Consider the following 72,089-nt stretch of genomic DNA (forward strand, 5'->3'; position numbering starts at 1 on the left):
ACAGCGGAGGAAGGAATCAAAGCGGAGGATCCAGCACTTTATTGAGGCGAGGAGGTGGGTGCCCCTGATCCCATGCCGCTCGCTCCATTCGGGGCGGAGGATGCGCCCTGCAAGCTCCCGGCCTCTCGGTTGGTCTGCAACCCGGACGGGAGCATAGCAGAAGAAATAGACCGCCCCCCGCGCCCCTCGAGAGGTCCTCCACCTTGACCTGAGAAAGATTGGTAGAACCCGCAGGCACCCCAGACCTCACGCTACTGCTTCGGGCCTCGGGACTGGCCTCACTGTGTTTCGGAGAGGGCTTCACGGCCCCGGTGGAGCTGGCACATCCACCCTCCTCTGCCCCCCAAGCACCATCGCCCCCATAAAAATGAATAAAGCACCCAGCGGTGCATTAAATAGCCACACGAGGTTCTGGACCTGCTGAGTCCATAGACACTGACAAGAACCTGCTTACCTCACACGGAGGAGCAAAACAGAAATAAGGAAGTGAAAAGCGACACCTTTAAAGTGTGTGAATTGGCGCCGTAGAACAGAATAATACTCATCCACTAGCACTTGACGCAGAGGTCCAAGTGAGGGGTTCGGCCCCGAGAAGTGCAACGGACCACTGACCCTCCAGACCCCGAATATTCAAGCCACTACCCTACACCCGGACCGGCTCCTTACATTACAAGGCGTCTCCCGAGGAGGATTTCCGAAGAAGCGGGAGACAACAGCTGCAGAACATCCAGCTCTGCATAGCCCAAGATAAGGCAAACGACGCGAGACGACTGAGTCTTCTCCCCCCAACTCATAAGGACTAGACCAGTAATAATTTAAGCACTCACACATTCCGCCCTCCGGCCTGACCCAACAAGCAACTAAGGAGAATACCGAACGCATCATACCCTACATCTGCGGAATTCACTGGGCCCTGTCTTGTGGAGAGCACGATAGACCAAACCACGATCTCAGACACCTGCGTATCCTCCAAACAGACAATGCGGGGTACATGGAATAGCTGAATCAAAGAAGCGACCAGGTAAGACGCCCCTCGTACACCTGCGGTAATACTGACCCAACTCCAAACGAACATTACCTCTGAGATCCTTCGGACTCCATGAGCATAAAGGAGAAATTAGCCCCATTCGCCTACATCTCTCTGCCCTCTGGAAACAGTGAACTCAACATGGCAAACACAGACTCAAAAGGAAGTGAATTAGCGGCCACCAAAGGTGACATAGCCGCCCTATTAGGAGACATAAAGAACTTGGGAACCAGCATTGGATGTAAGATAGACAAAATAACGAATCGCCTAGATACAATGGAAGAAAGGCTGGAAGGAGTTGAAAGCAACCAAGCCTCTATAGACACATTGGAGGCACAGCAAGACCAGAGAATGACGGAACTTGCACGGAGGGAAGAAGACTTCAAATTAAAGCTCGATGACTTGGGAAACCGGGAAAGACGGAACAACATGTGTGTTTTTGGCATGCCAGAACGGGAGGGAGAAACGGAGAGCGACCTGAGAAATATTTTACATAACATCAATAAACTTCTAGTCGCAGACGACGCCATTGATGATCCCAAAACTGAAAGAATACAGAGAGCTGAAGGCCCCCCAGGCGGACCAAGATCGGTACTTGCCCGATTCCATCGCTTCCAGGACAAGGCCAGAGTCCTAGAGAAGGCTAGGAACAGCACTTCAATCACGTTTGGAGGTGCCCAGATCTCAATATATCAAGACCTGTCATCCATGACACTGGCCCTCTGGTGGATGTGCGGACCCCTTACAAAGCACCTGAAAGAAAAATATATAAGATACAGATGGGGCTACCCCTTCTCTCTCTCCTTTGAATATGAAGGCAACAAAATAAGACTGAGTTCGGAAAAAGAAATCAAAATATATCTCTGACCTACTTGGACCGCGACCAGAGGGAGACAATCGAGATGAATCACGAAGGGAAGACAGAGGATGGCACCTACAGGGCCCCAGGAGAAGACGTCTAAGGGCTCAAGGAAATACCGCAGAGGTAACGCCTCCCCGGGGGCAGCTAACTGAACATCCACAAGTATCGGTAAGATGACACATGTTTCAATGTAAAAATAGAGACTTGATTATACAAACTATTTAATTCCTTTTGGTCAACAAAAAGAACGAGGTCAAGATTCAAACATGAGAGGGGGGACATAGGGGGCTCAAGTGGAATCAAGATATTATATTAAGCAGGGGGCCGTGAAGTAATGGTCCCCATAGGTGGTTTGATGCAGGACCAGAGAAACCATCTAGGTTCTATCAAACGCCGTCAACTTTGGTAGGGAGGGCAGGGGGAACAGGCAATGTGAAAGGGTTGTAGCATCACCAGCACTTGGCAGAAATAGAAGAGACATTGTGGGACTTGGTGAGCAAAAAAAGCTGTGGGTAAGGAACAAAAACAACTCCCCATTGAAAAATACCAATGGCATCACCTGAAGAGCTGAAGGGGAAAGACTCTCTCAGAGTAGGGACAATCAATGTAAAGGGATTGAACTCACCAACCAAGAGGTCGCTGGTATCTAGAGAATTCTGGAGATCCAAAATTGACATCCTTCTCCTGCAGGAGACAAAGTTTGCTAAGGGTGAAGAACAAAGCATTCTGGGGAAGCGGGGAGGACTAGAATTCTGGGGCTCTGGGCCACTCAGGAAGGGAGGTGTCGGAATCCTGCTTAAGAAGGGAATTATCCTTGAGGTGGAGAAAACATGGTCAGATGTGGGGGGACGTGTCCTGCTGATAACGGGGAAAATTGCTAAAGTAAAGGTAACAATTGCTACCGTATACTCCCCCAATACTGGACAAGCCAAATGTCTTGAAAAAACAATCCCCAAAATAATGTTGGAAGCCTCAGTTCATATCATTCTGGGAGGCGACTTTAATCAGTGGGCAGATCCTACCAAAGACTGGAAACCAGGTTACCCCGAAACGAAAAACCATAACAAAAGTGACCGCACCGAGCTCTCAGAAATTATGGACATGTATGAAATGAAAGATGTGTGGAGGATCTTACACCCCAACGATAGAGGATACACCTTCTACTCGAGCCCACATAACACATTTACCCGTATTGACTATTTATTCCTCACCAAGGATCTCATTAATACCACAACGTACTCAGAAATCATTCCAATTACATGGTCCGACCACGACATGGTCCTCGCAGACATTAACTGGACAAATCTACCTGTCATGGGGGGGAAATGGCGGTGCAATGAGAGCCTTTGGACAGATGCAGTGTTCAAAACAGCTATGGAGACTGAAATAAGCAAATACTTTAAATTGAACGATAATGGAGAAGTATCCAAACAAACAGTATGGGAGGCTGGGAAAGCCACATGGAGAGGCCTCCAAATTCGTGAAGGGTCTTCTAAGAAAAGGGAGCAAAAGATCATAGAACACAGACTCAGAACTCAAATATGCCAAATAGAAGGAGATATAAGAAATGACCCCGAGGTAGATCCCGATAAAATGATCACAGCACAACAAAAAAGGGAGGAACTACGATTGTTGGAGCATGAACAGGTGGTGCATAAACTACGATTCCTTAAACAAATATTTTACGAAAAAGGGGACAAGGCCGATGCACTATTAGCTGCTAGACTCAGAGAACAAAGAACAGAACGCAAGATACAAGAGATAATAGAAGACAACCCTTCTATGACTCAAACCCCTCACACCATCCCAGAATCCTTTGCCAACTTCTATGAGACTCTATATACCTCAGAAGTAACCCCTGGCCAATTAGACACAGAATGCTACCTATACCCAATCACAATGCCCACGGTAACGCATGCAGACGCTGAGCTGCTTGACTCCCCAATAGTTGAACAGGAAGTCCAGGATGCAATAAAAAGGCTAACCCTAGGCAAGTCTCCTGGGGAAGACGGCTATACAGCCGGCTTCTATAAAACCTTTAGCAAACAACTAACACCATTTATAACAGACCTATTTAATGAGATACTAGAGACAGGAGATGCCCCAGACTCCTTTAAAAAGGCACTGATCACGGTAATCCCTAAAGAAGGGAGAGACCCTAAACACTGTGGATCATACCGCCCCATCTCCCTACTCAACCTTGACGCCAAAATCTATACCAGGTTATTAGCAGCCAGATTAGAGATGTTAATGCCTCAGATAATACACTCTGATCAAGTCGAGTTCTTATTGGGAAGGCAAGGGGCGGACACTATGCGCAAAACACTCCATTTAGTTCATGCATCGCATACCCTACCCGACGATCCTGCCTTCCTATCGATAGATGCAGAGAAGGCTTTCGATAGAGTGGAGTGGGAATTCCTAAGAGCGGTTTTAAGGAAGGTGGGAATGGGACCAAAATTGAGAAGGGGAATACAGGCGGTATACACATCCCCCAAGGCATCGATATTTGTAAATGGAGAATACTCCAGATGGTTGGAATTGAAACGTGGAACCCGGCAGGGCTGTCCCCTCTCTGCAATTCTTTTTGCACTTTCCCTAGAACCCCTAGCACAAAAAATGAGAACTGACCCCACAGTAGAGGGCATGCGACTGGGAGAAACAGAATATAAAGTGGCACTCTATGCAGATGATATACTATTGCACAAAACTAACCCTTCGGTATCCATCCCCCGCGCTCTACACCTATTAGAGGAATACGGAAGACTCTCTGGGTTCAAGGTAAATAAGTCTAAATCAATTTTATTCCCCCTCCAAGGCTCCAAAGAAGAAAATGAAACCAGATTACTCCCGTTAGGCCTCAAAATTGAACACTCCACACTAACCTACCTGGGTATACAAATCTCCAAGACTTTGACTGAGCTATACAAAGTCAACTTCCCTCCCCTTCTACAGCGATTTCCAGCTGACCTGAGCAAATGGAGTAAATTCACAATTTCTTGGCTAGGACGAATTATTGCCATCAAAGTGGTATGCCTCCCCCAATCCTTGTATCCCTTCCAAATGCTACCTGTCGAGATCCCTAAAGAATTCTTTATTGAGTCCAACAAGATTGTGGTAAAGTTCCTCTGGCAGGGGAAGAAGGCGAGAATCCTGTACAACACTTTAATGCTTCCTAAAGACAAAGGTGGAGTAGGGCTTCCTGGCCTACAAACTTATTACAAAGCCACCCAGTTACGTATCCTCATCCCACACCTTCGAGATCACAAAAACCTCCAATGGATCCAAATGTATAACCATCACCTTTCACTAGCCACAGTATCAGAGTGGCTATGGACCCCGCAGAAAAGGCTCCAACGTAGACTCAAAGACCACCCAATACTAAGCACCATATGGAGTATATGGCGTACAGGCAAAGATATGCACAAGATTACCACTTGGCCGTCCCCACTTAGCCATCTATGGTCTCCTGGCATAAATGAATACATCCCTAACGTGGGAGTATTTCAATCCTGGTATGAGGCAGGCCTGGAGAGGGTTGGACAGCTACAAAAAAAGACTCCTTCATTTCCCTCCCAGAACTGAATGAAGCACTAGGAATAGGTCCACTGTCCACATTCCAATACGTTCAAATAATAGAGGTGTTAATGAAACCTGAACGGAAGGATAAACTTAAGAGAGACCTTACCCTATTCGAGAAACTCCTAGACTCCAAATCCGAAATGAAGGGCATCATATCCGCAATGTACAAAGAACTAATAGACGCAGGGGATGGCTCGATGGACTCCCTGAGAAATAGATGGGGAAAAGACATAGGACATGACCTAAGCTCTGACCAGTGGGAAACAATGTGCAAAGCGGCATCTAGAACATCCATATCCAACCAATACAAACTCCACGCCATTAAATTATTACATAGGTGGCAATACAACCCACTTAGGCTCTCTAAAATGTCTCAACAATGAGTCCAAAATGCTGGAGACAATGTGGGGAAACAGCCGACTACTGCCACATGTGGTGGGAGTTGTCCGCAAATAAAGGTGTTCTGGAATGAGGTCCTGGGTTGGATCAAAGAGATAGACGGTATACAGAGGGTGGCCGACCCTTACTTGATCCTATTTGGATTGGAAAAGAATGAAGACGATTGGATCAGAATTAAATTGTCCCCCAATTATTACTGCCGGCTCGCGCCTTACAGGTAATCAAATGGAAATACATAAATGTTCCGGGGAAAAACGAATGGATCAACATAGCTTCTAACATCTACTTCATGGAAATGATCACGGCCTCTCTCCACAACAAAGCCTCTCAATGTGAAACCCTATGGGTGGACTTCAAAAACAAATACATAGCACCGCCCGATGAATCTCTAGAGACCGAATGCAAGCTGGAAGGACCAATATAAGAACTAGGCAATATAAGCCAAAATCCCTGAACTGTGAAACCACTGCAACTGTAGAACGAAGATCGCTCACTTCCCACAAGAAGTACAACATGCGCAAGGCGTCTGCTCAACCAATGGGGGGAAGGGGGGATGATGTGGGTAAAGTTTGTTTTGTTAACTGTTACATTTAGAGAATGAGGACAAGGGTAAGAATGTTTATGTGTCTAACAATGCTATAGGCTCAGCTCTTCTCATGTAACCATGAGCTAATATTAATGTACTATAACTTGTGAATCTGTCTGTTTAAAATCAATAAAACCAAATAAAAAAAGAAATGCACCACCAAGCAGGATGCATGGATTTTGAGATAATTGAGGGGAAACTATGGAAAGCAGTTTTGTCTTTACACAATTGCACACTGAACAAAATCTTAAGGCATGAATTTGGGCTGACGTCCCTCTTAGGATAGTACCAATGGCGATTGCTGCAATTTTATAGAAATGTATTTGATCCCCAAATAGCTCACTATATGATGATATAAACTGCCAGATGAAGGAGATTAAGAAAAATTGGCAGTTATGTAAGTTTAAATTGAAAGTGGAAGACATCCGTAATTTGAACATGATTACACCATCATTGTTGATCAAGAACCTCACTGAGGTAAAAAAAGGCTTATTAGTAAGGATTGGTCAGAGACCAGGGAGGGTATATCTAAATATAGACTATATAAGCATCTCTATTGGGACTCACAAAATCGGGGCACTATCTCAAATGATCTAATTAGTATACCCAACTCACACTGGCGAACAAAATTTCTGAGGTTCAGAATGAACGTGTTGGCACAAGGTGAAATTAACTATATTAGAGGCAGGGGACTTATTCCCATGAACTCTTGTAAACACTTTGATGACTTGGATGCCCTGGAAAAAAGATATATTTGGTTATTGAATACCCCGGTTTACAATCTGTAAGATGTCATACCTTTGGGAAGTTTGTCGATCATATCAGCTGGATCAACACGCAGGCATTCTGGCAACGTATAGTATCAGGGAACAAATTACTATTATCACTTTCACTATTGAGGTTTTTAAATGCCTTTAATTTAATTAAAAGCACAGACACTTTGTGAAAGGAATATGCACAGCTTTTTAAGTACTAGGTTGAGTGTGGCTTTTATTTCTCATTACATTGCAAGAGTTATTACATGTTATTATTTTGCCTATTATTAAGTAAGGCATAGCTGCTTGATTAAATTCCATTTGGAAAAGCACAAGCACTTTACAAATGTATTTGACTTGAAAAGCACAGGCACTTTCACAAATGTATTTGATTCGATTTTAGAAAACAAGTACGGATTTATATTAATGTCTAAGTATCATTTATATATTGTGTATTTCTATGTCTTTTTAAATGTGTGTAAAATGTTTCTTTTCAAACTAAGATACAGTAAGATACACACTAAAAAAATGTTCTGCATCAAGTTGTCTCTGGACATAGGCTTCTTAGGGTATTCTCCAGCTATCTCCAAGATATTATCCCATTTCAACACTTCTGCTCTCAGACAGGGACCACCCATCTGAAGACTTGCATAAATCCCAGAACTCTCCTTAACTTCTCTATGTTTTGGCTTATATAGCTGATATATTTAATCCATGCAGTGTCATTTGATGCAACCTTTGCTCATTGGACAGGTTTTATCATTTTTTTCTTTTGTCTTTTTCTTTAATTTTTTTATTGTTTAAAATGCAGATCTGACGCAAGAGCAGCAGGGTGCTGTACAGAGCGTGGGTAGCTGTCATTTGGGCTGGCATCTTTTAACAGTAGCACAGTTCTCTGAGGTGTGTGTGTCTGTATGTGCATCCTTTGGAATTAGTCCTTGGTCTGGTGTTGTTGAAAGAGCCATGTTTTGAGAGATTTGCAACATTGAAGAATTGTGGGGGCATTCCAAGTTGACATTGGGACCGAGTTCCAGAGGGTGGGCGCATGGCAAGAGAAGGATTGTTTGTGGGTCCTCTCTTTGCAGACAAGTTGTGATTCAAGCCAGTTGGTATATTTGCTGCATCAGGAGCATGTGCCACCAGATATGGGGGGCTTAGCCGCCAGGCACGCGGGTGTGCTACTCATGACTGCTTTGTAGATGACACATGCAGTCTTGAACAGTATCCTGGCTTTGAATGGAAGCCAATGTAGTTCGCATAGGATGGTTCTTTTCCCATAATGACACTTCCACTGAAATACCCCTCTATTATAATAGATCCAAAATATTTAGCCATGTGATATGGGGAGGTCCTGGTTAGATTTAAACCCAAAACCATGTTTCCCCTAACTTCTATTCTCAACTTCTTGCATTATTGAGGCATACATTTTTGGAACTGCAAAACAATGGCAGATTCATGGATAAGTGAAATGACCAATTTCATGAAAAATTACAAAGTTATTGAATTATATAAATGTATGAATAATTGAAATATGTATTAATATATCATATTTAGACTTATACTATGGTGAATGCTCCACTCAATTAACACCTGTTTTTGCTTTTTAAAATGACCAACGAATTGCAGAGTTATAACTGAAAATGTGATAAAAGAGTTCGATGATTGAATCACAAAGTACATAATGCACACTGGGATTAGTGTTCATTTAACTATTCACAACACTCACCCTGACATTGAAATGTGTGTAACATCAATACATGTGCATTTATTCAGACAGCCACAGTGTTTGAAAGTGAATATAAAAATACTGTGGCATCAGTCACTCGTTTGAGATCCTCTTTGCTCAGATTTTAGCTTGGTCATGGGATAAGGATGGCTGAACACATGTTCAATTTGCAATGCTCAGACATCCTAAGAGAACTATGTATACATTAAAATAGAAAAACAATGTTCAAAACAAGTAAAATTAGTCTAATAAAAGTAAAGTCTACATACAGTAGGAATAACAACATTAAGGTACAAACATGCACTCTATACCACTAGAAATTCAACCATAACATTCAAGGTATAATCACACACTCCGTACCACTGCAAGTTCAACCTTAGCACTCACTTGAACTATGGTAATGAAGTAACCTTCCTCTTATAATACTTTTTTAAAGATTTTTGTTTTGAATTTTATTTCATTGTTTTGTTTTTGTGGGGAGTATGATGGATAGTGTATCAGTGTGTGTTGTATAAATGTATCTCATATAAGTGTATGTCATACATGTGTATGGTAGATGAGTGTATTAGCGTATGAGCGTGTTAACGTATGAGAATATGGTCTATGGCATAATCCCTATATGTATGATGTATGTGTGTACAGCACATGGTTGTACTGCACATGAGTGTATGGTGTATGAGTATATGGTATATGACTGATTTTCATAGGACCCATGAGTATTTGGCATATGTCATGTGAGTGCATGGTACAAGAGTATATGTTGTATCTTTTTATTTTGTATCTGTTTATGTCGTATATGAGTGTGGTATATGAGTTTATGTCATAGGAAAGTATGGCAAAGGAGTGTGTAGCATATGTATGTATGTGTCTATGGTGTAAGAGTGCTGTATGAGTGTTTGGTATGTGAGGGTGTGGCCTATGTGTGTTTGGATCATGAGTGTGTGTCATGTGAGTGTAGTGTGTGTATTTCATATGAGAATATAGCAGGCGAGTCTGTGGCATATGAGTAAATGACAAATGCCACGGATGGCATAGAACTATGGGGTAGAGTGTATGGAATATGTATTTTACCACGTGCGTGGTATTATGACTGTTTAGTATGTTTGCAAGTGGCATATAAGTACTGTTTATCAGTGTTGGTGTATGGTTTATGGGTGTATTGCGTATCGGTGTATGTTGTGTGATTGTATGACCTGTGTGTGTATGGTGTGATAGTGTATGTTGGGTGAGTGTATGTGATGTTAGTGTGAGGCAAGTGAGTGTATAGTGTAAGAGTGGGTGGAATAAAAGTGTGTAGTGTAAAAGCATGTGGCAGAAGATCATGTGGCATATTTCTGCATGCCATAGGTGCTCATGGTGCCATATTGTGTGCTTTAAGTGCATGGTGTAAGGTCATTTGTTGTAGGAACATGTGGCATAAGAGTGTTTGGCTTAAGCGTGTGTGGTGTAAAAGTGTGTGGCACAAGAGCATGTGGCATAACTGTGCATAGCATAGGTATGCATGCTGTAAGAGTGTGGCTTACAAGTGTGTGCTATAAGATCATGTGGCATAAGTTTATGGGTTAACAGAACATGGTGTAACAGTGTCTGACATAAGGGTAGGTGTTGGAAGGGTGTGTGGTGTAAAAGCATGTGTCATAAGAGCATGTGCCATAAGAGCGTGTGCTGTAACATTGCGTGGCATAAAGTGTGTAGCATAACTGTGTTTGTGTGGCATAAGTGTGTGTAGCATAGTATCATGTGGCTTAAGAGCACATGGTGTAAGTGTGTGTCGCATAAGAGAGCATTGCATAAGAGAGTGTGATGTAAGAGTGTGTGGCATAAGAGCACATGATATAATAGCATACCCTGTAACTGCATGTGATGTAACATTTTGTGGCATAAGAGTGTGTGCTGTAACAGTGCATGGCATTATGAATGTGTGAAATAAGAGCATTTAGCATTTGTAAATGTGGTGTAAGCATGCTTGGAATAGGATCATGTGGCATAAGATTCTGTGACATAAGAACTTGTAGTGCAAACACATATGGTATAAGAGTGTGTGGCGTACGAGTGTGGCATAGGAAGGCCTGGCATATAAGTGCATGGTATGAGCATGTGTGGTGTAAGAGGGTGAGGCATAAGAGCATGTGGTATAAGAGCATGTGGCATAATAGTGTGTGGTGCAATATTGTTTGGAATAAGAGTGTGTGGCATAAGTGTGTGGGGCATAAGTGTGTTTGGTGTCAGTGTGTATGGTATAAGTGCATGTGGCATAAGAGTGTGTGTTTTAAGGCATATTAGTGTTTGCTGTGTGTCTAGCATGTGAGTGTGGGGTCACAAGAATGGCACATATCCTTTATTCCTCCAATGCATATGGGAACTCACATTAACGTGAGGGATGACTGATAGTTTTTATATATGTATAGGAGGCATATAAGAGTTTTACATTTCATACATGCATGCATGCAACTTACATCTCCTTCCCCTACAAGTCTCATCTACATTTAATAACACACATCAAAGGCAGTCCTGTTAGTCTCACCTGACTCCCACGGAGGCGCTGGCCTGGTTCGCGCTGCTGTGACCTCTTCTAAGGTAATGCGCAGGGTTCGGAAGACGGACTGGACCGGGCCCCCAAATCTGGCTTGTCTGGCTCGCAGAGTATCCTTCTGTAGGCGAAAATAGGGGATTAACTGTCTGCGGGGTAATGCAATCGGCCTCCCACTTTCCCCTCTCACCCTCCTTGAAACCCTTCTGTGATTTCTCGTAGCGTCTCACCTTAGGGTCTGGAAGGACGAGCTCTCCATCCTGCTTCTGATGCAGGGGCGCGTTGGTATCCAGTTACTTCACTGGATTTTCGGATTGGTGAGAACCAAACTTGCTTGGCTTCCAGGTAAGTTTTTTTTGATAAGAGGTTCCCCTTGTGTCCATGCATTAATGTACTAATGCTAGTGTCTTTTTCCCCATAGGGGCCGGGGTACGGAATGCCGGGGAACAGGCACCGACCCGAGATGAGAGGTGAAATCCTTGTAGAAATCAGGTAAGTCTTTAATGAGCGTTTTTTTTGGTAATGTCTTTTCATTCACTCATTAACGCTGATGTCTCTTTTTCCCCTTAGGGGCCGGGGTCCGGAAATGCCAGGATGCGGCGCGGACCCGAAATGAAGAGGGAATGAATCAACAGGTAAGTCTTAACATGGAGATTTAGCTTTCCTTATTCCCTTCTCTCTCTCACCTTTTGTTCTGGTCTTTTTCTCCCTAGGCGCTGGGGCGTGACTGCGAATCCGGATGATCGCTGCTGAACATGGGGGCGCCCTGTAAAGGTGAGTGGAATGCGGCGCTGCAGCGATCGACGCGATGAGCTTTTAAATTAAAGTCTTCCTTTTCAGGATTGTCGGCGAGATGTCTCTGGGATGCGGATTTAGCAGGTAAGGACTTTTCCTTCTTCTGTTCTCTTCTTCTCTTCCTTTGCAGGAGATCCAGGATGCTGGCAAGCGTGGCAGAAGTCAGGATGCAGGAGCAGACACGGTGAGCGTCCAGCTGCTAGATGCAGAACAATGCGAAGCACGTGTGGCTGTTCGGGTGGGGTTTAAATAGCCTTGGCAGAAGTTCCAGGCATGTATCCTTCCTCCAATCAGGTATGTATCCTTCCCCGACCACGCCCGGATGATAAATTAGTCCCACAGGTAAAGTAGTTCCTTTCAGGCCTCAAGGAGGCCGGGATCCCGCAGCATGGTCATCGGGTAAGTGCACCCAAGCATTCCCATAATGAGCCTGGCGCCTATGGCGCCAGGACTGATGTCTTTTATGAGCCTGACGCCATAGGCGCCAGGACACCGTCCAAAGGGCCCCTATATGGGGTTGCTGGGTCCTTCCTTGGGGACTGGATGTCCGCTTTCGGGGACGCCGGGCTTGAACCGGGAGCGGGCATCATGACAAGTCCTTACTTTGATGTGTGTGTTCATATGTATAGAGGTATACAGGCATTAAATGTACATCTCTGACACATACATATCCATTTTGTATAGAAAACGTACATTAATTCTGTGCATGTCTTATATACATATGAATGCTCACATTGAAGTGAGGTTGGACTTTGATGTGAATTTGTATACGTATAGGTGGCGTAAGAGTTTTATAATTGAACATGTACACAATTATTTTCTCATTTACCCATATGTGAATGTTAAAGCATATTTATACCACACAATATCACCACTGTAGCGGTCCCCTGGCACTCTGGTGGATCTGAAAGGAAAGAGGGTGAGGTGGGTTAGTATGAAAAGTGCAAGAGAGCTGTTATGTACTGTTGGTAGCTTCAGTTTGGTTACCACTATTCGCTGAGCTTAGGTGTGCTTTTTGGTTGGTAGTCGTCATGTGCTGTTGTGCGAGGCTATGTGTGGTTTGTTTTGTTGTTGCAGTGTAGTGCAGTACATGCGGCTTGTAGTGCTTTAGGGGTGTGGTTGTGTTTGGTTAGAGTTTGAGAGGTGTATGCAGAGGGGTGAGATTTTTTTATTAGGGTTTGTTAGTGGTATCACTGTCTAGATATGACACATGATTATCTTCACAATTCTATCTAAATGTGACGCAGGCTAGTCTCCACAATTCTATCTAGATGTGATGCAAGATTATCTTCACAATTCCATCTAAATGTGATGCAGGCTAATCTCTACAGTTCTATCTAGATGTGATGCATGATTATCTTCACATTTCTATCTAAATGTGATGCAGGCTAGTCTCCTCAATTCTATTTAGATGTGATGCATGATTATCTTCACAATTCTATGTAAATGTGACGCTGGCTAATCTCCATAATTCTATGTGTATGAGACATGATTATCTTCACACTTCTATCTAGATGTGATGCATGATTATCTTCACAATTCTATCTAAATGTGACATGGGCTAATCTCCACAATTCTATGTTTATGAGGCACATGATTATCTTCACACTTCTACCTAGATGTGATGTATGATTATCTTCACAATTCTGTCTGGATGTGGTTCATGATTATCTTCGCAATTCTGTCAGAATGTGACACATGCTAGTCTTTAACAGTTCTACTTAAATGTGACGTATGTTTTTCCTTCAATCTAAATGCCGACCAGCTCAGAAACCAGCGTGGGAGTCCACATAAAACACAAGATAACCCCATAGAATACCACAAACTAGGCAAAAACAATTGCAAAAAAGCAAACAAATCTCTCCACAAAAGCACATGAAACAGGCCAAGAACAGATTGAAATCAATGTAAAACTACTCACTGAACATCAACCAGTCCCTAAGACTGCTCCTCAAGTGGTTTACTTGCAGAATGCTTCTAGATTACAGTCGTGAAGGCAAGTGGAAATAGCTGGCAAGAACAGAGGCAGAGAGACAACTGACTGCTCCAGCCAATTGCAAGGGGGAGGGTGGCAACAGTATGAAAGCCAGAAACAAACAAAGGACTACACCCCAGAGACTGCACACTCTCGATACATACCAGCACAGAAAACGGGGTGGGAGTCCACAGAAAACACAAGCAAAACCCTACAGAATACCACAAACTAGGAAGAAAACAATCTCAGCAAGCATACAAATCCCGCCACAAAAACACCTGAAACAGGAAAAAAACTTATTGAAACCAATGTAAAACTACTCACTGAGCAACAACCACCCGCTAAGACTGATCTTCAAGTAGTTTCCTTGCAGGATGCTTCTAGATACACATATGAGAACACACATCAAAGTCAGTCCTACCGTTGATGTGTGTTTCCATGCATTTAGTAGTGTACAAGTATGAAATGTACATCTCCGACATGTATATTTCCATTTCGTATTGAAGATGTACATTAATCCCGTGAATGTCTGAAACACCTTTAATACATATGAAAACTTACGTTAAAGTCAAGACTAACTTTGATATGAGTGTATGTATGTATAGGAGGCATATAATTGTTTTACATTTCATATACGCACCCAAAGTATATCTCCTAGATGTCTCATGAACATATAAAAAAAACTCACATCAAAGTCAGTCCTAACGTTGATGTGTGTTTCCATGCATTTAGTAGTGTACAAGTAGGAAATGTACATCTTCGACATGTATATATCCATTTCGTATAGATGTACATTAATTCCGTGAATGTCTGAAACGCATTTTATACATATGACGACTTACATTAAAGTCAAGACTGACTTTGATGTGAGTTTATGTATGCATAGGAGGCATATAAGTGTTTTACATTTCATATACATACCCAATGTATATCTCCTATATGTCTCATGAGCATATAAAAAACACATCAAAGTCAGTCCTGACATTGATGTGCGTTTTCATATATATGTATAGTAGTGTAGATGTATGAAATATACATTTCCAACACAAATGAACCCAGTTCGTGTTTTAAGATCTACATTTATTCTGCGCATATCTTATATGACTCCTATAGATATGTATACCCACACTGAAATGAGGCCTGACATTCATGTGAATTTATATATGTATGGGGGGTCATAAGAGTATTACATTTTGTATTATCGAGACATTGGCAATCTCCCCACTACCTGAGAGGTTGTCATTAGCAGATGCACTGGTCACTAGAGTCTAAATGGAGGATAAGGGGAGCCATGAGAGAGCATGTTAGAGGCGAGGACTAGAGGAGTATGGAACCTGTATGCCAGTCAGACCCAGATCAGGACAGAGCCGCAACAGGGGAGAATACGCAAGCCAAGCACTTCAATTCAGGATAGAGATGTAAATTAACCAACCCTACTAACAATTTTCCCTTTCTGCATATACCTCTCAAACTCCAAACCAAACACAACCAAAACCTACAGCACAACAAACCGCACAAACCTCACTACATTGCAACAACAAAACAAAAACACGCATAGCCTTGCACAACAGTACACGACGACTACCGGCCGCAAACACCCCAGGCCCAGCCAACGGACCCACCGGGCTGAGGCCGCCAACAGCACATCACTGCTCTCTTGCACTTTTCCTGCTTCCTCCCACTAACTCAACCTCCCTTCCTCTTTCAAAGCCGCCAGCGTGCCAAGGGACCACTACGGTGGTGATAGTGCACAGTACAAATGTCCTTTAACATTAACATTAACATGGTTATGCAATATACAACTTCTAAACATCTCATACACAAATGAAAACTAATTCCATAGTCAGCTGTGACTTTAATGTACGTTTTTGTACATATAGTAGCGTACATGTACGAAATGTACATGTACGTTCATGTTCAGTTTGTATAGAACATGTACATTCATTCTGTGCATGCATGAAATATAGATACATCTTAAAACCTGAATATTTAAAAATTGGCCAGCTCAATTTTCTACACAAGATCCTAATAAGATCTAGGTACATGCCAAAAAATCTCAAAAACCGAACCAGACAATTTTGAGGCATGTGGACACAAAAAAAAATGTTCCCACTGATAAACGCCCATGCTAAAAGGTGTTCGAAACCCAATTAGGTAATATTTTGTTAAAAAAAAAATATGAAGCTAGACGTGAAGAAATCTGATTTTTTCCATGTGGGAATGGAATTTGCTGTGGCCATTTTTCAGAATTTCCCAGGGACACGTTCACATGTTACTGGGAAATACTATCTACTGAAACTCTGTAGACAATTCGTCTTAACCTTAGCTATTTTATTCGCTAGGGAGACAGCATAAAAAATAATGTGGCGATTTATACCCCATGTGGTACTCAGCGTATTGACCCGAGGTCAATGAAAGGCTCAGTTGGCTGAGATGGGGTATTAAACCCATGTTGCACTGCCATCCTATTCCTAACACAGCGTGTTGAGTTTGAGCCATCCACCTGGCCTAATGTGCATCACACAGTTTCACTTTAGAAATGACTATGGAAACCTTTCACTTTTTAGCCAATTTCTTTACGAATTGGTTGGTAAAAGCCAGCATCAGGACCCTACTTTTCCAAATAATTCTCAGAATAGCATGATGGGAGGTTGAGTTGGAGAGTTCTTGCATGCCCAGCACAATAAAAGGCTTCTGTTATGCCGTGTTGTCTCAAAGGTCAAAAATCCTCATTGCACTGGCAGAAATTCTGCACAACCATGGTTAACAGTATTTCAGACCTGCCTAGACTCCGGGTTTCAACTTTCCACGCTTTTCTCCGGGTCTCCGGGGAAGATCGTGGAGTGCCCGGGTTTCTGGCTGTCCCAGCAACTCCGCCCACAACTCCATGTAATTGACTAGAAAAAGACTGCTAGAGGCCAATCACATGGAGCTATGTGTGGGCGATAGTGACTGCAAGTGATGCATTTGTGCGTGCTGTCATTTCAATAAACAAACAGCCATATCAGGTATAAAACCCTTTTGTAAAAATGCGGGTGCCGCTGGTGGGCAAAGGTGGGCGTGGTGGCGAGCAGAGTCTTAAGTGGATGTGAGCACGGCGTCGTGGTGTGACACACAGCTCTGGGTTTTCATTTTTGAAATGTAGGCAGATATGCAGTATTTCACCTGTCCAACTGCTCCAAGGAAGACGAGAGAGAGTGCGTATGTGTCTATTTTGCAAGTCACAGGTTTGAAAACTGATAAGACGGTCCAATGGGTTAATGCACCGACTGCATAGATCTATGGTTACACATCCAGTTGCTGGTGAGATACCCAGTACTATTTTCCTTGCACGCTGGGCCTGTAATCTCCTCACTTTGTCTGAAGCAGACCCTCCAATTGATTCCCCAATGCAACATACTTGGCACCTTTCTTCCTCAGTTCCCAGATTAGGTGAGAGCGGGGAGACAGCAGGATTAGTTAGGCCAGAGCTGGCACATTAATTAATGTGAACCTGTGCCTTTTAAAGATAATTAGACACACACAGTGCCTGATTCACAGATCATTTTCCTATGGGATTGCGCCATTATAAAACGCGTCTGTGAATCAGGCCCATAGTGTTGGGCACAGGCACTTGGAGAGGCATTGGGTGTTCATTCACAACTCCAATCACAACCCCCTTTGAAAACAGTAATTCAGATCACCTGCACGCTCTCGTACCATTTTGCGGTTATTATTTATTTTAAACGCGGTAAATGAACGTTCAGTTCCTATGGTTCTATAGTACCAATGTCATGAGCGGATTGCAGTTTAGATGCGCCGAGTGTTGTCATCGGAAACCCCACATGGGCTCGCTGCTCACGAACACTCTGCCTCCCACTGTTTGCCGCAGAACTCGCTCCTTTGATTCGCCGGCCTCCGCGAGACGCCTTTGTTCCCCTGGGCGCGGCATGGAATCCTGATCAACACAGTGTGCGGACACAAGAAAGGCCGTGCAGACTGTGTTGCCGTCATAAGTTAATGCATAACACAGATGTTTATTTCCCGTTAGCTCTGCCAGGAAGAGTTCACTGTAAGAGGCGCGGCGGTGTTCCGGGGAACTCGTGAGTTCTGGAGTTTGTGTGAGGCCCCACTCCTGAGAAGGAAAAATACAACAACGTGACTGCTGTAAATTGCACCCTTTGAGGCCTGGACCCCGATTCCTGTTGTAAGAGATACCACACAAACCTGTGCATCTGCGATACTTCCATCCCAGATGGCTACCAATGTCTGCAGAATCCACGCCCCTTGACAAATGGCTGCCGCATCTGTCTTTTCGTGCGCACATCAGTCTATAGAGGGAAATGCAAACCATAGAGATGTGGCGTAGTCCTGAACTGTAAAAGGAAATGTAACTCAGATGTACTGTTCAACGCCAAATCACTCTGTTGATGTGTTCCGTAAGCGCGCCTTAATGAGTGCATGGCGTATTAAGTTTGTGAGCTGCATTCACACTGCCCGTAATTACTGGTGTTTTGTCACAGTGTGTACGTATCATATGACGCGGAATGCATGTGCGGCAAAGGCGCATTAAACAAATACCGAAAAGGTTGACAGACGCACAGGACCGGCTGAAGGTTTGTCAGGTCTGGTGGGGGCCCATTTCAACATGATGTTTGGGGGCAGCTGTGGAACTAGCCTAGACTAACATTTCAGGTGGGGTGGAGGAGGGGGTCTAACCCTTCAAATTTTGGGAGAAGGGCTAAGGTCAGGTAGTGTGTGGGAGGGGCAAACCTACTTGTGTGTGGGCATTTAACTTCTTTAAACATTCTAATGAGACTATGCTGGTGCAGCTTCAATGTTACACGCAGTTAACTCTCTCCTTCACATCTTAAAGCAAACAGGTAATGACTGCGGTGATAATGAGCTGTCTCCCCCCGCCCCCACTGTCCTTCCAATCACTCCCATGACAAGCAAGTACTAACACCCCATCAGGATTTAAATTGCCTAAAAATGTATGAATAGAAATGCAGTTGCTAACAATGCCATGTTGTACATTAGTAATTGGCGAGCATTTGTTAACTGTGAAGCCACAGGCACTGTTTATTGTCTGGGTCCTGCCCTGCCAAGGCTCTGTAGGTTGGCCAGGTTAAGTCAGCATAGCACAACATTTCACAAAGGTCTTTGCACCACAATTTGGGAATCCCCTGCCTACAACTGGGGAAACGAGTATGTGACACCCTTGGGGTGATTACATTATAGCGGAGACACAGGAGAGCAGTAGAGTGTTAACAGCAGTAGATATTCGAGGGAAGGAAGGGCAGGCTGCGGTATCTGAAACATTAATGTTCACTGAAAAGTCATTTATCAGCCTGCTGACAAAGGGCCATTATGCAGACTCAGCCGGGAACAAAGGCAAAGAGATTATGACATTGCTTGCTGTAACTTGTGCTGAAAAACTCACTTTCAATACTCTGATTTTAAAAAGCTGTTGTTATTTAGGCTGCTAACGTGGAGGCTGCCACAGCCCCCACAAAATGGGCCCTGAGACTTTGGGCCCATTTCATCCGAACAAGATGATAGGCCCTGACTCCATCTCTGCAAAGGCAATCATCACAGTAACACAGATTTGCAAACTATTAAAGCAAGTGCTTTGTGCTCGCTGTCCCATTTAAATAACGTCACAGTCATTTATGTTAAAGGGCTACGTGATAAGTGGGGGCTGACGTAAAGTCCAGCCAGAGAGACAGAGACAGAGGGCCCGATTCATGGTATTTTTTACACGGTTCAAAGTGACTTTGCACTGCTGAAAAATGACTTTGCACTTCCGACACAAACCGTGATTCATGGAACTGTGCAAGGTGTATTTTTGCAGTGCAAAGTCAGTGTATTGTTAAAATGATTTTGCACTGAGTTTTGCACTGCAAAAATACTCTTTGCACAGGTCCAAGAATCACGGTTTGTGTGGGCAGTGCAAAGTCACTTTTCGGCAGTGCAAAGACACTTTGAACCATGCAAAAAACCCATGAATCCGGCTCAGAGAGAGAGCTGGCATGGGAAGTGCTGGGGGGAACACGCAAGCGTTTCCCCTTGGGGTGGTTTTGGGCGCTGCACAGGCCAACGAGCTGGCCCGCACATAGAACGATGTTGTCCGGGATATAAATGTGGGGAGGGAAGGTTTGGGAGCAAGCAACGTTTGGAGACATAGCATTTGTCAGGTCTCTGCTCCTGAGCCTTCCCTGCCTTGTCCTGTTCTTGGTGGCGTCAGTTAGGTCGGTAGGAGGCTGAGGGATTTCAAAAGGAGGGCATTGTTGTTTTGCTAGGTGGGATAATTAGATTAAAAAAAAGAGAGAACAGGTTTTAGTTTCAAGGGGGTGCTGTAAATAAAGCACCGCCCCATTTTACCTGCAGGGGGGGGGGTCTGCCTCTCGATACCCTGCAGGCCCGTTGTTCTCTTTGCCCAGTTAAGTTTTCCTGTGGGGTTGTTTTGGGGAGTCTGCTCCTGCAGGCCCGGGTTTCTGCCGTAGGCTCACGCTGTCTGGGGATGGCAACCTGGGATAGTCTTTCCTCTTTGGTCTTGTGCATGGTGTAGTGGGCTGGCGGGCTATTTGTCTGAAGATCTACTTTTTCGCACGCATTTGTTGAGTGCAATGCTGGTTGTTTCCACAAGGGGGCAGTGTGATGTGCGGCATCGCTTTGCTAAGTTCCCTTCTACCTGTGATGGAGCATTTTAGCAGCGTCGGGTAGGTGTAAGGAGGAGGGACAGATTTATAAAACATTTGCTTTTAGGAATTAAGGTTAAAATATGAGGTCAAAGTTTGATCAATTGGGTCAGGATCCTCACGTCTGGACCAACAGTAGGAGGGGAGTGCGGTTTGCTGTTTGGCCACCTGGTGGCAGTGCGGCGCAGTCAGTTGTTGCATTCTTTATAGTTAAGAAAGAGGTGGGAGCTACAGTGGGGACCTAAATAAAAAGGTTAATTTAAGAATAATAAATAACAAACAAGGAAGCAATTTTATTTTATCTAAGGACATTTGGTGTGGGTTAGGTGAAGGGATATAACAAACAAAAAGAGGAATAGTAGGGTGGATAATTTGTTACCCAGTGGGGCTATTTATGGGCCCTGAGTGAGGGTGTTATCTGTGGGGTTTGCGGGGTAATCACACTTGGTTTCCACTGTTAGGTGGCTAGTATTTAGCTATTTTAAAGGGTTTAGGGATCTCAGTAGGGCTATATAGAGATAAAGGAGACGTATATTGGGGGAATAATATTTGGGGATAGTGGCCAATCAAAGAATATATGCAGGCAATAAGCCTGGAGCATGGAGTTTTAACATAACAGGTACTTAAGAAGACCATTTTGGGTTTTTTCCTGAGTGGGGAGGGTCAGCGTGACTAGGGTTCAAGTTCTTTGTGGGGGGAGGATGGTGAGACAGGGTGCTGTGTCAGGGGGATTGGTGGATGCCCAGACTTTGCGGGAGGCGCTTAGGATTATTAGTGGGGCATCAAAAGCTCAGCTTGAAGGGGCAGTACAAGAGGTTATGGGTGTGATGGAGCCCAGGGAGGCCACGCCGCAGAGCGGCTTCAGACGGGGCCGTTGCAGCGGGAGTGGCTTGCAGCTCATCAGCAGGGAGGGGGGAGGTATGGGACAAAGGGGCCAGGCAGAGTAGGAGGGATATACTCAGGGGTGCAACCAGGAGTATGGGAGTGGACAGCAGGGGGTTTAGCAGTATGGCCCCTACCACAACATAGCACAGGGTGGTGGACGGAACCCCTCGCCCGAGAAGAGCAGGAAGGGGTGTGACCCCACTGGGAAGACGACACAGAAGCATCAGGGTGGATGCCCCATGCTCGCCCGAAGAGATCTGCCCGGCCCAAGCTTGCGCTCGCAACATGAATGGTATGTGGTGGGGGAGGATGAAAATTGTTTGCGTTGGGGGATAAGGATCAAGGAAAGTTGTTTGGGAGAGAAAAGGTGCAGCATGGTTTAAGGTTTGAAGGGGAAGAAGGGGCGCGGGGTAGCAGGAGTTCAAGAAGACTGCATGAAAATTGGCCTGGAGACTCTGCTGATGTTTCTTGTCCCTGCAGTAGGAGCCTGTTGAGGAAATAAAAGAGGAGTGGCAGTGTGGAAGCCATGATGACACATCTAGGTGACGGCGGGGCATCAAGAGGTGAGCAAGAAAGGGAATGGTCATCGGCATGGGTCAGGCTGGGTACCAGGTGGGGACACATAGTGGGAGGCTGGGGCACCTGGGGCGGGTGGGGAGATGGAGAGGGTGTCTGAAGGGGCATTGTTGAGGGCAAGCGGGAGAAGTGTCTCCTCAGTTCAAGTACAGATGGACAAGGTCACAGAGCCAGTGGCCCAAGGGGTGGTGGAAGACCAAGAAGATACCTTATATGGGCATTACAAAGCCACTGGGTGCGCATCTGATGGTGGCAACAAAAGAGAACATATGGCAAGGGAATTTATGGATGTGTTAAAACTCTTACACACGAAGGTGAGTGCAAAAGAGGGGTCTAAAGAAGAAGAGCAGGATTTAGCGGCAAGACCAAGGGTACCGGTGACAATTGAAAATTGGATATCAGCATTTATAATATATGCTAGTGTTTATTGCGAAAAGTTCCCTTAGAGGTGTTTAGCTTTGATAAAATATATGGATGTAATTAGGAAAGCCTTTACAAGTTTTGGGGGATTTTCATGGGTGAGATATGATGAGAAATTTAGGGCATGAGTGGGTGAGGACAACCAAGCGGTATGGGGAGAGATCGATATGGACTCATGGTTATAGTGGATTGGATGGTGCATACATGTTCAGTCCCGAGGCTGCATACAGCAAGCGGTTTACCCGTGCCTTACCGGCCCTTTCATGGTTGCCCCGCCTTCGATGGGGTGGGAGGAGGAGACAGCAGGTTGGGTATTTAATAAGGGGGGCTGCACTAGAACAGTGTGCAAATTTAGGCACAAGTGTAGCAGATGTGCGGGACTGCATCCTGTTACACAATGTTTTACAACAGGTGACAGAGGGAGGGGGTGTGGGGCAGGGCGTGGAGTTGTGGGGAATGGGCTATACTCCAGTTAAGGTGGCGCTGCTTGAGGAATGGCTCACTTTCTACCCGGATAGGGAAGGGGCCAATTGCTTGGGGGAAGGTTTTCGTGAACGTTTTAAGTTGGGACATCCGGGTCCGAGGATGCAGCGGTGGGCAGAACATTCAATGTCTGCTCTGGAGCATTTGGAAGTGGTATGTTTAAAGTTGCAAAAGGAGGTGGCAGTGGGGTGAATGGGCGAGCCGTTTCTGGATTTGCCAGTGATTTGGTGGTATCTCCTTTAGGGGTTGTGCCTAAGAAAACAGCTGGAGAATTCAGATTGATTCATCATTTATCATGGCCAGAAGGCATGGCAGTGAATGGTTTCATTGCACCAGAGGATTGTGAGGTGGCCTATGCCAGTGTGGCTCAGGCAGTGGGCTTAGTGAGGAAGGAAGGATGCCGTGTGTTCAAGACAAAGTGCAATATCAAGGTGGCTTTTTGTTTGTTACCGGTGCATCCGTAGGATTTTTGGTGGCTGCGGATGCAGTTTGAATGTCAGATTTACGTTGACAAAGTGTTGCCAATGGGCTGTGCAGTTTCATGTGCATTGTTGGAGCGTTTTAGCTCTTTTCTGCAGTGGGATTTTACTTGCAGTTCTGGTTTTGAGGGAGTTTTGCATTATTTGGATGACTTTCTTTTCATCAGTGTGGCGGGCAAAGAGCAAGAATGTCAGTGGATGCTAGAGGATTTTCAGACATTGCTGCAGGATTTGGCGAGTTCTATTGGAGGAGGATAAAACTGAAGAGCCGGCAGTGGTTTTGACTTTTTTAGTTATAGAGCTGGATTCAGTGGGCATGACCTCACGCAGGGTGAGCAGGCTTGTAGCGTTGCTAGAGAAGGTGATAGTGACCCACAAAATGAAGCTGGTGGACATGAAAAGGTTAGTAGGGCACTTCAATTTCGAGTGTTGGGTGCTGGCTCGGGTCGCACTTTTTGCAGGAACATGGCGGGGGCGAAGTATCCACATCACAGGGTGGGGATTTCAGGAGCGGTCAGGGAGGATTGCAAGATTTGGCTAAGTATTTTGGAAGAATTCAATGGAGTGTCAATGTTGCTGCAAGGGGACCCAGTTGCATGGGAAGTTCAAGTTTTTTCAAATGCGGCAGGTTCAGGAGGGTTTGGAGTGTTCTGGAGGTGTACGTGATGGCTAGAAAACTGAGAGCACTGCATGGAATAGAGGGTTCACTTGCCCCTGCCTCTACGGCTGCATACAAGAGAGCATGGTCGGACTTTCTAAAATGGGGGCGTGCGGTTGGAAGGGTATAGAGGATGCAGAGGAGAGAATAAGGTATGATTTGGTTGAATTTATATTGGGCTGTATGGACAAAGGTTTGTCTAAGGCAATGATAGCAGGGAAATTGGCAGGCGTTGCCTTTTATGGGAAATGGTTTTGGGGGTTTCAGCCCAGTGGTGGTGAAATGGCACATAGGATATTGGAAGGATGAGCAAGGGAAAAAAGGAAAGTTAAGGACAGCAGGAGACCAGTTTCAGCAGCCCTGTTATTTAAGTTGACCAAGGTTCTGGAGGGAGTGTGCTAGTCATCATGGGAAAGTGACAGGTTTTCAACATGTTGTTTATTGGGGCATTTTGGGTGTCAGAGCTGGTAGGGGGGAGGAGAGGAGAGGTCTGCTGTGGAGGGACGTCCATGTATCAGAAAACAGCATGGAAATAAAGATTTGTAGATCAAAAACGGATCAGAAAGGGAGGGGGTTTTGGGTGTCTCTGGATAGAGGTTATAAGGATTTGTGTCCAGTGAGGGCGGGGGCATTGTGGCGAGGAAGATGTAAAGGAAGAGAGGGTTGGGTTTTCCAGCATGAAAACAGGTCTGAGGTGACTGCAGCTCATGTTTTGGGTGCAATAAGGAGAGCACTGTTGGCCTTTGGGGAGAAAGCTGAAGACTTTGGGACTCATTCCTTTAAGATGGGAGCGGCATCCGAAGGTAGTAGGATGGGTGTTATGACCTTAAGTAGGGTCAACAGGTTAAAAGGATACCCTGGATGCCAGGAGAGATCTTCAAATGGCTTTAATCAGGTTATCAGGTTTCATCATGGAGATTAGGAAATACAGTAACAGGTTACAGGGAAGCCCACTGGCTCCCACCACCTAGTCTACATCATTCTCAACTGCCCTGGGTGGAATCTCACACCACAACATTCTACGCAGCTCAGTCACACTCCAGGCATTCCACTCATCACCTCACAGATCCAGGCACACAGCATACACACAGGGAGGAAGATTAATTAGAGAGCTCACCAGCCTAATAGGAAGCACAGATGCCATTCCTAACACCTCCCTTCCTTACCACAGCAAAGGAGACCTTCCTAACACCTCCCTTCGTTACCAAAGCACAACAACCACTTAACAAATCAAAACACACACACACACACACACACACACAACACAGTTCCACACACCAGAGGAGGATTGTACAAACAAGCGTAACTAGCATTCTGGCGGAAGGACCCGACCAACACACCTACACTCCTAAACACGCACACAACACAGAACACCTTTCGCTCCCTGCTGCCACCAGGGTGCCTCAAACCTGCCACGTTTGAGCACTGCCAGCCTCACCTTAGGCAACCAAACAAACCCTCAAAAAACACCAAACACCTTCTATCCACCCATGACTAAAGCAGATCATGGCACTGTCACCCCCAAGCACGAACTCCCCAGGGGGACTGGCACGAGGCCCTGCCACACCAAAACGAGAAGACCAACTAACTTCCAAAACAATCAGCCCAAAGAGATATGACAGGAACACTTGCTACCATACAACCCACACTCGTTCACCACACATACCCAGACTCAAACACACCACTGTCACAAATGGGCAACCACACGTACGGAGGGATTCCAACCAAAGAAATCACTCACTGACTACATCCCCGTTTGGCGACCACTGAAACTGAGCCAATGACAATGTTGGGCCTCAACCCAAATGCACAACCACACACAGAGAAAACCTCCGGCAGCTTGATGGAACTAGCCAAATCTGCCCTAATATCACAGGAGAGTACCAAAGTATTTGGCACTCACTGTGAATCAGAATAGAAAACAAAAGAAACCCTAAAACCCACTTTGGCATGGCAAATCCAAAGTGCAACCAGTCCACTTCCACCAAAATCTATACTGGTCCAAAACATTTCTTAAACTCCAAGCAGTCTCACCACTTAGACACAAATTACACCTCTAGGGGGTCACACCACACCAACACACCCCCGTCCAGGTAGACGTTACAGTCTCACCACTGGACACTTGACAACAATGAATGGAGGCGTCCCAACCTCCCTCGTGACACTAAGAGCGTGTGGGCAGGGCCCTGCCCTACCCCTGTTCCTTAAATGGGCTAGACTAACCCATGCTCTAAACACTTAGCCATGCACACCACATGCCTATACCACATCAATGGGCAACACACTCCCATGCTCCACACCTTTTCCTTCAATGGGCTACATCTAGGCCATTCTTTAAGACCACTTAGACATGTACACCACATGGCAATACTATATCAATGGGTACCACACACCCATGCCACACACTTCCTTCAATGGGACACCACTAACCCATGCTTTAAGATCCCTAGACATGCACACCACATGTCTATACCACATCAATGGGTAACATACCAATGCACACACTATCGCTAATGACATGCACCAAATGCCTCACAGCTAACTCATGGTTAACCACACTTACCTATAATGGCAAACCAAAAAACATCCAACTATCTGCCGCACACATCACTGGATGGTTGAAACTTCAAACATGCTGAACATTCAAAAATGTGCATTCAACCTACCTCAAAACATGTTTTGAATGCATAACAAAAGATTCTACGTACGTGTTCTTAAAATTAACATATCTGCCTTTACAAATGCATCCTAAAAGTCCATGTTGCCTTCAGATTGCAACGTAACAACCCTGAAAATCGTCAAAAAAGCTGTTAAACTAGCACAATCAACGCACTCAAGCATCCATGCAAACCTAACACATTTCATAACAAGGCACTGGCAAATGTCAGTATACTCTAAAAGTCGATGTTGTAAGTTTAAGGAACTGCAAAGCCTCAAACAGGTTAAATCTAACATCAATCACGTCACCCAATCTGACTTGAAATAACCTCTCGAACCCGACAGCAACCTTCCACACGTGGCGCCATCCAATTCACTTGCTTGCTCACATAACCCTAAACACACAAATTTCAATGGATCACGACACCCATACTCTGAACATCCTCACCCATTCTGGCGTGTGAACTAACACACCCTGCACATATCACACTTGTCACACCAATAACACCATCACCATCTGATCACACTCAACAGACACTATTCAATAACTGGCACCATAAAATGCAATATGTGTTTTGTAGCAAAATAACAGCATAGCCTCCGTGATGTGCCTCAATGACTTCACTCCAAATTACTTCCCCAATAACCGCATAGGGTCCGTAGTTTGCCTTACTTGTTTAACACAGAAATGTCTTATGTGGATGACGCAACATCAAAATGACAGAACGCTTGTGGTTTGAAACAACAGGTGAAGCACAAAGCGTGCTCAACATCCAGCACAATGCGCAAGCAACAACGCGTTGCTTCAGATGATATTTTCTACCAGTCATCTGTGATCACCTAGCTACCGGCACCCGCACGGGCACCCATTCACTTCCTCAATTGTTTTCTTATTCCATGCTGGCCTGCACCAAACGGAGCCCTACTGAACTCTACCTCTTTCTGACTCTTCCGGATCCCGACTCCAATCAGGATCAGCTGACGTCATCACGCCAGAAGAAGCGTGACAAGGTACTTTACTTTAAGATCCTCGCCGTCCACATGCACCAGAGATGAGCCAAAACGATCATACGCTGGCAAGCGTTAGAACGAACACCAGCGTTCAAACTGATTGCCAGCACCCTCCGCATGTATGCTGACGTCACCACTCTCACTGGAGCGCCGAGAAACTCAGAGCTCCGTACTCCAACCGTCTCTTCAGAAGTATGTACACAATGTCCATTGAATGACGCTCAGGGTTTGCTGGAACCCTTTATCCTTGAGGCATCCTTGACTTCATTCCGCTCTCTGGGGCTCCCAACAGGCACCGCCATGCAGACTCTCTTGAACTAGCCTGTAGGAAACCCTTTTCCCTGACTTTTATGTCACAGGCAGCATGACATGTACTAAGGACTCTTCTCCTGGGCACCTTACAACAAGTCTCCTTACTGATATCGCTGGGAGCCTGACGGACTGCCTCTGGCACTCTTACATCCCTTTGGTGCCTACTAGAACAGTCTCTGGCACTCCATCCTTTTGGTGCCTACTGGAACAGTCTCTGGCACCCTTACATCTCCTTGGTGCCCACTGCGACACTGAGACCAATCCTAACAATGGGTCTATGTGAAGAAAATGTTAAGAGTTTGGGGCGCTGGAAATCTGCAAAATACAAAGGATACATTAGAGAGCTAGGAACTGGGGTCTGTTAGTTAAGGAAAGAAATTGGGACAGTGGGGGTGGAGAGAAGGCTCATAACATTTTTTTTTAGATGTGGCACAGAGGAGTGGTGAGTTGCCACAGATCCGGATATGTTGACACTCCATATTGAAATGGGCTGGGAAAGATGCAGCAAAAAGGGTTTTCGGAACTCGGTTGCGGTGTAGTTATAGCATGGCTTTATTGAGATGGTGTTGGGTGGGGGGGCTCAGGTGGGACCAACTGCTGCCTATGCTAGCGGGTATTGAGGAGCTTCATGCGGTCCTGGTGGTTCTAATTTAACATGCAGACGAGAACGATTTGGTTAGGGATACAGGGGTGGCCCTGTTAAAAAGGATGAAGAGTGTTGGGTGTCCTGACCCACGTTTAAGCTATCATGCTGCAACATTTGGTGCTGTGGGCTTAGAAAATTCAAGATGGCGGAAAACCCACATGTGCGCTGAAATCCAGGAAAGCTGCGCAGTTTGTGCGCACACTAAAATGGTTGCCTCACTTGCCACCCACCAGTGCGAGAATGAAAGGCTGGGTTGCCATGAGGGAAATGGGTTGCCAAAGGAAAAACAGTAGCGCCGGTTAGCTTCAAAGCGCTGTAAAACCACCATTGGACTACCCGCACAGTAGTCTGAAACCATTGGGAGTGGCAATGCTGATTGCCAAAAGCAAACCCATAACTGTTGGGAATTCATTTTCTTAAATCCCAAAAATGGGTGCAGTACCAGTACTCACCACTATCCAAAAGCCGGCAGTTTAAAACCACCCTGTGTTTCTCTGAAGGCAAGCCAAAGTGCCTATTTCAAACATTGCAATATGTGCAAAATATTCACTGAACACCAGCAGACATTTGGTAGAATGGAGTTTTGTGTGCCTACAAAATCTGGGAAATGAAGATCATAAGACAAGGTTTATAACAAGACTGGCTGAGCTGTGGATTGCAGCAGTTTAAGTTGCACTGGATTTAAAGACACTAAAATCGAAAATGTTTAAATTGACTGAGTGACCTACTTTTGAGTATCACATAGGTTGCAATTGTTTAAATGTCATAGTTTTAAACTTAGAATCAGCCTTCTTAGTTTTATTTGAATGCAGGAACTGGGGAACAAAAAGTGACATTTTATCTGAAACCTGGCTTAAGGAACTGAATTCTGCCTGGCAACTACCCCCATCAGAAGGGAAACTTGAGTCACAGCTGTGTTCCCAGGCCAACCTTCCTTCTGCTGCCCACACTAAGGATATGCCATCTATCTGATAATTGAATTATCTGTGCTCTGTAGGAGAGTGAACAAAGCCCTCTTCACTCAGGCAAAGGTTTTTATTACGCAGTCGTAAAATGTAGCTTCCTCTTGGCAGGAGCTGGGAGGGGCACTGCCTGTGAGAGCAAGCTGGCTTGGCAGAACTGGAAAGACCAGTATTTCTACCTTGTGCTGAGAGGAAACCACACCCCTTTGGAGCCAGAACATAACTTTAAAAAGATGAATAACTCATAGAGCGGACATGTGAAAATTTTATAAAGGACACCATAATTCTTGTGATTTTTCTGCCCACATTTTAAGAGGTTTTTCGACCCGGTGGCATGTTCAGGGGGGTGTCAGCGGAAAAGTGGATATAACTCTAAATGTATGCATGTTAAAAATCTGAAACTTCATCAGTTAATGTCCCTACTCCCTGCGCACATGTATGTAAAGTTGGGTCAATGTCAGAAATTGAAAAATCAGTTAAAAAGTGAAATATGTGCCATTTCTGAATGCAAGCTCCCAGGAAGAGCAGAGTTTGAACAGGGGATACCTCCTGTAATGCATGATGGGTGCATATGATTTTAAAACAATATGTACCTCGGCAAATATGTATTTGTTTCAAATCTAGATTTGTGTGTAAGTTGACAGGAGGAGTGGACTTTCTGCAGGCTGTAAAATGACATCACGCTGACTCACAGTTCATTCCCCAATCAAATGATAAATGGAAGTTTGACCAATTAGAAGCTGAGAGAGAGGTAGGGTCAGTGATGCTAGAACACACCCACATTCTAAACACATAAAAGAAGACAGACAGGACAGATAGGGACCTTCCAAATCCATCTGCAGCGGGACGCTCTGCCGGAAAAATCCATACTTTACCTCCATCAACCTCCAGAGAGCCAAACTAGAGACTTCAATCTATCCAGAACTAAGAGACCAGACCAGAGATAAAGCAGTGCTGTACCCAGAGAGACCCAGACCAGCAGAGAGAGCTGACCCAGATCACTGTGAAGTGCAGAGGCCAGACCAGACCAGACCAGAGTCCAGTCTAAAACCCTGACCAGATCCGTGATGAGGCCCATTTAATTCAAGAATATAGTGTGAGTACCCAGCAGAACTGTGTAGAACCAATCTCTGAGTTTAAATTCATCTAATTCAATCTATTTAACCTAAGTAGAACTGCCTCCTAGCTGTCACCTGTCATTTCTAGTTGCAAGCTGCACTTGTCATTTTGAGCTTTTGAAATTTGCAAACCCAAAAACGACCTTTATTAAATCGCTCATATCTCCGCGACCGTTTGGGCTAGAGACTTGCAGTAACTTTCCTCTGATAGCTTAGAATCGTAGCTTTGAATCGTACCAAGAACCGCATTCCTACCCCTTATAGTTTTACCGCAATCGCGGAACACGCATCCGCGAATTTTACCGCGATTTGCAATTTCTTCACATGTAAAAACTGCTGCTGTTTGCTTTCCATTTGCCAGAAATTCGTTTAACCTGCTAACTATCCCTGCATCATTGCTAGTGTGAGCCTGGACTAATATTAACTAGATACCACTCACCCTGAACCTCTGTAAGGGAATTAAAAGTGTTTAGCATATTTTTTTAATTCATTGCCAGCACATATCAAAGCAATTTGGGCCTGTGATTTCAAAACTCCTATCTGTTTTCTGTTGTCTAAGCTTGCTGGATTGAACTGATTACATTGATTGCATTTCTGAGAACTGTGTGCTTCCTTCCATTTCCTTGCATTGCATAAGGAGGGGGGGGAGTGAATAGCCAGAGAAAAGTGATTACATTGTTTGGTTGAAATCCTATTGAGTATTTTCTGTACTGCATTCATTGAATATTGCATCCACCTGAGCTTACATAAAGCATCCTCTACCACATTATACTTTTGTTCCTATTTACCAGTGTGCTACCTTATCCATTCCCTGTCAACTCATTAGTGATTATAAGAAGTGTGCTAGTGCCAGATTCTCTGTTGTTAATCTGTATCATATCAGATTAAGTGTGATATTCAATTATTAATTTATTATAAAGTGTCATATATATATCTATTGTTTAAAGTATCAAATAAACCCTTTTAACTTGCAAAACAGAACTACTTCTTGGCTCAGTGGGGTCAGGGGGATTCCAAGAGAGGGGTGTTATATAGGGGTAGTCATCCAGAACGCATGAACTGGACCTAAAGATATATCAATAAGGGTTTTCATTCAGTATTCTAGACTAGGCGTTAACTTAGCTGTAGTGCTGAATTGAATCCTCTTACAAATTGGGGGCTCGAGCCGAGACGTTGGGTTAGATTTACCACTTGTGCAGCTTAATACAGTGTGCTAACTGACGGGATACATACATCCGGTCGGATCACCACGCTGCATTACGCTGTGAAGCATTCCTCAAAAGGGACACTCCAAGAAAAGTTCTGTTCTGCAAAAATAAAATACAAACTTCTGTAAGTCAGGACAGAGACCAATCTCTAGAATAACGACCTTAGTAGACATGAAAATAGCCAGAGAGCACCTCTTGCATAAGCTATTTGTGAGAGGTGAATGGACCGAACAGGGCCAGGATGTGTGGTTGCAGGCCATCACACAACAGGTCACTGAAACAGGGTCAGATATATATAGAGATCAGGGTCCCTTACATGTGGCCCTGAGTGAACTATATATGGCTCCTAAAGCCAAAGAGGAACACGACAAGATTGTTAGGATAGCGGCATACCTGTACCTATATATGGGAGACATGCAGGATAGATGTGCTGAAAGCCAAAATCTGGCAAATAGGCAACAGATGGTGTTAGAGAAGGTCCAATCTGACCTCGTCTCTTCTGAGCAGAGGCTGCAGAGGAGCCAGGAGTCAGAAAATGACAGCAGACTGTACATCACTAAAATGAAGGAGGGTATGGACGTGCTGCAAAAGGAAAAGTCAGAACAGGATACCAGATTTCTGGCCTTGCAGAAGGAACACCAAGAAGGTTTGGACTCCCTACTGCAAAGCCAGAAAAAGCTGGAGCAACAGCTAGACTTCAATAGGGCATGTGCTGAGCAGGTAGTCACCCTGCAAAGCCACCTAGATAGAGAGAAGGCAGAGAGCAATAAACTGACTTTGAAAGACCTGGATACCCAGACAGAGTTTGACCAGGAGCACCAGAAAGCTGGTACCTTCCAAAGGCAAAGGGACGACCTGGCGGCACAGATGCAGGCTCTTAGTCAGGAAAGGGATACCTTAGGCCAGGAAGTCTGCCATTTTAAAAGAAAAATGGAAGAAAATCACCTGGCCCTCCAGGGGCTGGGTGATCTCCAAAAAGAAAACCAGAACTTGGTAGAGCACACCAGAAGGGTGGAAGATGCTCTAGCAAGAAAGGAGCAGGCCAATAGGGACACAGCTCAGGAGGTAACCCTCCTGCAGCAAAGACTGGCCCAGTTCTCCAGGACCAACCAGGAAGCACAGAGGGAAAATGAGGCCCTCTGTCAACACAATGATAGGCTCCAACAACAGGTAGCGATGCAGGAGAGACTGATAGAGTCGAGTAAGGCCTTAACAGAGGAACTGAAAGCACAAATGCAGGCTCTTGCATTGAAACAGGGAGCAGGGGCGGATAGAGATGAGGTTCGCTGGGAAAGGGAAACTCCGGAGCATAACCTCAGGAGCACTAGTACCAGAGGCCCTCATACCTCTCAGTCCCTGGACTCTGCCACCCCCATGTCCCCTGGCGCACATAAGCACAGGGCTGCAGGGATGGCAGATTACTATCCAGCTAAGAGTATGGGGCTCATAGGCCAGTACCACTCAGGAATGGAGGGGTGGGCATCCGGGTATGGGCACCCAAGTACAGTACAGTTCAATGGGGAACCCCAGGAGAGTAGGCCCATTAAGGGCATCCTGAAAACCTCTGCCCAGTTAGGTCAGTGGAGGGGGTACCCATCAAATCCTGGCAGCAAGGAGGAATCTGAAGACTCCTCTGAACTGCGCAGGACACAGGAGACCAGGTCCCCACATTCTGCCAGCCATTCCCAGGCTCGCAGAATCCGGGAAAACCTGGAAGAACAGACGGGAACCTCTGGGAGCAGTGCCTCTGAGTCCGAGGAAGAATGGACAAGGGTTACCCGAACCAAAAAGGCCAATAAGGCAAAAAGGGCCTTGCTTAAGGACCCCTTAAAGCAGATTAAGGCGATCAGGAGCGTCATCACGCCTTACCATAAGAACGCTAAGCATTCTGTTTGGGAGCACTTAGAGTTGTTTGAACAAATGATGGAGACTTTCCATTTGAAGGACAGCCAAATCTGTATTCAATATGTAAAGTGGACATTCTCCCCGGAATACTCCAGTTTCTTTGCGGGGCTGGAGGACCAAAATCATTTAAGATGGTCCACATATAAGGCGGCCATCCTGAAACATTTTTCTGTTCACAGAAATCCTCAAGAGGCTCGCAAGGCGGCCTACAATTTGCAATGTGGGGAGGATCAGGCCCCACGAGAATTTGTGCAGGAGTTAAAACGTGCTTTTGCGCAAACCACCAGAAGGGTGCGCACAGATAGTAGAGAGTTTGTCAATACGTTTTTCCATGCCTTGCCCAAATATATAATGACCCAGCTCGTGAGAGATTTTCATGAGAAAAGATCTTTAGACTGGGTCATTGAACAGGCTACCCGGATCTATGAGGTGCAGAAGCCCATAGAAAACAAAAGTAATGCCCAGAAAAACCCCAAAGCCAACAGCACCCCTGCTGCTGCCAAGGTGGCAGAGGTAAAGGTTACCCCCGTTTTGGATTTGGAGATGGGGGGGCCTAAAAACCTGCCTGCACCTAATAATGCTAGGCCCAGGAGGTCCTCGGGTCAGTCACAGACAGGGAGCCAAGGAGGCAGCCCCACAAATGGGGTCCCTCGCTCTCCTGATTATGTAAGTCCCCGTTACAAGGGAAATCGACCCATCCTGGGTTATGTGTGGACTCCTCCAGCCCAAGGGGGGGGATCCAGACAAGCACCTAACCCAGGGAACTTCCCTCCAAACTTCCCACAGGAGGGCAGAAATTTACCAAACCCTGGGCAGAACTTTTTCCCCAGATATCCACCCGACTTTCAGCCCCAAAACCATCCATCCTTCTTTCCCCAATTCCCTGAGCCCAGACCACTGAATCCGGGAGAGGGGAGGCCAAGGGTGGAGGGGTACCCAAATCTTCCCAACCCGGGGTATTACCAGAGGAGGGACAGCTACCCTTCCCGGGATCAGCCCAGGGGAGAAAACAGGGCCCCGTATCAGCCTGAGCGGGTTTCCCAGTTAGAGCGCCAGGTTCAAAACATGGCGCGGGATCTGGGTCACATACTGAGGGCTCAGCAGAACCCTCAGATCGGCATGCCAGCGCAGAACGCACCCAACTCTGGACCTGGTGCTCCAGAACAATGACGGGGGCAGCACCCCGATAACTCACCGGTTCCCAGGGAGGAGGCACAAAGGGAAGGGGGGTGTAAAGCCTTGGAGGAAGCTTCCTTCCTCACTTGTAAACAGCCCCTGGAAACCCAGGAACCGGAAACAAAATCTCTTGCCCCTGAAAGTCTGCCTCCTAAGGAGCAGAGGGGGGGTAGGAGAAACAAAAGACCCAAACAGACTCAGTTTGAGGAGGAGGTACAGATCTTCCAATTTGAGGGAGAGGGATCCTCAGAGGATCCTGAGAAAAGGATCTTCTCCTTCAGAGAGGGGGGAACTCCTCCCAAAGAAAAATGGGTCCCTAGGGATGCAAATCCAGACTGGGGAGATGTGGAGACTGAGCTACCGCCGCCCACCATCTCATCCCAGAACCAACAGCAAGAAAATCCCCTGGTTCAAACCCATCCTGGTGACTGCCTCCAAAAAGGGGGGGGCGGCCCAGAACCGGAGCCAGGGGAACCCACAATGGCTCTGATCTCCAGTTGCCAAATTTTTCTTTCAGATTCCCAAGGCTCTCCACAGAATTCTGCCCAAATCTCTTCGCTAGCGATGTCCAAAACCAGAAAATTAGCCCACCAGTTGTCCAAAAATGTACATTATCTGTGCCCCCTTGAGGAGAAGGAGGGAAGATATTATGCCCCGGTACAAGTACAGGGGCAGGGTACAATCTCGGCACTGGTGGACACTGGATCTCAAGCTACCCTTCTGTCCAGAAGGGCCTTTGACGAACTGAATGCAGGAAGGGGAGAGAATTACCAAATTCCTCTCACCTCTCTTCCGGGACAACTACAGAACTTTGACGGGAAGGAAATTCCCGTTGAGGGGACTGCAGACTTGGACATTAAAATTGGGCGACATAAGTTGAAACACCCGGTCATAGTTGTGACCCCAGAGGGCACCCCTTGTTTACTAGGGAATGACCTCCTGAGAAGGTTGTCACCCCTAATAGATTGTGTAAACAAGGTCCTCTGGACCCAGACTAGCCGACCAATAAAATTAAAACAGAGTGTCAACCATGTTAGTTTAAACGGCACATGCCACATGGTTGAACAAAAATCTGACCAAGTAGAATTTCACTTCCAGAACAACCAAATTCCAGACGTGACAGTAATAGCAGTAGGACAACAGACTGGTGATGGGGGGTCCTCTCTATTTCTGAAAATCAACCTTCCTTCCAGTCTAAAGTGGTACTCCACGCTGGAAGGAAACACTCTGAGATTCTATACTAATCCACAATCAGAAACTCCCACTCCTATAGTCCAGAAAGATGTGAAATCAGCTCAAAGCCTGGCTGATATTCAGCAAATTGGAGAGCAGTTGTTCATCCCTGTTCAGTTAAATGATGGGAAGGACCCTGTTCTCGCTCGAGTGTGTGTGAACAACGGGAAGAGCTTCATCAGCGAAGCCATGTTTCGCCAACTCCCAAAAGATCCAGCCATTCCCACCTTCAAACTGATAGACAAATGGGAAATGGACCTGGAAGCACCTAATTCCAAACATCTCCTGCCAAGCAGGTGTATGCTCAAAATCTCCATTGGCAACAAGAGCATAGTCCACAATTGTTGGGTCGTGCGAGACGTCCCTGCCGCCTTTTACTTAGGCAGTGACATTCTCAATCGCTTTGCCATTAGTTTGGACCTAATAAACTTCAAAGCTTGGTCCCGATTAGCGGATAATCCCATGGGCTTTGATGATCCAGAAAAAGCATTTAGGTCAGCTCAATTGCTACCTTATGCAGTTGAAATTCGGGTTAAAGAGGAAGTCACCATCCCAGAAAGGACCCGACAATTCTCCCTGGAAGTGAAAGTTAAAAGGGGACAAGAGTTGAAAAACCCTGATGCTTACATACATCTAAATGCTTCTCTCCAACAGCAAGGGTTGGGGGTAAACCCAACACCATTAGTCAACATAGAACATGACACCATTCTAATAGAGGTGGATAACAGCGACTTAAAGAGTATTACTCTAGCCGCAGGCACCATTATTGGAATGGCGGTTGATGACCGACATTTCTCCATTGATCTTGTAAATGAACTGTTAGGACCAATCCCCAAGGACTGTTTTGACAGTGACAGTGAGGACAATACAACACCAGACAGGATTTTTACCCGGCATGGGGGGAACTTCCTGGTGTACACTTCCTGCCCCTATGGTAAGGAAGATGTGACTTGTGATTTCAGGAGGGATGAGGTGATTTTCCAGGTCCATGAGGGCTGCCTTTCCCACCTGAAGCCTCCAGTCCAAATCAGCACTCTGACCAGGGACTTCTCCACCCAGCTGGAGGAGGCCGCTGAAATAGCCAAACCAGAAGTCTTTCCAGGCTTCAGGCAGATGGTGGAAGAGAGAGTCAACCTAGCTGATGCCTGTGTGACTCTGGAACAAAAGCAAAAGTTGAAACAAGTTTTCTTGGATTTCCAAGATCTGTTTGCGGTAGACTCGTATGACTGTGGTCGCACTGACATCCACACAACAACAATCCCCACGGACCCTGGCATGACTCCTGTGTTTGTGAAGCAATATCGTTTGCCTCTCGCATCAATGGAGTCCCTTACCGAAATAATTAAGAACCTTGAGTCCCGGGGAATAATCCGTCCCGTCCACAGCACCTTCAATAATCCGGTGCTGGGAATATTGAAGCCAAACGGCCAGTGGAGACTCTGCGCCGACCTTAGGGAGCTCAACAAACGGGTCCATACTTCCCGATGGCCTCTGCCCTACATTGACCAAGGGCTGGCCCAGATCCAGGGGTCACAGGTATTCACTGCAATAGACCTGACCAATGGATACTGGACCGTGCCTGTCAGCAGGGAGGACCAATACAAACTGGCTTTTACCTTTGGGGGCCAGCAGTACACATGGACCCGGACTCCCTTCGGATACCTCAACTCCGGCAATGAATTCAACATTTTCCTACATAAGGCCATGCCCGACCTGGGTGCAAGGGGTAACCTGGCTTATGTAGATGATGTCCTCATCAAAAGTTCATCTGTGGAGGAACACATAGCGGAGATCCGTTATGTTCTGACCCAGTTGAGGGCCGCCGGAGCAAAACTTTCCTTTCAGAAAGCACAGTGGTGTAAAACCCGTGTTAACTTCTTGGGGCATGAGATTACTCCTCAGGGTCTTTGTCCCCAGGAAAAGAAAGTGGAAGCACTTCAGAAACTGAAAGACCCCACAACGCTGCGGGAACTAAGGAGCCTCCTTGGACTGACTAATTACAGCAGAAAGTTCATTGAGGGCTACGCAGAGATCACCAGACCCCTGATTCATCTCCTGAAGGGGGGGGTCAAGTGGGAATGGGGTCCAGAACAATCCGAGGCAGTAAGACAACTCAAGAGAAGCCTCTCACAAGCGCCTTGCCTAGCTTACCCTGTCAGAAACAAGGAGTTCTTCCTGGAGACGGGGTTTTCTAATACGTGCTTGACGGCAGTATTATACCAAAAGCATGACAAGGTCAATAAAGTAATCTCCTATGCGAGCAAAACTTTATCCTCTGTGGAGGAAAAATTCAACGATTGTGAGAAGGCACTCCTGGCAACGGTGTGGGCATTGAAGAATTACCGCCCGTTTATCCAGGGGGAACACATCATAGTGGAGACTCCACACCAGCCTCTGCAATATCTCCAAAGTGACAGAATCCGGGCCGGAAATGTGAGTAATTCCCGAATTACTTCCTGGATTCTGTCAATGCAAGGCTTTCCTGTGGAGGTCCGATATGGCCAAAACAAGAAGGGTCCCCTCGCGCAAGGTCTGGCTGACTTGCATGATTGTGCCAGAGAAAACTGTCTCGAGGACGAAAGTCTGAAAATCAAGGACAACATGGAGGCATACCTTAATTCCCCACACAAAGTCTTTGAAGAAGACAAGTGTGAGGGAATGCCCACTGTGTATGTGGATGGATGCTCTTACCATGTTGACAACAACGGGGAGAGAGAATTGGTGGCCGGCGTAGGGAATGCATGGGTGAATGAGTCCCCAGAACCCTCCGCTGGATACAAAATTGGTCCCCGAAGTAGTCAGGTGGCAGAATTGATGGCTGTGCATCAGGCCATCCTCACTGCTGTCCAGCATCAACTCCACGAACTGGTCATAATCACAGATTCGGATTATGTACGGAACGGGTTCGTGGAGCACCTGGTTAATTGGAAAACCAGAGGCATGTTATGTGCTAACAACAAACCCTTGAAACATGGGAAGTTGATCCAAAACATTGATGATTTGGTCACCTCGAATGAGATGACCATCTACTGGAAAAAGATCAAGGGTCATTCCAAAGTAGAGGGACCAGACAAAACTGGAAATGACTTAGCTGATCAGCTGGCCAAAACCGGGGCCATCCAAGGGGATCTAATTGAGATTGAGTCCCTGTTGGGGGAAATCCAGGTCACTGCCATCACTAGGTCCCAGACAAATGCTCACAACGACCTTTCAATTGCACAATGGAGTAAGGAGACCCCTGATGCTGATTTGATTACTGCTCAGAAGGGGGATCCAATAATTGGTAAATTTTACCAGCACCTTGAGGACCCTGAGAACTTTCCCCTGACGGATACCGATTACATTGGGAAAGAGGACCTAAGAGTGTTGATGAAATGTCCAAAAATGTTCCGGATCCAAGACGGTTTGTTGGTAAGGAAATCCAAAGCTGGCCACGATCAGTGGGTGGTTCCTACCTCATTCCGAAGCCTGATGTTAAGTCACGCTCATGATGCGGCCACTGCCGGTCATAGGGGGTTTCACACAACCTTGGAAATCTTAAGAGAGGTTGCATACTGGCCACACATGGGGCAGGACCTCGACCAATACTTGAAGGGGTGTCTTGTGTGTGCACAGTTTCAGCCATCATCCCTCACGCACCGCGCGCCTCTCCAAAAGAGGGGGATGACACTGCCATGGTCAGATTTACAAATCGACTTTGTAGGCCCTGTGATTCGCTCGGCTAGGGGGAATAAGTACATGTTGACTGTGACATGCTTGTTTACCAAGTGGGTGGATTGTCTCCCAGCCCCAAACTGCAAGGCAGAAACTGCAGCTGCCTTGATGATTAACCACATCTTTTCCCGTTTTGGTCTACCTCAAAGGATTGAGTCAGACAGAGGTAGCCACTTCACCAGTGAAGTAATGACAAAGATGTGGGAGATACTGGGGGTCAAGAGAAAGCTGCATATTGCTTATAGACCAGCTTCTTCTGGGGCAGTAGAGAGATATAACCGGACAATTGTGAGCATATTAAAGAAGTTTGTGGCAGATTCTGGGCCAAGTTGGGATATCCGATTACCTCTGGTCCTAATGGCCATCAGATCTACCCCTTCATCTGCAACCAAAATGTCACCATTTGAGTTGATGACTGGGCGCAAGATGGTGCTTCCTCAGCATTTGCTCTACAGGACCCAAGAGCAGACACTAATAAATGCCTCCACTACTCATGAGTATGTGGAGAATTTAAGGAAACACCTTCAACATGCTTTTGCTTACGCTCAGCGGAATCTAGAAAGATCAGCTGATAGCATGAAGACCCATTATGACCTGAAAACTTCCAGGAAGGAATATCAGGTGGGAGACCGGGTCTATCTATACAACTTCCAAAGTAACCAGGCCAAGCAGCGCAAATTTTTGCCTACATGGAAAGGACCCTTTGAGATCGTCGATAAGATCTCCCCTGTGGCCTACAAGATCCGCATCCCCAAAGGCGGTTCGGCAGAGGGGGAAGACAAGTGGGTCCACATAAACCAGTTGAAATGTGGCCATCCCAGGCACACTCTGCAACAACTGGAGGAATCCTCTGGAATCCTAGCGGGTACTGTCTCAGACTAATTCAGTTCCAATCATAAAACATACCACATCTAGTCTCTAAAATATTGTGATTTGCATGAAACTGTCTCTTAGTTATACTGTTTTTTTTATCAAAGTAAGAATGTAATGTTTCGTCATGATGAAATGCATATGCTGTCCCACCATCTCAACAGTGGTGGAAAAACGTCTATGAGTAGGTATTGCCGCTCTTCCTTTGTCGTCCTAGGAGAAAGAAGACCTTGAGACTGGCCAAGGAGGATGATCCGGAGACCGGGAACGAAGATCCAATGGGCCCAGTGGACCGCCCAATACTCCCATCAGGACTGGCGAGGAGAACCGATCGATCAGTACCGGATGGAGAAGAAGATGCTGAACTGTGCCATCTACAGAAGAGGAAGAAGATTATGCGGACAGACCGGTGCGTGGGTCAAAACCCATGGGCACGCGACTCCCCATCGACTCAAATTCAAAGTGCAGTCGCGTGGGGGGGCTTGTTGGGTGTCCTGACCCACGTTTAAGCTATCATGCTGCAACATTTGGTGCTGTGGGCTTAGAAAATTCAAGATGGCGGAAAACCCACATGTGCGCTGAAATCCAGGAAAGCTGCGCAGTTTGTGCGCACACTAAAATGGTTGCCTCACTTGCCACCCACCAGTGCGAGAATGAAAGGCTGGGTTGCCATGAGGGAAATGGGTTGCCAAAGGAAAAACAGTAGCGCCGGTTAGCTTCAAAGCGCTGTAAAACCACCATTGGACTACCCGCACAGTAGTCTGAAACCATTGGGAGTGGCAATGCTGATTGCCAAAAGCAAACCCATAACTGTTGGGAATTCATTTTCTTAAATCCCAAAAATGGGTGCAGTACCAGTACTCACCACTATCCAAAAGCCGGCAGTTTAAAACCACCCTGTGTTTCTCTGAAGGCAAGCCAAAGTGCCTATTTCAAACATTGCAATATGTGCAAAATATTCACTGAACACCAGCAGACATTTGGTAGAATGGAGTTTTGTGTGCCTACAAAATCTGGGAAATGAAGATCATAAGACAAGGTTTATAACAAGACTGGCTGAGCTGTGGATTGCAGCAGTTTAAGTTGCACTGGATTTAAAGACACTAAAATCGAAAATGTTTAAATTGACTGAGTGACCTACTTTTGAGTATCACATAGGTTGCAATTGTTTAAATGTCATAGTTTTAAACTTAGAATCAGCCTTCTTAGTTTTATTTGAATGCAGGAACTGGGGAACAAAAAGTGACATTTTATCTGAAACCTGGCTTAAGGAACTGAATTCTGCCTGGCAACTACCCCCATCAGAAGGGAAACTTGAGTCACAGCTGTGTTCCCAGGCCAACCTTCCTTTTGCTGCCCACACTAAGGATATGCCATCTATCTGATAATTGAATTATCTGTGCTCTGTAGGAGAGTGAACAAAGCCCTCTTCACTCAGGCAAAGGTTTTTATTACGCAGTCGTAAAATGTAGCTTCCTCTTGGCAGGAGCTGGGAGGGGCACTGCCTGTGAGAGCAAGCTGGCTTGGCAGAACTGGAAAGACCAGTATTTCTACCTTGTGCTGAGAGGAAACCACACCCCTTTGGAGCCAGAACATAACTTTAAAAAGATGAATAACTCATAGAGCGGACATGTGAAAATTTTATAAAGGACACCATAATTCTTGTGATTTTTCTGCCCACATTTTAAGAGGTTTTTCGACCCGGTGGCATGTTCAGGGGGGTGTCAGCGGAAAAGTGGATATAACTCTAAATGTATGCATGTTAAAAATCTGAAACTTCATCAGTTAATGTCCCTACTCCCTGCGCACATGTATGTAAAGTTGGGTCAATGTCAGAAATTGAAAAATCAGTTAAAAAGTGAAATATGTGCCATTTCTGAATGCAAGCTCCCAGGAAGAGCAGAGTTTGAACAGGGGATACCTCCTGTAATGCATGATGGGTGCATATGATTTTAAAACAATATGTACCTCGGCAAATATGTATTTGTTTCAAATCTAGATTTGTGTGTAAATTGACAGGAGGAGTGGACTTTCTGCAGGCTGTAAAATGACATCACGCTGACTCACAGTTCATTCCCCAATCAAATGATAAATGGAAGTTTGACCAATTAGAAGCTGAGAGAGAGGTAGGGTCAGTGATGCTAGAACACACCCACATTCTAAACACATAAAAGCAGACAGACAGGACAGATAGGGACCTTCCAAATCCATCTGCAGCGGGACGCTCTGCCGGAAAAATCCATACTTTACCTCCATCAACCTCCAGAGAGCCAAACTAGAGACTTCAATCTATCCAGAACTAAGAGACCAGACCAGAGATAAAGCAGTGCTGTACCCAGAGAGACCCAGACCAGCAGAGAGAGCTGACCCAGATCACTGTGAAGTGCAGAGGCCAGACCAGACCAGACCAGAGTCCAGTCTAAAACCCTGACCAGATCCGTGATGAGGCCCATTTAATTCAAGAATATAGTGTGAGTACCCAGCAGAACTGTGTAGAACCAATCTCTGAGTTTAAATTCATCTAATTCAATCTATTTAACCTAAGTAGAACTGCCTCCTAGCTGTCACCTGTCATTTCTAGTTGCAAGCTGCACTTGTCATTTTGAGCTTTTGAAATTTGCAAACCCAAAAACGACCTTTATTAAATCGCTCATATCTCCGCGACCGTTTGGGCTAGAGACTTGCAGTAACTTTCCTCTGATAGCTTAGAATCGTAGCTTTGAATCGTACCAAGAACCGCATTCCTACCCCTTATAGTTTTACCGCAATCGCGGAACACGCATCCGCGAATTTTACCGCGATTTGCAATTTCTTCACATGTAAAAACTGCTGCTGTTTGCTTTCCATTTGCCAGAAATTCGTTTAACCTGCTAACTATCCCTGCATCATTGCTAGTGTGAGCCTGGACTAATATTAACTAGATACCACTCACCCTGAACCTCTGTAAGGGAATTAAAAGTGTTTAGCATATTTTTTTAATTCATTGCCAGCACATATCAAAGCAATTTGGGCCTGTGATTTCAAAACTCCTATCTGTTTTCTGTTGTCTAAGCTTGCTGGATTGAACTGATTACATTGATTGCATTTCTGAGAACTGTGTGCTTCCTTCCATTTCCTTGCATTGCATAAGGAGGGGGGGGAGTGAATAGCCAGAGAAAAGTGATTACATTGTTTGGTTGAAATCCTATTGAGTATTTTCTGTACTGCATTCATTGAATATTGCATCCACCTGAGCTTACATAAAGCATCCTCTACCACATTATACTTTTGTTCCTATTTACCAGTGTGCTACCTTATCCATTCCCTGTCAACTCATTAGTGATTATAAGAAGTGTGCTAGTGCCAGATTCTCTGTTGTTAATCTGTATCATATCAGATTAAGTGTGATATTCAATTATTAATTTATTATAAAGTGTCATATATATATCTATTGTTTAAAGTATCAAATAAACCCTTTTAACTTGCAAAACAGAACTACTTCTTGGCTCAGTGGGGTCAGGGGGATTCCAAGAGAGGGGTGTTATATAGGGGTAGTCATCCAGAACGCATGAACTGGACCTAAAGATATATCAATAAGGGTTTTCATTCAGTATTCTAGACTAGGCGTTAACTTAGCTGTAGTGCTGAATTGAATCCTCTTACAAGAGGGATCTCAGTTGGTTGAGGGAGATATGGCCCAGGGTGGGTTTGGTTTGGACCAAGTTGATGCCGAGAAGACTATGGAGGGGGGCTGTGAATTAAGGGTTGTAGAAGGGACGAGGAAAAAAATCAACAGGGAGATGGTGAAGTTTTGCACGTCCTGGGGGGTGCGAATGCTGGCCCACCAGGAGATCATTTATGAGGATTTTCAATTATTTCGAGAGGATGGGGTGCATTTGTCAATCATGGGAAACATGTACTACTTGTGTGATGTTAATATGGCTGTGGAGGATATCATAAAGAGTTGGAGGTAGATGAGAAGTAGGGTGGGGAGGGGGTGGGCAGAAAGAACACCTCTAGGGGAGGGCTTTTCTGGTGCTGTTGACATAGCCCTTTGGAGGAGGGATGTGGGAAGCACAATGGGGTACTAGTGCGGTAAAGAAGGGGGGTGGTGCTGTTTGCATGAACAGGCTACCCTGGTGGAACAAAGGGGGAAAAGGTATTGACGAAGAAGGGGCGTGGCCTCGGGGGGAAGATGGGAGAAAGCGAGACTGAAGGTTGAGAGGAATTGAAGAGGAGGGTAGGGAGCAAGAGACAGTAAGTGATGAATTTAAATTAATTATTTTTATTTGTTTTGGCAATTGTTAAATTGATCTGTTAGTCTGTAAGGCCAGTTAGCCAGGTTAGTGTGTTTTTGTGAGCTGTGGCCTGTCACATTAAAGTGATTTTTTCCACTTGAAGAGAGTCTGGGATTTATTGTGCAGTAAGCCCAAAAGGCCTCTGCAAAAATGGCAATGCATTTACAGAGTTTACAGATGCTTTCCATATTTGCAAGGATTCTAACTCTTGAACCTGCCCACCCGCCAAACTCGCAACCCCAGCTGAAACTGTGCTTCAGCGACTCAATAGGACTCTGAAATTCAACATCTGAACTGAAGTCATAACTGGCAATAAAACAGATCTAGCTGCTGTCCTCAAATATTGGATTGTCTGAGCGGTGACTCAGACCTTGGCCAGACAGAATGCGCGCATTGTGACTAGGAAGCAGATTGTGTTCCCCCTGCTTCCTGCAGCTTCCAAGACACCATAGAAAGATATATCTGCAGTTGCAAGTCTCAGAAATGTTTTGTCATTTCTTCACAGATGTTTTATGTGCATATAATAGATGGCTATTTTCGTGTATTCGTGTAAAAACATTTCCCTAATGCTATCCTTTTTAGTGAGGTTTGCTTTCAGGGTCTTAAAGTGGCACATGTTTCTCATTTTTATGTGCACCCAAGCTTTATTCTGTCCCCAGTGGCCTTTTGAGATTTTAAAATGGAGGCAGAGATTATGCTTATGCCAGTGGGACACATCAGTAACGTGTATGTCGGCTTCAGGGTCTTTCAAGCTTTTCAGTTAAATGGGTCTGAGCCTTAGATTGGCCTCTGAGCAGCTGTCTCCATGTTGGCAGTCTTATTACACGGCAACATATTTTTTTAATTCATAACGTTAACTGTCCGCTTTGCCTCGAACATGGTACTGGCTGACTTTGCTGCCTCCATCAGGCTGTCACCTAAATTCAAGACTTTAAATGTGCACATTGCAGCGCACATGCAACAGGCTGCTTTTTGCTGGTGGAGAGCAGTATTGTTATCTCGTTGCCTTTTACAAGCGGAATTCAGGGACATCATTTTTCCAAAATGCCAGGGGTGGCGCAAGTGACACCACCTGACCCTTGACCTCTGATGACATCACAGGAAGTGATGTCATTTGATGCCACCCCGAAGTGACATCACAGTAAGCGTTTAAACACGACCTTTTACCCCTTGACAAAACAGGAAGTGGCATCACATAGCATAGTTCCTAAGTGCACTACGAAAAATATGATTACAATATCATTAATGAGATATACATTTCATACAAGAATGGACCAACATATGTATCGTTAATATCAGTGTGTATAGGCCCAATTTATCAATTTACTGTGAATGCATGCAGATGTCCAAGGCTAAATTATGTGTTATTATATTGCACTTACCCTTAAGCGCTTTATATAGAACAAATATACATACAATATCACCCAGCCTGTGTTGGTACTCATTTATCAACCTCAGAAGGATGAAAGGCTGAGTTGGCCTTGCCGGGATTCCAACCTGCAACCTGCAAATCACACACACACACACATTGCAGTAACGAGCACTCAACCAACTGAGCTATTTTACCGGCTTTAGTCAAATGAGCAATTACATGTCTGAATGTTCTCAAAGTCAGAAAGCAAATTACACTATGCAGTGGATACCATTAACATGGTAACTGAGATTTAACAGCAGGTCAGTTCATCTGCAAGTCTGGTGCAAAGTTGGCCACATGTCAAGCCTGCGTGGGTCTACTTTCCAGGCTTCAGAGGTTGGCAAAATAGGGAAAGCAGTACACTCACACAACATCCCACATTATGGGCACTCCTTACCTCATACATGCAAATAACATCCTGAACATCATGCCAGGGAGATGGGAAAGATAGGCACATTACAACAAAGCATTCATTGTGGCACAATGAAATCAATGGGCACTTGACATGCTATGGTCAAATATCTCTACACTGTGTACAAGCTTTTAGGCACAAGGATTTTGTCAAGTGATCGAGGACACCGCAATGGAATGTCTTGTGATGATCGCAACAGAGACAATGGCAGAAAAAACATGCTATAACTTGCTAAAAGCAAAATACATATTCCAAAATGGATGCTTATTCTACTCTAAATGCTTTTTGGACGTTTTTGTCTGCATTGTGACATTGAGGTGTTTAAGAACAGACTAAATCAGTGACTCATCTCCTGAAGTGTGCCCGATTTCAACTTTTAATTAGTCTAGCAAATATTGTATAGAATTCCAGAAAGGCAAATTATTTGTTATTCCTATTCTTTCTTATTTAGGGTCACTGCTCAAAGTGTTGCACTTGTGGAACACCCTGTTTTTTTTAAGAGGCCTGAAAAATAATGCCAGCCAATCCAGAAACAAACAGCCAAATGGCGCTGCTGGCCACAGCCCAGGAGCTTTCATTTAAAAAAAATGAAAAAAAAAACTTTTTTAAGGGTAGCATGGGAGACCACAGGGATAGCAAGGGAGACCCCTGGTATCCCCCAATGACGTTCCTGGAGGAATGTCTAGTTTTTCAGCCATTAAGTGCTTCAGCTCCCCACTTGCTGCCTGCCTTGTGATGATCTGCAGCGATTACCATCCTCACTGCATTCCTTTGTATCCATTGTTATTTAAGCAAACCACGGGTGCCTCAGACTGTTTTACTGAACTGTAGGCAAGCGGGCCCCCAAACCATAGTTTTGAAATGGGCCCCACGAGCACTGACAAATATTCTGCTGCCCTGGTCCCCTTGCCACCATCTCTATTATTCGAGTGAGACCGGTGTTTGCATTCTTTTGCCTGGTACGGCCGGTTTCACTCTTCCTCTCCCAACATGATGGACATGACCCAGTGTGCCCAATATAAGTGTTCTCTCCCTGAGTAAGACAACCTACCTTCCATCAGTGGGTTACCTCAACAAACACCAGTGATATGCCCAATATAGAGGAGGCCCACCTGTGGTTCACAGTTGCTAGAGGCAGTGAGTTTTCTCAGCTTCTGAGGTACCTAGATCATGTGAGAAAAAGTTGCTGATGAGATGGCAGCTCCAGATGCGGCGAGATGGTGTGCACAGGAGTGTAAGGGGATTTCTGTGTGTGTCGTCGTGCTTGGGGATTCGGGACTTACCACCATTCCTATGTCCACCCTTGAAGAAGGGAAAGGCATGGCACTAGTCCACTTTACTTGTCGAGCTTACTGGATGCTTGCCCATGCTCCCACTCCATGGTTTACTGATTTCTGAGTTGGTACATGTTCATGTGAGTTAGGTTATTTATAAGATTAATTGTGTATCCTATCTTTCTGTGTGATGACTTGAGTGAGTTATTTGTCAGTTGTTTTACTTTGTGCTCTTGGCGGGCACCTTCACAATTTTAACTAGAGATTTGATGGCCATAAACCATTAATTAACTTGAAGTATGAACTCCACTTTTTTACCTGGGCTGTGGGTGTGGAACCTCCACCGTACAACGTGTCAGCAAGCAGACAGGGACGGTTGACTGGCCCCTCGGTTGCCCATCAGGGAAGAATGTGTGATCTGGTTTGGGTTCCAAGACTTCCTCATTGATGTTTGCCTTATCAGTTGGACTGGATCCACTGTGACAACTGGTAGCCCAAAAGGTCAACTTGAAACTTGTGACAATCATGCTGGGTTCTCGTCAACCTTCGGGTCATGAAAGTTATGAAAACAAAACAATTAGCCTGGTTGCTGCGTTCGGTCCAGGTTTCAGGGAAGCGCATGAAGAGAGCAAAGTTTAACACATTAACTAAGAATTCAATAGTCAGTGTTTGTAGGTAACCACAAATAAATTATATTTTAATTCTAAGGTAATTAGATTATCATATAAAGATTAATATCAGTAAATAAGAACCACATAAGCACATGTAGGCCACAATCATTAAAAACACATGGGGGAAGGGGTCTAATGCTAAAATGGTGGCAAGAGACAATATACTTCACAAAGAACATACAATCAACATGTACATCATACTCAAAATAAATCAAAGGAGCATGAAAACACTAACAATACAATTGCACAGCAAAGGTACTATGAAACATTCTCATAAAATCAATTATACAGAATGGAGCGGAATATCAATACAGCTCAAAAGAACCCAACATGTTTCATTCCTGTATGCACATTATAGGCTGTTATTAGAAGGAAATTCTTCAGGTTTTTTTTGTTCTAAGTAGCAGAATCTCTGCCGTTCAATCTGAGCGATACATATTGTTCTGTTCCAATACGTGATGCACTGCAATAAGGACAAAGAATAAAATATATAGGCAACTTGTTAGCAGTTGCATATGGGCTAATGGTTCATTACCAAAAAGGAAAAACTGAAAAAGCTTGTAAATTGCTTACATCGTCTCCTCCCCAACTTACCACTGGAAACTATTAACAATTGTAGTGGGAGCATTGGGGTATCAGTCCACCAACCCAGATTCACCCTACAAGGGTATAAAGAGAGGGACCAAACATTAGTGTCCTAGAGTCACTATTACTCGCTATTAAAAACAGTATTGTTCCATGAGTGATGTGATTAACATTATAGTATCGACTATTTATCACAGTCCATCATGCATCATATAGGATGTTTTATTAACTTACAAGAAGATTGTGGATGTGGGCTGTCAGCATGAGCCTTAAGCATAATGGAGCATGGTATATCTGTTGCCACACTAGTGTGGACCGAGGTGCCATAGGGTGTCTGTAGAGGAACAGGAATACTCTTCAGTTTGTACGGTAATCAGTACGAGACCTATCTCTGCAATGGTCACAGTCGTTTACTAATCAAATACTATATTGTCTTGAAGCTATTCTAATCGCAAGCGCGACTGGATAAGTGACTGCTGTACTCACTCTTGGGGTGCCACGTTGGGCGAGGTCTCTATACGTTTAATAAATACAGCTGGAAGGTATTTCAAGCTCGCCGGCAAGTTCTATTCTGCGTGGTGGTGTTGGTGTCTGAATGATTTTACAAACGCCTGCAATCTGTGATGGAAACAGGGATAAAAAGGAAAAAAAACAGGGTGAGCGCATGTCTTGTCCAGAACTTGGAGCAATAATCACATTATTTCCAAATTCAGTCAACACGCACAAGCAACCACTCGCTACCATTTTGCTGTAAAAGGGTACTTAACCACATCTGCATCTAATTGTCTACACTTCTGGTTACCATACGGGTATTCTCAGAGTCTCGCCCTGTTCCAGGCGTCCTACTTGTGTTAGTGTAAGATGTAGATTGACGCGACGCTGGGTCATGTGGTTTTGTACTCCAACATAACGTTGTGTAGCCATCTTGCTTTGGGGAAAAGGATTGTGTGGTACAAATCTATTTCGGGATGTGTGCAGGGACTGGTGGTTGATTATAAACACCCTTTGGGAAATCCGAAGATCGGCCGTGTTTATTAATCATAATAGTTAACCCACAGTTCTAATTTTTATTTGGATATGTCTCTTGAAATTATACTGACGTACATGAATTGTGTCAAACAGTGAGTATGTTAAATCATAACTGCTGTAGGGGCAGCAATGTTCTGTCCATAAAGGGTGAAACCAGTGGTGATGATAAAGGGTCAATACTACTCGTCAGTTAATAAGATGCCAGTCGATCATCTTGTTTAACCCCAAAATATGGCTATTGGTCAGGAAGATCATTCGCGTTTCCTCCCTTGTTAATCTCTGCTTATCTAGCAGTACATTCCCTCTCTAGCAGTACATTCCCACTCCCACTTTACTCTGGCCTTTAATAAATGGACCGAGGGTCGAGTGACCTCTGCGTAGTCTTCAATGAACCTCCGACTATAATTAGTGAGTCCATGGCATTCCTGTAAAGTAACCAGCCCGTCAACCAGACTCTCATCCTCATTTGTCTTGTTTAGATTCAGATTCTAGTTCTCAATGCGCACTATGACTATGCCCGGTTGCTTTATGTCTTTGTACATTTTACTGCAGAGCTTTAGCAAAACATTAATTGTGAACTGAATCTCCTCAAAAGCTAGATGTTCACTATAGGTTGCTTTGCTGCTTTCCATTACAAATGCTCCTTTATTATCTGCATGAAGGAGCACCAATGAAGCCGAGAGTCGGGCAGCGGAGATCACTGGGCAAAATGTGCCTTCTCCCCCCCTGTGCCCACAGGCCCCGTTGGGGCACAGCTCAAGCAGTGAGTTATTATTCATCTCCATAAGTCTAGAAAGGTCTTGGGTATTGCGTTCGCTTTCAATTTGGGGCATTAGGGCTACAGGTGGAGGGTGTATTTCCAATCATAATTTTTCCCCCATGGTCATTTCCAGTCTGCTTTCTTGGCCAATTAGCTAGATAGCCGTTCCTCGACTTTTACTGTTTCTGGGCAATTTTTGTTATTTGCCTTCCCATTAGGCTTTGAGCGCAAATTATAGTTTTCCCACCGTGTTTTATTGCGCACAGGCATGTTTCTCTTTAGCCTCACACACATTTTCAATTCTCTATGTTTATGGCAGCGCTCTGTGAGATAATAGAGGGTTAAGGTGATTTATGTGCTTTTTTTATGCAATATAAAGGTACCCACCAACCTTGCAGCCAAATAGCCAAACAGTCAGGGCACTTAGCAAAGGCACTTCCCAAAGAGCGCGTGCACAAGGCGCTTGAGCCACAGTTTTTGTTCTGCCGTCAGGTGTGGTGGGCAAAACCTGATGTCCTCAGCAAAATGAATGGTATGGTTACTCGTAGTGAAGCAGTGACAGCGTTTGCCGCCAAGCAGTCAGGGCACTTAGCAAAGGCACTTCAAACACTTGGAACATTCCATAAAATAACCCACATGGTTTTTTCTCACAACTCTCCCTATCTCAATTAACGGCCACAAATATAGGGAGCAAAAACCCTTAATGTGTCGTGCGTCACTGCAATGAGATAGTGAGTCACTACTTCAGTCATCCTCTCATCTTTAATGGAAGTGCAGTATTGCACGGCCTCCTTACATGTTTTAAAATGGTTGACCTAAAGAGGGACAGAAGCCCCTTCCATCTCCTTTTGCGATAACGTTGGCATCAGAGTAAGACCTGAACCTCGGACTCAACAGTCTTACTATCACATTCATACAGCCTGGACCTAGGCACATTCCCCCAGTCATTAGTAAGATAGCCCAAAGAGAAGCATTGCAATCTAAACTGCAGGAATAGCGCCCATGCTAGATGAGCCATGATTCCCCATATATTCTGATGCATCAAATGCCAGTTAACCATCATCGCCTCCCATCTCACATTCCAAAATGTCTTCCTCACAAAGCTTAGACGATCACTAGTAATCATAGTTACAGACTACCACAGGGTCCCAAAGCCAAATTCATATAAAGTTTTCTTTACCCAGGCCAACCGCAGGATCTTTATATAAGCGTCCAAGCGGAAACATATCTTTCAATATGGCTTTGTATACTGGGCCTCCTGTTTTTTCCATGGTCTAATCCAACATGAAATTGGCGAGGGGGCAACATGATCAGCAATACGACACACCCCAATCTCTAGACCGGTCAGGGCTCCCTTTGACAATGACAATGACAAGAGGAATTTAAGGAAGGAATTTTCAGATTCAGTCACCATGCCACATGGCGCATGGCACCAGACATTAGCACTATATGTAGCTACAGGGACGCATTTCCGTTTATAGACATTAAGGGCCTGTGCAGGGGAATTCCTCCAAAATTCCTGGTTGAACATTAGCTCCATAGCAGCAGATTAGCCTAACGTATTCCCATTCCATTCCACCTGCCTACCCCATGCTGTCTTACAAAAGAAGGGGATTCCTAGTTATTTAATGTGAAATACTACTGAAAAATATCTACTATTTACAAAAGAACTCTTCTTTGAGCCTTTCGCTTGCCAAGTCACCACTGCCTTTGTTTTGCTTACGTTAAAAACTGTCAGTTAATTCTAGCAAATGCAGTAATTATGAAATGTGCCTAATAGATTATGCCTAGTCATTCTGAGCGGTTGAGTTGCACAGCATCATCCGCAAATAGCAGAAGCAGAACCATCAATTGTAAAACAACCAACGTGATCTATCTAATTGAATGCACCTGCAAACTTAGATATGTGGGACAAACATCTAGACCTGTACACAAAAGAATAAGTGAGCACAAATCTAGGATCAGATGTAAAGTACACAATGCACCCCTGGTATCACACTTCATTGAACTACAACATGCCCATGATTCCTTCAAATGGTGGGTGATTGACCGGGTCATAGGTACCACCAATATCTCCAACTCTCTTAATTTCAAAGAATCTTGGTGGATATTTAAACTACAAACCCTGACTAACGGTCTGAACGAAGCAGCCCTCATGGACTACCAAGCCACCACCTGAGAGGGCCTTGTCTTGCCTCCCTGTTTGTTCCCATTCTGGAGCGCCACACTAATCAGCCCAGGCGATCCAGGCCTATCCTATCTCAACAGGATCAGCCCACATCACCTAAGGCTTATTGACATTTATTTTGACAGTTTCCTTGATGTTTCCTTGATGTCTCTTTTTTAGCATACCTATTAGGACTGACATTCCATCAGTCAGTCCCTTACCTTCACTTGGGCCCTTCCACATGGCCCCGCACACATTTGGACTCTGTCCTCAGACTCCTTTACAGTAGCACTGTATCTGGGCTCATTGTCAATGACACGGACCCTACATTCGCCCTGTGCGCATGTGCATTTGGCACAGCTTGCCTAGCTCCCAGGTTGTCACGGACACCTTCTTTCCATGACACTCCGCGCACGCGTGTGCTGCAGACACCTGCTAGGCTCCGCACATGCGCACGTTCTAGCACACTAATCGTACAAGCATGCGCATAAACAGGTGTTCCCACAGCACCTTTCCAGTACACTACGGGACCTCGCCAGACTCACAGCTCACGGTGAATCGGAACAAGCTACTTCCAAAAGAAGCCCTACACAGGTGAGCCCGCTCCAGGCCCCCACCCCAAGTGGGCATGACTCCAGATATATTTGCCACCTCCGCCGACTGCACACAGAGTCTGCCCCTTTTTACTAACCCAGTTTCCCAACTCTTTTATTGTACCCTTCTACCACAGGGTCTGCTATTTCAAGTCGACCCAGGCACCCTGTAACCTATATGGATGCCAGCAAGAGCAAGCACAGACCAAAACTTCAGATTACAGTCTGTGCCCAGTACCCCTACAAACCTTTGGAAGCATAGGAGTTTCCACACAGCTTCCGGGAAAGGTCAGTTGCTAGCCTGCTAGGGCTCACAGCCCTTCACTTATTTCCTGTATCAGCACTCATATAGGGGTTTTTATCGTTCCCCTGTCACACATATTACTCCCATAGAAACACTTGGTACCCTTCTCTGAGTGGACTCTTCTCTTCTTTTTTTACTTTTAGGGAGACCTGCATATATAAGGCCCCAGAAGAAGATTGTGAATTATAACAATCGAAACATCAGTGATCCTCGTGGCAAATTGATTAAAGACCACACACAAGGAACACATTGAATTCTCTTTATTTTCTATTAGACGTCGTACCAGTCTCTCTTGGTCTTGGATCAGCCTTTGCTGGCCATCAGTTCCAACCATTTCAATACAGACAGATACAACTACCACTGCCTTCATTAGCCCTTCTAAGGCTAAATACCAGTGCCCTAAATTTAAAGGACCTGTTGTTTTGTTAATTTTGTTGGTCTGTATAATTGTATGTAGAAACAGTAATTGAATACAATACCTTACAGCATTGACACTATGAGGATGTGACCATTATGAAGCAATAGTGTGGATACCTCTAGTTCATCCCTTATAAACATAAGGAGACACTGTGCATTGTATATACAGAACTGTGAAAAATTGAACCTTAGTACTGTTAACTTCTTTCGTTTATACACACATTTTTTTGACCAGTCCTTGACCCAGTTATGTCATGTTAAAATCATAATGTTTTTATGCGTTTTCTCTTTTCTCTTTTAACCCAATGCTTTTCAAGCAAAACTCATAAGAATAGCCACAAAAGTAATAAAAGGGCTGCCACGAAACCAAACATAGCTGATGGTTGTTTCTTCACCTCATGATATGGATTCTCTACCAATGCATGGGGCACCTGGGAAGGTTAAATCATTTACTGCTTAAAATTGTTTGCAGCATTGAATTAGGAGGACAGGACCACCCAATGTACACATACTCAAAGGTTTCTCAGCTGCATATGGGTATATGGCGTTCCCGCTGTCAGATCTTCCTTACATCAGTTATAGCAAGCATGTTTGCATGATGTGGATGCCCTCTTTGCATGGGCATGGCTGGTAAAGTGGTGCTGGGTCTTGGAACAGCATACCTTTCTTATCCTGCTGCAATCAATAGTTAATAAGCAGGACATGCCTTCCAACACATGGTCTCATATATCATGTTGTCTGTACTCTATTTCGAAGTGGTACAGTCCTACTTTTCGGCCCTGTAGTAAACACATTGTTAGGGATAACATCATTTTCTCCTACATTTGAAACTAAAGCAAATCTTTTCTCTTATGGATTACCTAATGGAAATGTCCCTGACACTGGTCGGACAAATGTCATAGAGTTATTTAGAATCAATGGTCCATGGAACTTTGCTGTCTTTTCATTATTTATTTATTTGATTCGATCCCCTATGTTTCACTCGCCTCTTGCCATATCCTGATTCGCTGTTCTCGAGCGTTTCTTTTTCTAGGCAAATAGCGGATTATATTTTGCAATCTGGTCATGTTGCAGCTTCCTATCTCTGTCTATCCTGAGCTTCTGAAGAACGTGCATTGCCGCTCATTAATGTGTGAATCCATGTGTGCTTAATATCCTTTAAGGAACATCCCTTATTAAATAATTTGAATTTTGTTTCCTTTTTTTGCTCAGACGTTTCCTGCTGGTTAGTCAGCAGCTTAATGGTGTGCTATCTAGTGGTGTGTGGGCCCAGTGTGACTTGTGTGTGTGTGTGTGTTTGGGCGGTGTTGTAAATTGTTTATGGCCTGGTAATTAGGACTTCAAGGTGTGTTGCAACATTGATGACGCCATGGCGGAGGGTACAGAGATTAAAAGCCTTTTATGGGCCTTTGTTGCAGTCCTCATAAACTGTCAAGCCGAGGTAGTAATAGTCACGTGATGGTTAGCACTTTGGCTTGAACGTTCTAACACAAGTTCATGCCTATAAATGCATTGCACAATTTCAAGCGCCCAAACTATTGGTTTTGTCAGTCTTTGTTCAACATGTCCATAGACAGGACTGTCGGCTGAGTATGCAAACATATTCATAGTAAGTAGGCACTAGTGAAGGTTTGGGGTGGATGAGTGTTGAGACGTTTCCGGCGCCAGTTGCTGTCTTTTCAGAGACCCGGTATGTGTTGTATGGGCGGGCGCCGCCTGAGGCCCTCACCGGTACTCACACGCACTCACACATGCGTACCGTACAGACACAAATGGGACGCGTGCAAGCTGCTCAGGTCCCCGGCGGCAACTGCCGGGTGGGACCGTCTTTATTGACTGGGCGCATGCGCAAGCCTCGTATGGGCCGTGCATGCGTAATACTGCGTAGTCACTACGCAACATCCCTCCTTTTTCCCCAAACAAGAAACAGTTATAACATGTACACACAACAATAACGGTTTAACAGTTCACGAACAGTCCTCCACCTGTTACGAGGTAGTGTCCATGATAAAGTCTTGGAACCTCTGCGGCGGTTGCGCCCCGTCCGACTTGGGTACCTTCTGGACTCCTCTGGAGGCGTCTCTGGTGTCCCTGGGGCCTCTGGTGGTCCATTGTCCCTTGGTGGAGATCCTGTCCCGGGTCCAGGTCCGGGCATGTCGTGCATCGCGTGGGGAGGCGCCGCCTCAATCCGCTTGAAGAAGGACACATTCCGCGTGACGGTGCCTCTGGCATTGACCGCTGTGATCATGGACCCCTTGACATGGGTCACTCCCAGTGGCTGTGCTTCGTACGGGAGTGACAGCTTCCCCTGCGGCCTGCGGTTCCGGACCAACACAGTGTCCCCTACCACAATCGCCTTCTCCGGCAGGTTCCGTCGGGCGCTCTCCCGCTCGTTGTGGATGGCCCTCTCCGCCCGCACTCGGTCATTGTGGATCACTCCCGGGCAGCGTCCCTCTACTTCGGGCAGCAGTCCCCTTGGAGCCTGTTTGAAAAGGGCCTCGGCTGGCGCGACCCCGGTGGACTGATGCGGGGTCGTGCGGTACTCACGCAGAAATCCAAAGAGGTTTCGACAGAGCTCCTCTCCTCCATTCATCGATGTTCGGAAGACTTTGTTCAGCGTCCGCATAAAGCATTCCACCTCACCATTTGCCCTAGGCCAGAGTGGGGTGACCTTTCGGTGCTTGATCACCCTTTCCTCATAGTACTGGGCAAACTGTTGCCCTTGGAACGGCGAGTCGTTATCTGAACAAATCTCGATGGGGAACCCATGGGTAGCAAACATCTTCTCCAGGGCCAGAATAGTGTGATCGCTGGCCGTGGATTCCACCAGCTCCACCTCAGGATAGCGTGACCACTGGTCTACCACTGCAAGAGAGTACATTCCTCGGCCCGTGGACCCGAAGTCAGCATGCACCGTCCTCCACGGTTTTTCGCTTCTTTCCATGGCCTGGATGGGTGGTCCTCTTTCTGCCGGACTAGCTGCCTGGAACGGTATGCATGCCTGTATAAATTCGTCCACCCTGCTCTCCAGGTCCGGGAACCACACCTTTAACCTTAGGCGTGCCTTCGTCTTTGCTGTCCCCTGGTGATCTTTGTGGGCGAGCTGCAGCACCTTTCCCACCAGTGCCCGTGGGACGATGATTTGGCACCCCCTCAACAAGAGACCGTCGTCGGCGACTGACAGCTTGTGGCGTACCCTCCATAGTGCCTGGAGGTCTTTCCATGCCCCCTAATCCCTTCTGGTATTGTTCATGAGCACTTCACGCCACTCTCCACTGTCCATGGCTTCCTTGATGACCAGGAACACCTCGTCCACATTAGATGCATCCGCTATCTCTTGGCGCCCCAGGGCCATCGGCAATGCTGACTCCACCACGTGTTGCACCACCTCCATGCAGTCCGCTACCTCCGCAGAGTCTCGTGGGAGCCCCGCCCCTGGATGACGGGACAGATAGTCTGCTGGATTGTGCATGCCCAGGCGATACTGTAGCTTGACTCCATATTCCATGAGTGACAGCATCCATCTCTCGATGCGCGGTGGGGGCTTGGATGAGGCCCCGGACATGATCGGAATCAGGGGCTTGTGGTCTGTTATGACAACTACAGGCTTTCCCAGGATGTAGATCCGGAAGTGCTTGCAGCCCCATAGGATGGCCAGGGCCTCATGCTCAATTTGCGAATATCGCTTTTCAGTCTCCGTTAGCGCCTTGCTGGCATAAGTGATGGGCCGCATGGTCCCCTGCGGGTCAGCCTGCATGAGGATCGCACCCAGCCCCACTGGACTGGCATCCACCACTATTTCCGATTCCCTATCTGGATTGAAATACGCCATGGTCTCCTGACCTGACAGGGTGTTCTTGATCTCGGCGAATGCCCTCTGTTCCTTCTCAGTCCAGGCCCACGCCACGTCATTCCTAGTCAGAGCCCGCAGTGGTTCTGACAGCGAGGCCAGGTCGCGACTAAATCGGCCACAGTAATGGACCATACCGAGGAAGCTCCTTATCTCCGCAGGAGACTCTGGCAGGGCCGCCTCTCAAATGTCCCGTACCTTCTCCGGATCGGGTGAGATGCCCCCGGCATGGAACACAAACCCAAAAAATTCTATTCGGTCCTTCAGAAACACACACTTCTTCCGGTGCAGGGTCAGCCCAGGCTTTTGAGTCTCTCCAGTGCCCGCTCCAGACGCTTCAGATGTTCCGCTTCCGACTGTGCGAACACCAGAATGTCGTCCGACATGTTGATCACCCCTTTGAGCCTCGCCAGCGCCCCCCGGATGGCGTTCTGGAAGACTTCAGCTGCCGACGAGACCCCGAAGCTGAGCCTCTTGAACTGGTATAGTCCCTCGTGAGTCGTGAAGGTGGTAATATATCTCGACTCCGGGTGAAGTTCTAGTTGATGGTAGCCAGCCCTCAGATCTATCTTGGAGAAGACTCTCGCTCCCTGTAGCTCGCCGACAATGTCATCCAGGGTGGCCGTGAGGTGTCGCTCCCTTTTGATCACCATGTTCGGCAACCTCATGTCCACACAGATGCGGACGGCTCCTAGCTGTTTGGGCTTTGGGGTGACAACAATTGGGGAGACCCCCGGGGTCGGGCCTTCAACCCTCTCGATAATGTACAGGTCGATGAGCGACTGAAGTTCCTGTTCCACCTGTGCCCTCAGGTGGAACGGTATTCGGCGGTGTTTGAGGGCTGTCGGTCTCACCAACCCATCGATGTGAAGCCTGATGGGATCACCCTTTAGTTTTCCAACCCCTTGGAAGATGGTATCAAAACACTGCAGGAGGCGGTCTATATCTGTGTGGTAAACGGACAGCGTGAAATGTACTATATTGAGGGCTTCAGAGGCAGCACAGTTTAGGAGGGAGTGCGGCTTACACTCGTCACGAAGAACCTCACCTTGATCTTGCTCTGCCCATGGGACACTGGCGCCACAAACACTCCCTGGATCGGTAGCGGATTATCTCCCCCAAAAGCATATATCAGGGCCTTTGACTCAGACAGCTCGGGAGGGCCTGGAAGAGCTTCATAGTGTTCTGTCGCTAACACACAGACTGAAGCGCCGGTGTCTATGAGGACAGGAGTGGCGACCTCACCAATGTTCACTGTGCACGTCGGTTGTCGGCTTCCTCTGGGACCAGTAGCAATGCTCGAGATGAAGTAGATCTCCTCTTCCTCTTCCTCCGCAATGTCCAGATCCTGCATGCCTTGCTCAACCGATGACACACCCCTCACTCACCGGGCGATGCACCCTCCGATTCTCACTGGCCCCCTCGACTCCGTCACCGGTGTGGAGGCCCTGCACACCCTTGCATAATGTCCTGGTGTACCACACCGGCCACAGATCCGTGTCTTCGCCAGACATTCTCCCACGTGCGGCAGGTCATACCCGCAATATGGGCACGACTGCGGAGTGCCAGTCGCAGGGGGACCTTCCACCCTCCTAGGTGTCCATCGCACCCTTCCTGGGGCAGAGCGTCCGATTGCAAAAGCTTCTTCGCCCTTGCCAGGGTGCATGGCCGCATCCATCTTCGCCCCCTGGACTCCGCCAGCTCATAAGCTCTTCCTGTGTCGAGAATTTGTTGTAGTGTCAGGCCCGGTTCCCTCAACACATGCCTCCTCAGCTTCCCCGAGCTACACCCCTGCAGCAGCTGGTTCCGTACCATCTCCTCCTCATTCACCCACCTGCAGGTGCTTGCTAGGTGCCTCAGCCGTGCACAAAATTGGTCTAGCGACTCCCCTTCCTGTTGCCTCTCCGCACACATAACAAAATGGTCGAAATCGACATTCGCCATAGGAAGAAAATGGTCCTGGAGGGCCTGTTTTACTGCATCATACGTGACCACCTGGAGGTTGAGAGAGTCATAAATCCTACGGACCTCAGTGCCTGCAGAGTACACCATGGTGGCAATCTTCGTGTCATCATCCTCTTCCCCTGAAGCTCTGAAGAACATCTCCAGTTTCTTAACCCACAGAAGCCACTTCGGCCCCAGCTTGGATGGTGGGCCAGTGGTATCAAATTTAAGCATGGGGGCAAGTGTGCTGTGCATTCTGCGTGGTACAGGTGCAGGGGCACCTTCTTCTTCTCCTCCCTCACCCATGATGACAACTGGGTGAAGTACTCAGAGTCTGGCACTCTTGGATGATGACTGAAATAGCCCAGCCCAGCAACGAAGAATGATGAAAGAATATCCTGGACGGAGAAGGTTCCAGTCATCTCCCTTCACATTCAGGGAAAAGAAAAAAAAATGTCTATTTTTTTTTTGAGTCCACAGCCCCTCACCCTAAAAGGGCTGTGGAATGTTCCAAAAATTGACTTTCAGACCAGGGGATCGCAGCCGACGCATGAGCACCCTCCTGGGCCGCAACCGCTGCGATCCGCGTTGAAGTAAAGATGGCCGCCGGCCGTGTGCGTGGGTCCGTGCCAACACGGAGAAGAGCCGCTCTCTCCGACGCACTCGGAGCAACGGCTCGGGCTTCCGATGTCGTTCCTCGTCGCCAGTGTTGTATGGGCGGGGGCCGCCTGAGGCCCTCGCCGGCACTCGCACGCACTCACACATGCGTACCGTACAGACACACAGGGGACGCGTGAAGGCTGCTCAGGTCCCCGGCGGCAACTGCCGGGTGGGACCGTCTTTATTAACTGGGCGCATGCGCAAGCCTCGTTATGGGCCGCGCATGCGTAATACCGCATAGTCACTACGCAACAGTATGTAGCAGAATGTACAAACAACCCCGGAAGAACAGTTAATTGTGACTGCACCACTTAGAAAGAGCAGTGCTGTCGCTGAGGGAGGCGTCCAGCTCACCGCAATTAATCTATGCCAGGAAACACGCTTTATATGCTCTGCATGTACAGTACGCATGTCAGTGCATGAAGAATGAAGGTCAAAAGCGGACGGCTACAGGAGAAAAACAAACTTTAATAAAGGCAAGCGCACAGTGACCACTGATGTAGTCAACCTACAGCAGGTGATTGGTATAGCTCCATCATGTTACCCAGGGGTCAAGTACTAAAAAAGTGGGGGGACTCATTAACATACCAATTGAATGTGGTGTCACCAGAATTTAGCATATGCCCTCTGAAAAAAGTGGGAGACTCCTGAAAAAAGTGGGTGTCTCCATCCACCCGCATGTACTCTCCACTTGCTCCTTGATGTTACCATCTGCCCAATCTGGGGTGCTTTCAGCTCTCTTTGATTGAACCGTTCATGGTAAGCTAACTCATGCAGTTCACCGACCATATGTTGACATTTTATTGGAAAATGAACAGAAGAAAGGCAGTTTTCCATCATTGTTAATTATGGTGCTTTTCACACATGAGTACCCAGCGTGGGTGTGTCCACGGGATACACGTAACGTGATTGGCTCGTTTCCGAGCCATACCACGGTGTAAAACCCGTGGACGCCCCGACGTGCCTGCGTTTGTTCCCGGCGGGGGGGTGTGGTAGCCTTAACCAATGAAGAGGCTCGTTACGGGGCAATCCCCACTTGGAGCCTCCCCAAGGCTGGAGGCTGCCTTAGCCCCCCGCCGGGGACTTGGGTAAGTTTTATTTTCCTTCACCCCCCCTCCCTCCAAACTATCCCCTGCCCACCCTCCCAACCGCACTTACCTTCATTTTTTCTTGTTTTCTCAGGAGCGAACGCGCTGGGAACAATTCTGTTCCCAGCGCGTCCGCTCCCGATGGCCGCCATGGAAAGGGAAAACGGACTATGTTTTCCCTTTCCCGGTGGCCATTTTATTAGACTTTTTTTTCTGTTCCGAAACGCTGCAGCGTTTTGGAACAGAAAAAAATGCTATTAGTACCCGGGTCTAACGGGCTGGGGTACTAATGGCTATAAGACCCTCGACGGCGGGCCAATACCGCCCACGGTAATGCCCCTGGGGGTTCGTTAAGTAACTACGGCCCCGGGGGCATTACCTGGGGCGGTATTGGGCCGCCGTCTCGTGGCTTATTGCCACAGTATAACTATGTGTTGGGAAGGACAACCATTGCTTTAAGTGGACCGGGTCTAGCTGGGGCCAGGCCCCATCAGTCTCCAAAAACTGGGGCTGAGCCGGGGCCCTGCCAGGGCTCCCCAGTCCCACCACAACATTGGTGGGACACATTATCATGTATCCCGCAGCAGCTGCAGCGGGACATGCGCCTGCTATTAAGTCAGGCAAGCTGACAGAAGTGCCAGCCAGTCACAGCAATGCTGTAGCTGGCTGGCACTTCTGTCAGTCACTGTAAATTCCTCTGGTGACCCCTCAAATGAGGGGTCACCAGAGGAAGTTACTGTCCCTTTCATTCCCCACCCCTCCCCAGGTCGCTGAGGCATCTTTAACATTCGGCCGAAACTGGGGATTCCTCGACATATTTCCAGGGTTATAAAAGATGGCTTGAAAAGTACACATTTCAAGCTTTCTTTTATAAAGCTTTGCCAATGGACAAAGAAGCCTCGGGCTTTGTCCATAGTCAAAGCTTTACATAATATGGATTGAATTGTGCACTTTTCAAGCCATCTTTTATAAACATAGAAATCTTTAAACAATATAGCTTGAAAAGTACGCAAACTGTAAGGTATGCACACAAATATATAAATGTTAGATGCTTTTCAAGCCATCTTGATGCTTTTCAAGCCATCTTAAAGTACACAAACGTAAGCATTTATATATTTATGTGCATACCGTACTATGGTTTGTGCACTTTTTTAGGCCACGTCCGCAAATGAGGCCCCCCCTCGATTTCTTACCCCATTTAAAGCCCTGAGGACAACACATGTGACCGTTCAGGCAACTTAATAACGGCAGGTTTGTCTCTCATACGTCATTACCCCTGTCTTTCTCCAGGCACACATATTCGCAACTGGTGGTTTTAGCACCCCTTTGCCGACTTCTCCCTTTTTCTTTCCACATTTTTCCCTTCCTTTTTTATCATGCTTCCCTGCATCTTCACCAGCCTCAGAATTTTCCCGCAGAGGGCGCTAAGGGCATGCTACGGTTTGAAGCTGCAGCACAGCTGTGTGTCTCTGGAGGCAGGCCCTGTGAGGGACGGAAACCCGCATTAAGGACGTGCTATAGTTTGGCGCTGCAGCTCACCTGTGGACCTCTTGAGGCAGGCCATGCGAGGGATGTAAGCCAGGACTAAAGCTTCCCCCATCGATGCACCTGCAAAGCCTGCACTATGGACGAGCTACTGTTTGGAAGTGCAGCACACCTGTGGATCCCTGGAGGCAATTCCTGCGAGAAATGGAAGCCAGGATTTAAGTTACCCCTGGCAGAGCCAGTACTAAGTGTGCAGTGCTTAATTTGGGGGAGGAGAATGGTTGCCAGGTCTCAGCCCCGGCACTTATTTCTGAGCACTCGCACTTATTTCTGATCCCAGCTTGATTATGCTAACATAACAATCAGCCGCAGAGTACACTGGCCATGGCTCTCTACACACTGGACTGGCTCATTGTTATTCATGAAACTGATAAGCCAGACTGACAGGGGATGGCTGTTTATCCATTTTCACGGATACCAACGAGTTGGCAGGTGACAATGCTGGGCACTGATGCTGGCCATGCCCGTGCACTGCTCCCCTCAGCCTGCATGACACTGCTGCACGTTCTGTACTGTAACAACTGGCAGGGTGGGCTGACAACAACAGGCCAGTCACCAGCCAGCAGCCCCAACCCAGGGGCAAGGTCAGTTAAAAGTCCCATATCCAAGAGAATTGCCTGTTATGAATATGAATGGCCACCCATACAGGAAGATCTTGCTGCTGTTTTTGACAGGCAGGTTCATCAGTTGAGTAATGATTTTTCCTGCATTTGTCCATCAATTTACCATAGGAGGAAAGCATCTTTTCTCATGTATTCTGTGGATAGATGGTTATCATGTTCTACCAGCCACTGATAGCATCAGAGCAGAATGTTAACGATGATGTGTTTCAAAGAAACACTCAAACATTTATTATATTTCAAGACACAACTAACCTGTTAGGTGTATTGATATCTGTAAATCACACAGTGCATCAATCACCCTTAATGAACCAATGGGAGTTGCAGCTTAAACCTCAAATATGTTGACACTGTATGTAGCAGCCGTGGGTAGTGTCATCAGTGGGCAGGGCAGTGTCCGCCCCATTGTGTCACAGGCCTGCCAGAAAATATTTGGGCCATGCACTTATTTTCTTACAAATTAAGCACTGGCATGCACTGCTGTTTTGAGCTGCAGCTCACATGTCGACCTCTGAAGGAGGGCTCTGCGAGAGATGGAAGCCAGGATTTACGCTTGCTCTGGTGAAACCCGCACAAAGCCTGCGCTAAGGGTGTGCTACTGTTTGGAGATGTTTGGATTTGCTTGGGTTGGCAATAGGCTAAAAGCTAAAGGGATTTTGAGGTGATACATTTTGCATTTGACTAACCATCTGCCGTTTAGGCCACATTCCCAGGCTCCTTATGTTGATTTGACTGACTGATTTAAACTGTCGCTGCTTCTGCCAGGAGGGGCCATTACAAGGGCAGTGCATGGGGAGCAAACTGTCCCAGGCCTCGCTCTCTATAGGAGCCTTGTACTGAGCTACAACCATAGCTATTTTAACAGTATAATGGCAATATTGCCCCTACAGTAGTCCCCTTTTCCAATATAGATAATGTGACCGATATAAAAACGATCAGACAAGCCGCAGATAAAGTTTTCCCTATTAGCATAGTGTCATTAAAACACAGGCACTGAAGTTTTCATTATTAAATACTCGTTCATTGGTCACACATGCATTGGAGATAGCAGATTTTATTGTTGAACATAACATTGATTTTTTTGGGCCATTACAGAGACTGGGTTGAGTGATGCTACCACTCATGTAGCCTCCGCAGCTACTCCAGAAGAATACAGCCTACTAAGAACTGAAAGAGCCTTGTCTAGAGGAGGTGGCGTTGCTATCGTCTTTCGCAATATTTTAAAGATTCACCTCAGTATTACTAGCCAAACTCAATGTGAATCCTACCACATCTATCAGCATCTACGTACTATATAGACCTCCTATTGTAACCCCTGATTTTGAGGAAGAACTTTTGGCTGTCATTAATGAAAACATGATATCCCTTTCCCACCTTTTAGTATTAGGGGATTTCAATTATTGGCTTAATAACAGAGCTGATTCTACTGTAACCTCAATAGTGGATGCATTAAAAGCCATGGGGCTTCGAAAACACATCAAAACCGCCACTTCTACAGGTAGACATTGTCTAAACTGGGTACTATTTTATCATCTTGATATTGCCAATCCCCATATTGCCCACTGTCATTGGTCAGACCACCCTTGCGTGCCCTTTGATGTAATCATTCCAGGAGCCCTCGCCTGTGTTAACTCCGATCTGTAAACTCTGAAGAAGGTGGAGAACTTAAAAAAGCTAACATCATCGCTCATGGCCCCCTTAGAAGCTCATGTGCTTTCAAAATAAATAACTGCAGTTCTGATGTTAAGACTACCACCAAACATATCCAACAAGCACTGGGTGATGCAATGAACTTGCACCCATTCAATCCAAAAGCATTAAATCCAAAACCTGTAAACATGTGTGGTTAAATGACTGTGACATATCAACTTCCCGGGGCACCAGTGGTCCAGAGATGAATATCGGTTTCTAAACCATCAATCAGCCCCACACCTCTAATACACCAGAAGGGATCCAAACAGATTGGAAACACAAGCAAATTATAAACCTCCTTGTCCAATTTTGGTAACATGGACGGAACGGCAGGCTTATCTCCGAAAGGTTGTGAATCGTTGGTTAATTGCAATACAGTGAAAATACAACCTACCCTGTGATAGGAATGCAGAGGACAGACAGTTTCAAAGAAGGAAAAGGGATGCACCCTGGATACTGACTGGAAGGTAATCTGTATAATACATTATTGCAATAGTTCAAGGGTACTTGGATTAAACACAAAGGGAGCATGGGTCATAAAATGATACTAGGGTCTGAGGGCATCTTGGCGCTGAAGGACACATAGTATAGCTATTTAATCCTGATGATAAAAAAATAAAGGTTTTCTAGAGATGTCTGTATTGGAGATGGTTAGATGTAAATCGCAGAGCAAGAGGTTGTACATTCCAAAGTGTGGCATCCGCCACAGAGAAGGCACGGCCAGCCACTCTTGACAGACAAACCCTCAGAACAGATAAGCCCACTGGCTGAGCCCGAAACAAAGAGCTACAATAATTTGTCTTGCTCAGAACCAGGCAGCCACCACCAAAAGATCCTTAGATGAAAATATACGTCCCTGCATAGTGCACCAATTTGAGATTCCATATACAATGTATTTGACAAGGTGAACCATAGGAGTTCTTGGTGCTCGACAGGGTTGAGTCAGTTTCAGGGTTTTTTGCAGCTTCTGCGACAGAGTTCAAGACGGGAGACAGCTGCGGGTATGACGCGGCAGGCAGTACAGCTAGAAAATTTGGATGGACAGCTGCAGGCTGGCCTACACAGCAATTCAGGGTCAGGAATCATTGTCTCAGTGCTGGTCGGAGGTTCTGAAGCACTGGCCGAGTCATCTCGGATGGTTTTAGTGACTGCGGCATAACAATAGTCTGTGGTGCAGTCCGTTGCAGCTCGAGGGGCTCGACTGCCTTGAAAGTTTCCTTTAAGGCAGACGTCAGTAAATGCTTGTGATGCACTCCTCCTTGCTTCTTCACTGGGCTTGTGTTATCCTTTAAGGCGGATGGCCCAAAGCTGAGGAGGGTGTTGCAGGCAGCTGCCTTGTCCTTGGTCTGGTTCAGAGACTCTCTGGCACTTACCACCTAGGAAGCTTGCTGCAGAGCCTAGAAGGGCATGCTGTGTGCTGGCTGGGTAAAGGTTCTGGAGCTGCTGGATGGTCCTCTGAATTCGTTATCTTCCTCTGTTCCCTGGGAAATGTTTAGGGGAGGGATCTTGCTTCCCTCTTGGAGGTTCTTGCCTTCCTTCACTGGTGAAAGATGTAAGGCAGACTGTACATTCAGCCAGAGTCTAATGATGAGTTATTTCTTCTACTTCTCTTGAAGCTTTCAGATGATCAGCCTAAAAGAGGGGCTCAGCCCTCTTTTAAAGCCAAATGGACCACAGGGACTGGTGTAGGCTAAGCCTACCTTCATGAACCAATCGCGGTTCCCCATCAACAATCTCCTGTATGTGTGAGGTCATAACCAGAGTGCTTTGCAACAGAAAAGGTAAAGAAGTGAACACATGTAATACTAAGTCCCACCCATCTTTCTGTCTGCTGTGGATCAAAGGGTCTCTCTGGTTAATGGAGCTCTCTGTGGTTCCTGCTTAAAGTTGTAGGTCTCCCTTGAAGCTGCGGTGAGACCAGACTTTCTGCAGTCATCAAAACACATACTCGTACCTTCTGAATGGGGTCTCCCTGTGGGGAGACTACTGTAAACACGCAGTACAAGACATGACATTTCACTGTCAATCAATACTGAGGGTGGGAGCTGGCATCAGGTTGACACAATGGCAAATCTCACTTTGAGTAGTTTTGCATTGGACTCAAGAAACTTTATAATAATCAACGTAGAGAAATAAACTCATCATGAAACAAGGGAGGCCCTAAAGAATAACATCTTAGCTTGGCTTAACATTAAAGTGGCTCCTAATTGTGTTAGATCCTCAGATTTCAGGGTCCTTCAAGGAATTCACATTGATGATTGGTGTAGTGTGGACAATACCGACTGTATTGTGGTGGGATGCAGTTCGAGTAGCTTACCTATGTTCCTTCATAGACTTTCTAAATTGAACCACTTATCATTGATCGGAAGGATGAATATTGCACTGAACTGATTTCCCAGATGTAGCCATTTGATACTGGTCTTCCTTACAAACTTTGGACTGCACTTTACTAGACAGTAATAATGCCTTTTTTATGTTACATGTTGTTTGTGATTCTTTGTATTGTATGTTTTGTTGCGCCATCATGCCTATGGGTCTATTGTGCGCGGTATAAATATAATAAAGTAAAGTAAAGTAAAAGTACATATGAAAGGGTGTTGGGGTTTCCTGTCTCCTTAGTTAGCCTCTTCAGCCAAGCCTCATGTGCGGCTGTTTAAACTCCGATTAGTATGTGAATGCTTCCACCAGCTACAGGGCTCAACAAAAGGACAGGGCAGATCCATTGAGCCTTTCTTCATTAATTGGGCTGGCCATGGCAGGGGGAAGGTTTGGACCTCCCACTTCTGAGATGACATGGTGTACTCCTTGCTGTCATATCCCAACTAAATACGATTGTGGGGGGCTGCGCCTGTAGGCTGTGTCCACCCACAGTGCACAGGGTTATGCATATGTCATGCAGTGAGCATAGGAAAATGTGTGTGGATTAGCCCCACACATTTTCCAGAGGCTGATCTATCATCATTCAATTTTATTTAACATTTTTAAAAAGAACAGGTACGCGCACACCCACCATGCGGATGGTCACATTTCTCACAATGACAGTATAATTGAACTCGGGCAAACAAAGAGACAAGCGGAAAGAGTATGGTGGAAGGGCCCTGGCGAAGAATCTCTGCAAGCTCATAAATCCTCAGCAAAGGGTTATAATCAAGCAATTTTTCCAGAAAAACAGCATACGCATAATAAAATAATTCTGGATGCTAAATCACGCTGCAAAGAGCTTTTTGCTATTCTGAAAGAGTTTGAAGGCAAGAATTCTTCGAAAGGTATGCCCCTATCACAGATACTTGGTGCCAGGTAATTCAAGACGAATTTATGAATAAAGTCACAAAACATAAACAAATAATGAATTCACAGAGAACGCTGTTAATGAGGTTAGTGTGAAATCACCTGAGTTCTTTGTTAATGTGAGGTCCGTAGTAAACACCCCACACTTCTCCTTTCGTTGGGTTTCAGTAGAGGAGATGCAGACTATTATCATTAACCTTAAACCCACATCCTGTATTGGCGACACTTGCCAGGCTAAAACATTAAAACACTGTCTTGATCTTCTACCCCCTTCCATCACATAGATGGTCAATACATCTTTTCAGGAGTCATATGTGCTGGAGCCGCTCAAAGAAGCATGGATCACTACTTTGCTTAAAAAGGAACAATTGGATCCGGGGATGGCCAGTAACTACAGGCCCATCATTAATGTGCCATTCCTTATGATGATCTTAGACAGAGTTGCTTATATGCAATTGCAGGAATATATTGAAACAGACAATGGGCCTCATTACGAGCATGGCGGTAGCCGTGCCTTATGTCAGGTACGGTTACCGCCATGCTCGCTACCGGCACCGCCTCCCGCGATTGGGCAATAACCGGCCCATTATGAGATGAAAGGACCAGTAATTGCCCATTCGCGGGAGGCGGTAATGCCGGGCTCCCGATCCCCATTCTGCCCGATAGGGCACTATGGGGGTCGGGAGCATGGTTGCACTACCACCGTTTATAGAGGTGCCGGAGCAATCACGAGTTATGCTCGCGGGTGCCGCACAGCCGGCCAGGTAAGACCTGATGGGCTGTCAGGAACCTGCGAGGGAAACTCGTAATAAGGAGGTATGTTATGGCCAGTGCCGGTGCCATACTGGCACCGTCCATACCGTACCGCGAGGGTCGTAATGAGGCCCAATATCCTGGGGTATCGGCAATCAGGCATCAGAGACCGCCATGGCACTGAGCCGGCTTTACTTGACCTTAAAACAAACATTACAAAAATGATCGATGATGGACTTACTGCACTCCTACTTCTTCCTGAATTGTCAGCGACTTTCGGTCTCGTCGACCATTCCCGCCTCGTTAGGAGATTGTGGGAGGTATCAAATTGCTCAGAAAACTCGGCCACCTGGCTTAAATCTTTTATGGGTCCTAGGTCAGTGATATTGACAGTGGCAGACTCACAGGCTTGCCCTCTCATTTTGGGGTGTGGCGTCCCTCAGAGGTCTTGCAGCTCTGCAACACTTTTTAGCATTTATATGAGGCCCCTTTTTGACCATCTAGATAACACCAGTTTAGTAACCACCCATGCAGATTAATCACAAATCCTTCTTAAACTGGTATACATGCTGATTATTCTAAAGCAATAAATGAGATCTATTTGACAGTGCAGCATTGGGTGGCTCACAACTTGCTTGCCTTGAATGATGGCAAGACAGAGATTCTTACTGTGGGCGCTGGTCGTAGGTTGAAAAAACGTCGACCTAGTTTTCTCATTTTACCATTGCAGGGTGCAAAATCCACGTAGCCCTGTATGTTAAGACCCTGGGGGTTTACTTTGACGCGCAGATGACTGTCCCCAAACATCAGGCCGTCCTACAAATACATAAACAAAGTGTTTGGTCAAATCAGCCCATTTTTAACAATGGAAAATAGGGCAGTTTTAGCCACACCCTTGATCAACTCTTGCCTGGACTATTGCAATAGTCCACTCACAGGTATATCAAAATGCAATATAAGGAATTTTCCGGTACAACATCATTTACATCATAAAGTTTAATCTTTAACACACAAATGTATCACTGGTTCAGCTCCTCAATATTTCAAGGATCGGATACATACTAAAACTGTTTTGAGAGTTGTTTGCTCTGATCTGGGTATTTGTCTCACTCAACCATGCAAAACAAAAGATACAAATTAATAGGTCCAAGGATGCTAGGCTCAGAACAACACCTCCACATGTATTATCAAACTCTGCATTGCTAAGGAAGGAATCACTCTTCAATAGTATGTTGTAGAGATAAATCTCATTTTTTTATATTAAAGTTGTGTGCAAAAAGACATAAATCCAACATTTAGAGAAATTAGGACATCAAAATGGTTTGCTAAAACAGAACAATCAGACAAAAAAACAGAAAGATATTTACAACACACAGTGCCAAAAAAACATTTTTTGGGACAATCTCCAAATTGTGTGTGTAACAAGCCCGACTCCTATTAGGGTTTGCCAAGAAATTCACATATTGCAGTGTACATATTCAAGTCAACATTTGTGGAAAACACATAGAACAATGG

Source organism: Ambystoma mexicanum, chromosome 4q (assembly GCF_040938575.1).
Source record: "Ambystoma mexicanum isolate Mex_15411 chromosome 4q, UKY_AmexF1_1, whole genome shotgun sequence".
Taxonomy (NCBI): Eukaryota; Metazoa; Chordata; class Amphibia; order Caudata; family Ambystomatidae; genus Ambystoma; species Ambystoma mexicanum.